The 72,089-nt window shown below is 38.7% G+C and overlaps 2 protein-coding genes across 2 annotated transcripts; one reads left to right on the top strand and one right to left on the bottom strand.

Annotated features, from left to right (window-relative positions):
- Nucleotides 1-31,161: 31,161 nt before the first annotated feature.
- Nucleotides 31,162-54,834, bottom strand: LOC139741347 (transmembrane 9 superfamily member 1-like). The gene is made up of 14 exons (XM_071651928.1): nucleotides 54,742-54,834; nucleotides 51,491-51,580; nucleotides 49,254-49,335; nucleotides 48,371-48,475; nucleotides 47,481-47,599; nucleotides 44,840-45,016; nucleotides 44,250-44,321; nucleotides 42,004-42,151; nucleotides 39,350-39,475; nucleotides 37,911-38,003; nucleotides 35,939-36,049; nucleotides 33,690-33,852; nucleotides 32,880-33,071; nucleotides 31,162-31,563 (listed from the first exon to the last, which is right to left on the bottom strand). Exons 1-14 carry the CDS (start codon nucleotides 54,832-54,834, stop codon nucleotides 31,362-31,364), a joined length of 1,773 nt encoding a protein of 590 aa, XP_071508029.1. The 3' UTR covers nucleotides 31,162-31,361.
- Nucleotides 54,835-55,437: 603 nt separating this feature from the next.
- Nucleotides 55,438-60,658, top strand: LOC139741346 (uncharacterized; the record flags this gene model as incomplete). Its single annotated transcript, XM_071651927.1, has 2 exons — nucleotides 55,438-55,748; nucleotides 60,367-60,658. Coding segments are annotated over exons 1-2 (373 nt in total), but the record flags the coding sequence as incomplete, so codon positions are not given.
- Nucleotides 60,659-72,089: the final 11,431 nt, after the last annotated feature.

Here is a 72,089-nt window from a genome sequence, read left to right as displayed (position 1 = left end):
GGGTGCCTTTCAGAATGACCCCATGTGGTTGGTCGACGTCACTGCACCTTGCTCCATTTCTTTTTCATTTTTGTTTTTCATTCTTCCCCTTTGGTTGAGTAGGTTACAGCTATAAGAAACTATTCGGACCATCCACGATTTGACCCAGCCTCCCGCTCGCACTTGCCCCCTCTTGATCCCGACGCTCTTCGCAGAAGTACCGGCGTGAAAGGCGATAGAATCCGGTGGAATCTTATTCCCCCAATCTTTATTTTGCCTCCAGATCAAATTTGGGGTCCTACGATCGCGAAGGATATAAGGATAGAGAGGAAAAAAAAAAACTCAAGTGGTAGCAAGCTCTGTGAGTTTAAGCTCAAGTTCAACCGCGGTATCATTCGGACAGAGACAAAATAGACGGGTGCTTGAACAGACAGATAGAGGTGAATTCCTTACAACATAATAGAAGGTAATATAGAACTTTCAGACAAGATTGATTCCAATCTGGATGTTCAAGGTTATATTGATCAATAATCTGAATATTCTCTATGCTCCTCATGCTTTTATATATTAAATTTTGCCCTGGAAATCATTACAAGTTTAAACTTCAACACGCATCATCTCCTTGCAATTTTACATTATATCTCTGCATTAATCAAGTTGTAACATTTAATTTTCTCTCCTTTTCACTGTATATATAAGTATGCTGCGGACTGAAGATGATTAAAAGCTTTCCCCCTGCAAAGGATACTCAAAGAAAGCATACGATTAGACAAAGAAAAGGAAATGACCAAACAAGTGTTTTAAAGTGTCTTAAAGATCATGAAAACAGATGACGAACAATTTCAAACCTAAATTACTTCCCAAACATACAATTTTGTCTCATAATAATAGTATGAGCAAAACTTGGAAAGTTGCTTAGCAGCGTCTCTTGGATGTGAAAGTGCATAACACTTTTTTTCCCAGATTTCCATTTCTTGCCATGAACGCCCACGCGTTTCCATGGCAACCATGATGAACGATACCTCATCTGGCAACAGGCCCTTACTCGGGGAGCTTTCGTGTATCAATTTGCGACGTCACGATAGCTAACTCCAAGCTCCCCTGGACGGCGAATCCGAGCCCGTTTATCAAAACGTTCATCCCCTGGTTTTGTTCTGCCAAAATCTTTTCTTTCGTGTTCTTTTTTTCAAGAAGATAATAAAACAAAAGGAGGAGATGAAGAAAGATGGGAGACCTCGCCGAGGGAATATTGAATGAAGTCTGTATCTTATTATTCTCTTACACGAGTCTTTCACACCTCGAACACAAACGTATTTGCTTTTAGTCCCCCCACGCGAATTGTCCTCTCTCACTCGAACGCCAACGGCTTTCCATCCCGGGCCGCAACCAGCAATGATCGACCAAATTTGAGCAGCGCGCATCAAATTACGCGCCTAATTTGCTCAAAAATTGTGCGTTTATACGAACCATATTTTCTTTCTTCCCTCGTCTGATCTTTTGTTTTCATCTCGCTCTACACTCATGTCGTGACATTGCCGCAATGTAACTACCAGCAACGGCGGTGAGGCAATATCTCAATCGTTGGTATATGGAAGTTGATTTGCTTTAGCCATCGTCATCTTGTTTTGAAGTTGGCCCACTTCAAGCTTGGAACAGAAAACAGATACAACTCAACACATTTTCTATACTCATTGTTTCTAGGACACAGAAAGCAGAGGAAAATATATAAATGTATATAAAGAGAGAGGGGGAAGATATGGAGAGAGAGAGAGAGAGAGAGAGAGAGAGAGAGAGAGAGAGAGATGGAGGGAGAGAGAAGAGATTATTCCTGTATATGTCAATCAGTTGTCGATTAAATTCAATTTTGAAAATACAACGCAACGCATTTTCGTTCTGACCTGTGCGGATTCTCGTCTAGGGAACTTTCATCGCGGGTTTAAGTGTTTGCAAATGTCACAGACAATTGGACTCTTGCAATAAAAAAAACACACTTAAAAACCCACAAAACAAATATAAAAACAAATTGCCTTATTCTCCACCAGTCACTCCTGCTCGTGAATGAAACGTTGTTGCAAATAGAGTAGCAACAAGCATGAAAACAATGATTTCATTACGTGGTATATATCTCTGTATATAGAGTTATGCATCTGCTTTATTCTAGTGGCTTATAAGGTGGGTATCTAAATATTGCTTAATAAAGTGTTTGTTTTTTTAGGGGGGAGAAGAGGTAGGGCCTACTTGTTCTTATGAAGGTATTGCTGAGAGTATTTGTTTTGTGGGACCCAGCTTTTATCGGGACCACTTTGTTTTACTTTGCTTTTGGATATCTCGGCCATTTCAAAATTTTTCAATTTTCATTTCAGATTTTTAAATGAAAAACCTTTAATTCTTCCTATAATTGTATTCTCTTTGATTTTTTATGGAAATGATTTCTAAAAAAGCACACAAAAAGTTCAAACCTGAATCTCCATCTCGACCAACACCATACCATCCCTTTAACCAAAGCAGTAGGTATACATGCGTGGTGTATGTCTAATCATTTCGTCGAAAAGCTGCTTTACACCCTGCACATTAATTATAACCCGAGAACATTTGAGATGGACATTCTCATACATTCTCATGTTATGACTGTACAAAAACAAGCAGTGCGGTTTTCGTGCAAGGTGGAAAATCGTCCCTAACTTTAAGATGTCCGGCTTTGCATTATTGCTCCACCAAAAACTGTTCAAAACTTGACGATTTGACGGGCATGTTTATGAATTGTTCTCTTCCATTCTTTATCTCGATTTCATGCTACAACTCTGCATCTAGCTGCTGGTTTTACGATTGAGAGAGAACAGAATTTGATATTGTTGCAAAAGGTCTTCTTTTGGGAATTCACAATAGTCTTTGATTCAGATATCTTCATACCACATGGGACAATATATTCGCCCTCATGCGTGAATGTGGTGTCTCCATTGAGGTAACAAAGCGCGCTATTTGCCCATGCGGGTTATAGCTGGCGTTCGCCGAAGTATTCTGTGATCTGCGGACGTAACAATCGCACCGTGGGTCCTGTCGAAATTCGGTTTATCCATTAATCGTATAGTAATCGGCCTGAAGGATCGATCGATAGGCCATTGTGATTGCATACTTGAGCAATCGATAACTGTCTGTTTTGGTGGGAATGAACATTGTTTGCGAAAGTCAGGGGAAAAAAGTATAAAGAAGAGCGAGAAGAGCGAAGAAAACCAAAGGAAGAGTAAAGAAATACAAGGGGACAGAAACGACTGTGCAGTTGCATGTGTCAGGGAGAGACCACTAAAGGAAAGAGGAAAAGTAACGAAAAAGTAAAAGGAATAAACTTAAGAAGTATGATAGAACTGGAGTAAGAGAAAAAACAAAAACAGGAAGAAGTAGGAGAGGGCCCGGCCTGAAATAAGTAGCAAAAGAGTAACAGCAGTAGAATAGTTGTATAATATTGACAGTAGTGGCTGCAGGAAAAGCAGTAGGCTCTAGTTGTAACATTAGTAGCAGGTGTAAGTTAAAGAATCAGTATTTTATCACAGTTGAAGATGTTGGGGTTTAAGTAACAGTAGTATATAGTGGTAGTAGTAGTAGTAGTAGTAGTAGTAGTAGTAGTAGTAGTAGTAGTAGTAGTAGTAGTAGTAGTACATGTAGTAGAAGTGGTAGTAGTAGTAGTATAGCAGAAGTAAAAGTAGCCATATTGATAGTACTAGCAGCAGCAGTAGTTGGTGTAGCGGTAGTGGTGGTGGTAAGAGTAACGCAATACAACTGTACTTGATAACAGTACGGGAAGGAGCAGAAAATATAGTTGGCGATTCTATCACTGTTTTTTCTTTTGCGAGCAGTATTACAATCACTATCACCTTAGCTATTGCTATTACATTTACTACTAACTGTCCTCATCAATCTTACCTTTACTTTAACTATTACATTTGCTATTTCTAATACTATTACCACTTCAATTATCATTACTATTACCATTGATATTGCTGTTACGATATCAGAAAAATAGCAGTAGTTAAGTTGGTTCAGTCACAGTTTCAGCTATCTTCCTGGACTCTTTTTGATGTAGGGGCCTAGCCGGACTGAATAATGGTGCAGAGGCCTGGGGTGATTTAACAAACATAATAATGAGGAGAACAGGGAACAAAAATATGGGAAAGAGGGACGAGATAAAAGATGGAGAGGAAAAGAGAAGAAATAGGAGGGTACAAGGAAAGGAGGGGCAGACGAAGAAGATTAAAAGGATAAGGATAATGGTGATGGTGAGGGTGATGGTGATGGTGGTGGTGGTGATGGTGATGATGGTGATGATGATGGTGATGATGATGGTGATGATGATGGTGATGGTGATGATGATGATGGTGATGATGGTGATGGTGGTGGTGGTGATGATGGTGATGATGGCAATGATGGTGATGATGGGGATGATGATGACGATGGTGACGATGGTGACGATGATGATGGGGATGATGGTGATGATAGTGATGATGGTGATGATGGTGATGATAGTGATGATGGTGATGATGATGATAATTATGATGACGATGATGATGACGGATGATGATGATGATGGTGGTGGTGGTGATGATGATGAAGATGATGATGAAAAAGCAAGAAGAATACTTGAAATGACGATAAGGGGAATGGAAGGACTATTATAGGTGGAGGAGGAGAAGGAGGAGGAGAAGGAGTAGGAAGAAAAGGAGAAGGAGGAAGAGAAAGAGGAGGAAGAGGAGGAGGAGGAGGAAAAGGAGGAGGAGAAGGAGGAGGAGGAGGAGGAGGAGGAGGAAGGGAGGGGAGGAGGAGGAGGAGGAGGAGGAAGGGAGGGGAGGAGGAGGAGGAGGAGGCGGGAGAGAAGAAGGGGAATAGCGACTTTGGTATCAGCGTGTTACATATCAAGCCATTGACTAAAGGTGAGAAACAAACACTTTTCCGAGATAGCCTCAGGCTTTTCTTTTTTGGGATTCCCTCGAGCAAAAACATATCAGTATTAGAAAACAAGCTCACAGGCTACAATAACGCTGTCGATATATAGCAGCCGATCATTAATGTTTTCGCACTCTGCTATAAAAACCTCACAGTCATGCCTTGCGCACAGTCTTTATAAGCCAGGCGAGTGCATGATTACGTATGAGAATGACAATGAGCTAACGATATAATAGCAAGCAGGCAGTGATCACGACCATAGCATGGCCAATGTGCACGATCACTTGTTATGATAACATTCCTATCAAAAATCGATAGTGCAATCGATCGGAAATTGTTTACTCCTTCAATGTTTGCAATGCGCGCTTACGAGAAATCGAGTGAGTCAGAGCGTGCGTGTGCGTTCACTCGTGCTCGACTCCAAATGGAAATGCTCAATTCCCTCTACTCAAGGTCAACCACGTACCACGAGCTGGATATTATACAAATACATAGATATAAATACAATATATAATATGATATAACATAATGATAGGCATACAAGCGTATTGATGTACTTTCACATATTATTCCTTTTGTTTTCTTCTGACAATCGCTTATACAATTGTACATCACAATGATACACCCAGTATCATACAGCTAAAACCAAACTGTTTGTCACTATAGACTTATTGTAGGAAGTTACGTTTCTGACATACATGAACACAACAATGATATGGAATACTTATTCTTTCTGCTATCGCTTACTAGTATGACATTAGTACAAATAATTACTGAAATTACAACAAAGCTTTACAACACCAAACCATAGAAGTTTACATCCATGTACTTGATGGGTCACATCGCGAGTGAATTTGAGGCGAGGTCTAGTTTATCTGCCAACTCTATGGCCAACATGGCCAACTCAAGTATTACACAGCACTCATTGTCCACGTTATCAATTTCCGTGACGTCATATATCACCCATGTCTTCGAATGAAATACAAACAAACAAATAAACAATTGTTACATTGTTGGGTGTCAATCGTACTGTCGAAAAAGTTTACAGGTTTTTGGGTTGTTGTTTTTTTATTGTAACTGATTGACAAATTTCCCTACATCGACGCAAATAAGCACTGCATTAATCAGTGTTTGGTAGTAGCCACGATAAAAGAATAACGGGCATACATACTCGGGCAGGATTCGAACCTACGACCTCCTGATCACCGGACAGGCGTCTTATCCACTAGACCACCGAGTTTTCGCCCGACAACCAGCGTTGGTTCTAATCTTTATGTTTATCTTGGCTATACTAAATACTGAATGATTTGGTGCTTATTTACGTCGATGTAGGGCAATACAAACAACTCGACGTAAGAATTTCATTAATTTGATTTTTTTCCATTGGTTCAACAATTTTGTATTGATGATTTTATTTTTTTTTTTTGGGGGGGGGAAGGTGGGTTGATAAAACTCTCAAAACGTATCCCTTTTCTCTTTTCTCTGACGAATACCTTTCATCGTATTTTTAGGGCTCTCTGAAACCTTTAGAAGACAACGTTGAATTTAACAGTGCTCCATTTTTAGCTCCATTTTTCTTCTTTTTTTTTTTGGTCCTGAGTTGGTCTCTCATTATCTATGCACAGCAGACGTGAAATCAACACAAAACTTAACAGAATTGTGCTGTGGTCAGCACTAGGCCTATCCCAATCAACATATATACTTAATCAGCAAGTGCAAACTACCATCACATCAATTTGTAGACATACATTACTTCTCAGAACTAACTCTCTTGTTTAGATATTAAGGGCAATAATCTTTCTCGTCTATCAATCAATTCGAAATGTAAAAGATTTTGCAGGTAAAGACGTACACGTAGGCCTATCATACACAACTGATACATGTACCTTATGAACCTATACAGGTAAGCACTATTTGTGCCATTTCTACACGTTTCTTTCTATAACACTACAATGCGTTGATATCATTTTTGATATCATTGATCACTATGGTACTTGACATGTATAATGTACACAGAGTGAAAATGAATCGGCTCAACTTTTAGCGTGTTTTAAGGAATTTATCCCGTCTTTTAAATGCTGGTCTTATCATGCTGCATAAACAACGGTACTAGTCCGCCATTTTGTAGAAACCGATCGATATTCGATGCAGCCTTTTCGATATGTCTTTCACCCGTACGACACTCAAAATGTTAGGAGAAAACCATCACAGCATTACACGAAAATACCAAACTTCAAACTAAAAGACTTATGCTTTCATTATGCATAATCATAAAGCAAAAAATAATTCTTCAAGAGAAGGAAGGCGTTGTAGAATTCCCCACAGCTTACAGGCTGTTTACGCTGTCTGGTTCCCTAGAGAAAAGAGGGGGAGAGATTCAAACGAACATTGGCAAGAACGAACACTCTCTGCTACCGATCTTTATTTCAAACAACACAGCAAAAATACACACAACAAACACAACAAAAATGAAAGAAAAGTGTAACACAAAGCACTGCATTTTATTTCATCATGCGCTTGTCCGTAGAGTCCGATGATTTCTTTCGGTGGCCTCTTTTTGCAGATGGAGGGAAAATATACAACAAACCAAACACAAAGTCCATGAGAACGCTGTACACTGCATGCCTTTCACGTATTACTACCTTTCGTTGATTGTCTACACTGTAAGCGCGCTCTCGGAGAAACGGTGATTACCTCGAACGCAAACGATAAAAATTATACGGAAAAATGTGTCTATTCACTCCCTTCGATCGTCAGCACATGCTTGGTCAAACTGTTGATCGTATTCTATAAACCTAAGATACACAATTTTCAGACGGCTTTCTGCAGGAATGTCTTGGTTATCTTGAGAAGAACCTGCTCATCACTTCTCTCGAGTCGTCCATCTTGGTTGCCAAACTAATCGAAGAAAATCGATGGCGCATGCGCACGGGAGCGCAATTCTCATCATGTGGATGTTGACAAGAATATCGTCTGATCCGATGAAAGCAGCCGAAGCTTGCATTATTGAAAGAGAAAAGAAAAGAAAATCAAACCAAGTTGGAAGTAAAGAAATGTACATTTTCATAATTTTAGATGACAATTCGTATAATAAATGTATGATGCTCATTGGAATGAAATAAATTACATTCAATCAGTCCAAGTCAATTCAATGCAATTTAAGTCAAAATATAAGCATTTTATTCTTTCAATGTTACAATCATTTTGGGAGGGAAAAGACAGCAAGCATTTGTTTGTATTCACCTGTACCTTCACTCCTGTTCAGGGCCTACAATGCAAACTGAAATCAAATCACGTTGAATAATAATAATAACAATAATAATGATAATAATAACAATGATAATAATAATAATAATAATAATAATAATAATGATAATAATAATGATAATAATAATGATAATAATAATAATAATAATAATAATAATAATAATAATAATGATAGTAACAATAATAATAATGATATATATATATATATATATATATATATATATATATATATATATATGTGTGTGTGTGTGTGTGTGTGTGTGTGTGTGTGTTAGCAATAATCCTTTCTCTTTCAGCATTCCTCTGTCGTCTCTTGGTCGATTTACATGAACGATGGAAAAAATAGAATTGTGACATACTATAAAGCAAAGTTAACATTTTACACATTTACACATAATTGAGCGTGCCTCCCTACATTACTTCGTGGATATCTCTAGATCAACCTGTATGTATGCAATCCATACGTCTTTAATATTTTGATGTTAAACAGTGTGAAGATGGTGTTGAAATAACCATCAAAAGTGAGTTTAAGATATGCAGCTATAGTTGTTGCTTCGATACTGGCCTGGACTATGAATCATTCTTCTTTCTTTTCAGGCGAATACCAAGGATTCATCTGCAAGTTTTATGTTCATCTTGAAACGGTGTATCCGCTAAATTGCTAAAAAAAATATGATGAACAGAAATATTTTCATTGAAAAGGATAAACAGTTCACATTTAATACGATTGTTTGCCATCGATAACATGTTTTGCCTTGTTTGTGAAGTGCTGAAAACGGAGATTCAACGAAGTCGGCACAAGATGGCGCTCTATCTGCTTATGGAACAGTGCGCAAGCTGCTTGCCATGCTTGCCGAAAGACAACTTCCATCAACAAAAATTTACTTACAGTGTGCTGGTAGTACTTGTGGCTAATCATGGAAAACAACAACAACAACAACAACCAAAATTAATCAATAAATGATTACACACACAAATAGGAAAAAAGGTAACTCAGAAATGTTTGAATATCAAGTTTTACTCAGATGCTAGAAATAAGAAAACTGACGATTAGGAAGACGGTAGTTGCGGAAAGGAGGGGGTTGATAACAAAACCGTCCGTCAAACATTCAGCAATTCAAAGCCAACGTGTGTGTTAACTTGACATCAAAATAAAATTCATATCATGCTGGTGTTCTATATCGTGGTACAATGGTAAGAATTGATTGATCTTAACGAGGTTAGGGCATCTAAGAGGGCAACCGTAGCCCTATCAAACAAATAATTAAACAAACAAACAAACATACAAAGCAGAACAAGACAATGATGATGATAATGATGATGATGATGATAATATAATAATAACAATGATGATGATAATACTACTACTACTACTAATAATAATAATAATAACAATAATAATAATAATAATAATAATAATAACAATAATAACAATAATAACAATAATATCAATATAGCAATAATAATATTGCAACTGATTGACAACTTGCCCTACATCGACGTAAATAAGCACTGAATTGATCAGTGTTTAGTAGTAGCCATGATAAAAAATCATGGGCGTACATACTCGAGCAGGATTCGAACCTACGACCTCCTGATCACCGGTGATCAGGAGGTCGTAGGTTCGAATCCTGCTCGAGTATGTACGCCCATGATTTTTTATCATGGCTACTACTAAACACTGATCAATTCAGTGCTTATTTACGTCGATGTAGGGCAAGTCGTCAATCAGTTGCAATGAAAACATCTCGACGGAAGAATTTCATGAATTTGAATAATAATAATATTATTTTTATCATTATCATTATCATTATCATTACTACGTGACTACTACTACTACTACTACTACTACTACTACTACTACTACTACTACTACTACTACTACTACTTCAACTACTACTATGATTCTGATTATCATTATTGTTATGATAAGTGTCCTAGCATTGCCAAGACAACTGTACTTAAGCACAATAGATTCGGGGAAGAATTATATGGCTTAGGAGTTCAACACTGTTACCTCGTCCAAGGATATAAGCGTAAAGATAGGATTGGAGCCAGAGACCTCCGACCTGCTTGAAAGTTCCGAGCCTAGATATGTGAGTTTAATCATTACATCTGTATTTCCATTAGTTTTCTCGAGTAATTGATGCTGTCGTTACGCACGATCAGCGTTCGCAGCTCAGTCTCAATGTAATGCAGAAAAACAGCAAACAATTAATCATTCTTGGTTACGTGGTTTACTCTAACCTCCCCCATTCTCCCCCCCCCTCTCTCTCTCCCTCCCTCCCTTTCTCTCCTTCATGTAGGCCTATTGCTTATTCTGCAAATGCAGCGTAAAGTCACTAAGCATAATGGAAAAAAATGATTCTGTAATGATTCTGTAACTTAAAGGCATAATTTACCATTTGCAGATGTAACAAAAACCTAGCATTAGTAGTTCTAAATTGTGAGTTAGGGATAGAAACAACCACTGGAAAAAAAATTTGCACCGGTAAAATCGATGTTACGTATTGCTAATTATACAAAATGTGAACAATAGTTATAATAAAAACGTTTCCAGACTAAACCGTCTACAGTTACGGTTTATTGAGACAAATACAGATATCTCTTCATATTTTAGGTATTATTGCGAAAATTTTACATGGTAGGATGTTTTGTGGTACAACAGACCGACACATATGCATTAAATGTCATATCTTTAAAAAAAAAATAAATCACTGTTCCCAAAGGTAAACAGGGACTTTAAGATCAATTTCATGAAATTTGGGAGACACATTTTAAGCATGCCTGTGTTTACATATGTGTGCGTGTGAGTGTGCTAGTGCAATGAATAGGTTGAAAAATTGTCATTCCACCAAGAAGACGGAAATTGTTAGTAGCTCATCGCATTCAACAATATATCCCGTGTCATTCACGCACCTTGCGATCCCAAACAAGTGTCTCGTATCCAAAAGAACAGGAATGGAACAATGGGGAACACGAAAATTACCCTGTCATTAACTGACATCCAATTTCGAATTGGGGCGTATTTTGTGCGAACCTGTTTTGTTTGGATTTCAAACACCCTTTTTGGACAATTTTCAACACCTTTTCTCCATCGCGTGTCACCTTCCTTGCGGCTAACAGTCTCACAATAGAATCCTTTTCACTGGAGGAATTCCATTTATCCTTGTAAGTATAGCATCATCTTCTTCCTTTGAAAAACTTTCTCATTCATACAAGATAGATTGTGTCTTTGGAATCCTTCGCAAACATCGTCGAAAAAGGTACATATCTAAGACTGTTCGGTTTTCCTACAAGTCACCGACCTTTCTTTCTTTATTTGTGCCACAAGTATTCTGGTCACTTATTTTGCCGCATTTATCCACTCTTGTCTGGTTTTCTCGTATTTCTTTTTCTTTCTTCTACATTTCTTCTTCTTCCTCTCCTTCGTCTTTTCCATTAATTTTTCATCCGTCCTTCGATGTTGATAATTATCATCATACCTGCAATTACTGTCATTTTTATATACCAAAGAAAGAACGACAGAAAAAAAAAGGAAACTGAAAAATCGCAAGGAATGTAATCCTTAACCTTTATGTAAGCATCTGAAGGTTGATAATTCTACATGCTTAGTCTGTACAGTATTTCGTTCTTAGGGCTTATACATTGTTGTTGTTGTTGTTGTTGTTGTTCAGTTCAAATTCAGTTCAAATTTATTTCATATTTCCATTTTCTCAATGATGAGATCACAAAATGATTGACAATAAAACAAGAATACAAAAATCTATACAATCATGTCTTTTGATTGAAGAAGAAGAAAAGAAAAAAAAACATTCTTGACACAAATGTACATGGTCATATCATAATTATGAAGATGTCACAAATAAGTATCAGAAATATGATGGGGCCTACATAAAAGCTTTAACGCTTGTAAAACTGTAGGTAGTTGTTGTTGTTGTTGTTGTTGTTGTTGTTGTTGTTGTTGTTGTTGTTGTTGTTGTTGTTGTTGTTGTTGTAATGACACTGGAATGATACATACATTCTGCACTAAATGCACAAATAGGCCTGCAATGTACCTTAAAGGATCTTAACAACTTCCATGTATAAAACCAGATTCGTCACAAAACTCAGACAGAATTGTCTAGTTTACAAATTTAGCAGAAGGAATCGTCAAATTCATTCCTCGAAGAAAGCAATCTTTAATACTTCTGTGCAACTGAACTCACCGCATGCATGCACCGTCACAATTCTGACGTACGGTTCTCGCCTAGTTGTCATAAACTAAATTGTGCATGCGATAACCGTTTGGTGCAAAGTATACTGGTTAAGAAATATTTTGACATTTTCGTTCAGCGGTGCACTGAATGACGACAGCTCGATCAGATAGATATGCCGGCACATGTGCCAACTTGCTCTTGACTTAGACCCTACGTCCCTTTAGTCTTTGTTGGGGGTAGGGACCTGGGATTCGGCAAGAGTTGGCGAAACCCCCTTTTTCCCCGGTCTATTGATCATGCGCTGGTTCACCCCTCCCGCGATAATCCCTAAATTTCATTTCTTCCATCATCATTGCGGGTTAAAAAAAAAAGTTGAGGTATTGTGCCGAGTAGCACCCCACGGAGATTGAGACTGTGAAATTAAGCACGCCTTCTATACCTTTCAAAGAAAAAGAAAGAAAGAGAGGAAGAGAGAGAGAGAGAGAAAGAGAGAGAGAGAGAAGAGGAAGAGAGGGAGAAAAAGACGAAGGGGCGGAGGAGATGTCATGACATTATACCAAGACGAGACATAATGCACAGTGAAGGTGATTGGAGTATAGGTTGTAGGAATACCTGTGAAAATAAATTATAAACACTTTAGAAATAATATGTTCGAAATCTATGACAGTATACTGTATCACCCTCTCTATCTCTTCTTCTATTTCTCGTTCTCTTTCCTACACTCATTCACTCTTTCCTCCTCCTCTTTGTAATCTACCTATCCTTTATCTATCTTATCAGCTAGTCTATAACTATTTATTTATCTATCTATCTATCTATCTGTAACTCTAGGCCCTATCTACCTATCATCTGCATGCATGTCTTCTATCTCTTATATCTATCTAATCATTTATTTATCTATATCGTATCTATGTATGTGGTATATCTCTCTATCTGCTAATCTCTATCTATCTATCTTTCTGTCGATCTATCTATCTATCTATCTATCTATCTATCTATCTATCTATCTATCTATCTATCTATCTATCTATTCATATATTCATCACTCTCTCTTATCCATCTACCTATCATTTTCTCTGTACATTCGTCTAACACACCACATCACAAATGAAAGGCAAATATTTATTCATACATCCCTGCAGTTAACATTCCAACCAGAAGTTTATGGAGCGTAAACAGTCGCACAATAATTGAAAGTTCAAACCCCAGGCAACATCATTCAAAATACACAAATGACCTTGATACCTTTTTAGCACAGGGGGTTGGGGGTAGGAAGTGAATTGAGTCTATCGCCACGTCCCGTTTGATTTTGTTATTGGAAAGCAGATGGATTAGGTCAACTGAATTTTGAACAAAATTCTTCTCCCATTTCTAAGATAACAGAGCTCTAATTTTCCATTGCGACAATGTTTCATACTATGGACTCGCTGTAGCAGGATCCAGAATGTACATCATACAGATATATAGCCAACTGTGACTCAAAAGGGTTCCACTTACGTGAATTTCGATTTACACGATATAATCAAAACAATCATATTTATGTAAATCCGGGTAAGAATTCTCTCCGACTTAGCTATATTTTCGACTTATGTGAGGTCTGCTTAGACAAGGATGACTGTATTTTCTTTAGGTTTAAAGTACAACTCCACTCCACTCCATATTCAGCGTGATTTTGATAAGTAAAGTGAAATCAGACGATCAGAATGAACGAAATTTCATCAAATTAGATATGAAATAAAAGTGATCATGGAATTTCAGAATTTTACATGTTTTTCACCAACAAGTGATTTTGGTCGCATCCACCTAATATGCTAAGCTGATGATGTAATTGACCCAAAACTCTCCCACTGTTTTTTTTTTCCACAATGCTTTCATAAACACAATAACATATCTTGTTCTATTATCTAACAACTGCAGCGCCATTGTGTCTTTAAAAGATCATCGCTGCCGGATCACTATACAACCAAGTATACCGGTATTTACTTTTTTTTGACTTGATTTCATGGCACACCCATCATGCCCATGGCACTTGTCAACCTTTGATAAAGTCTCTATACCATTTTGCTCTGCTCGTTTAAAATTATTATTTTCGCTGGTTATCGATGACGAATTCAGAATGTGTGGACTTGCAGCTGCAAAATGAAACTATTGAGCTACTACAGCAGTTAGCTCTCGCTATCATAATAACTCCTTGGACAAACCGACGCGTGGTTCACTGTGGTACAGTGGATTAGATTAGACTTTGGGATCTCGGACATGGAACTCCGAGTTCGAATCCTGACCGGGGCATACATTGATTGCTCTTGGTGACAGGGCAGTTTTGTATGCTGCACCAAAACTATGGAATAATCTCCCTTTGTTTGTGAGACAAGCAGTTACAATTACTGAGTTTAAGGTCAGGTTAAAAAGTCATCTCATGAAGTAATGTATTTTATGTTTGAATTTTTTGTATGCATGCCATTTTGTAATGCGCAGTAGAGTATATTATTATAGTAGCTGCGCAATATAGATGTCCTTTATCATTATTATCATTATCATTATTATTATTATTATTATTATTATTATTATTATTACTACTACTACTATTACTATTATTATTATTATTATTATTATTATTATTATTATTATGTGCTAGTCATCCAACACATCCGTTGCATTTATTGGGTTATAGTGTTTTGTTTGTTTGTTTGTTTGCCATGTTTGTATGTAGCTTTAACTCTGCGATGTTATTAATTTTGAAGAGATGTGAAATAAATTTGAATTGAATTGAATTGAATTGAATTAAGTTGAATTGAACTGACTTGAATTGAATTATTGTACAAGGTGTTTTGAAACCCACAATGTTCCTCTTGATCCACGTACATGAATTGGTGCTTGACGCTGCTGGGGGTATTGATCTCGGCGTACAGAGCCCTCGGGGAGAGGAGGGGTTACCGTGAGGGCGCTTCCTCTGGTAAATAAGGCCATTGTCATCATATTCTACGGCGCTTTTGACAATCACCCTGTGTGTCTGTGCTGTGCCATTGAAAATATACCACTGACGTCAGATAGTAAAATGTGTCTGAATGTTTGAATGATTTAGACGTGTGTGGGAGGCACGGGGGAAGGGTAGGGTCTTCAGGAAATGGCGCCACTGTAGCATGTAATGACGTCATGACGATGTATGGGGCAAAACGCACCATTGCATTCAAGTTACAGTTGTCACAATTGTCATGACCACTGTCTGATTAAAAGCTGATCTCCTCTATCCTACCAATGACAGGATGGCAAAGCAAGCATCAAAAATTCGAAACAGAAAAGAGACAATTAAAACCTTTGGCACTCCAGGGCACCGTTTCATGAAAGTTGTCAGCCCTGACAAGTTGTCAGTCTCTGACAATTACCATAGTAACAGTCAGTGACCAGTGCTTCTCAGGAACTCAATATCAAGGATTTTGCTGAAATTGTCAGAGTCTGACAACTTGTAAGGACTTACAACTTTCGTGAGACGGTGCCCTGAATCAACAAGAAGCTTGCGATACTCTTGATGTGTGATGTGTTATTTTGTAAGAATTTAGACAACGATTATAACCTTCTCGAAGAGACGTCATCTATATGTACTGACTGCATGGTCGCCGACGATCTTTCGAATCACAAATACAACAAAGCAATCATCGCTGCCTTCACGTAAGTTTTTTTTTTTCCAAGGGCAGCGTGTCATGACAATTACCATAGTAACCATGGTAACAGCCAATCAAAACCAAGGATTTAACTAAAGGATTTTTTTCCATCGATTTGATTTATAAAGCACGTTACAAGTATGTGCACCTTTAATTTCAAAAGTCGGAGCTCAATAACAACCAAACGAACAGACTTGCGTTCATCGCCGCACAAAATAACCTCAAAGTTTAGTGTCAACGCAGTTATCATTGAGTAGGCAGCATGAAAAAAAGACAATGGACGAGGCTGATAACAGTCATAGGAAATAACGAATGCAACAAAGAATTTCACTCCTCTTGGAGGAGTCTGTGCCTTCAAATGTTCTACAACATAATATGACTTTATACAAATGCTGTGGATCATCATCATCATCATCACCATCATCATCATCATCATCTCATTTGCGAAATATATTTATGCAACTTTGTCTGAGAATATTCCCATTTTGTTGCTTTATCACCATTTTCATTTTACAATCTGAATCCATTTACTAAAAATAGGCATATTGACTAGAATATGTCTATCGCGCCCTAGCTCCACTGTTGCAGCCGAATGTTTCACCTGACGATTTCATCCTATATACAGGTTTTTTTTTTTGAGAATCAGTCAAAAAAAAACAAACTGTGCTTAACAGGTATTGATAGATATAGAGCACAGCATGATTATAATAATATCGTTATGCTGAATGCAGAAAATATATGATCATTATTTTCAAAGGGCCCAGACGTTGAGCATTAAGTTATCATCTGTCCAAAGAGTTTTTGACAAGCCCTGGAACGGCGCGAAGCGGGGGAGAAAAGCTGTCACGTAGCTACGGGGCGACGCCGCGGCGGTCTGCCTACATCGGTCGTTATACGGGCGATGCGATGGTTGAAAGGTATAATTTTAACATTCAGCAGTAACAAAATGACGTCGAGAAAAATCATGCGTTTGTAGGAGGGGAAAGGGCGAAATAGACAGAGAAAAGGAGAGAAAGATAGAGGAAGAAAGAATAAGAAAGGGAGAGAATGAAAGAAGCCTTTATGGAGGAGAATTGGGTTGTTTACCACAGGTAGAAACCACGTGGGGTAAGACTGCGTGAGCCGCCCTACAAGTGGAAATTGAACAATATGATTAATTATCTGGTTTATTTCTTGCGAGTCGCCCCGATACACGCGACTTCTCCCCGGCCGTGGCCGACTCGTCCCCTTTGTGAAATTCGTGTGGGGCTGATGCGATGACTGCAGATATTGGCATTGACATTGAGCGAGGTTTCTATGGATTAAAGAGGCGAACGGGCGTGAGAATGTAGTCATTCCATTTTTTCCCTTCTTTTTCTGATTGCTTTCTTTTCGATTTAGGTCGATGGAAATGAAAAAAAAAAATACAGCTGAAAATAAAGAAGAAAATGGGCAAAAACAGGTATTTACAGGCAGGGACTACAGGGAGAAGTTTCTGATGTATAGCGGTTGACGTTTGGCTGAGAATATATATATACATATATATATATATATATTGATAATGATAATGTCTTCTTTATCCAGTGTTGCCACTTCAGTGTTGACACTGCTCTACCAGAAGGCACTGCCGTTATCATTACCATAGCGTTGTCGGTACCTGTTGACACAAGAAATGATGGGTCGAGACTCTAGAGGGACATTGTGGGTAATTGAATTTGGTCTAAGGACGTACAGGCACTTGACGGGATTCGAACCCGGGACCTTCCGATTGAAAGTCAAGCGTCTCATTCACTCTGTCACGGTGCGTAGTTCAGAGCCAAAATGGTGCAGCTAAAATGATATATCTAAACAACGTGAATACAAGAATACAATGTAGTTCTGATGATTTTGGATTATGTGTACACCTCATGACTAGGGTTTACTCATTGCACGATCATTAACAGTATTTCGAAGGATGACATGCGGATACCGCTCAACATTCTCATGTGCAATCTACAGCACTCCGTGTTCAAGTTAACATTGATAAACTATCAAATAAAAGCAACCAAAATAGATAGTAGACGTCTCATTGAAATTGGACGAAGAATAATCGTAATCATGGGAGGATGTATATTACATGATACAAAATGCTAGGAAGATCCTCAAGACATATGGCACCGTGCCCTCCCCCTCCTTAAACAAAGAAAAACGTTATACTTACGTGTGTTTTTAAGAAGTATAACAAAAATCGCACCCTTAAAATGTTTGATCGAAACGGACCCACATTCGTGGAGTGCTGTTAGAATTCATTATCAGTTCAATTCAAATCATCTAGTTATTATCTCGTTCAGGCAAGGACAGGGCCAGTGGTCATTTTGCGGTATTTATATGCCTATATACGTTGATGTCTGGTCAGATGGAATTCTTACAAACAGCCATCCGGCTTGGACTGCTGACAGTTACTTCTAGGATCTCGTTTCATTCGCCGAACGTTAAAGGGGCTTAAGGAAAACACAACAGAAACTTCAAAGGAGAATGAAATGAAGAAAGATTCGAAATATTTAAAGTTAATGGATATTAAAGAAAGCAGGCAGGAAAACGTGAAAGCAATGAACTGTCTTTTCCCAACCTTCATCCCCCAAAAAAAGGGGGGGGGGGGGGGAGAGGGAAAATGATATGAAAAGGAGTGCGGCATGTTACCAAAGAAAATGCAGTGCCATGCGATTGTTAGAAAAACATATGAAACACTTAAAACGGAGGTAGAAAGAGAATAACACCGCAAAGGAATGGCAGAAATAATGTAAAGAGTCGAGAAATTCTGAAGAGAGGATAAAGTAAAGTTAAAATCATAAAGCAGAAGTCCAAGTTCAAGTTCAGAGTTAAATAATGTCGAATTTGCTTCGTTAGATATCGAATCTATGACTGGTATAAGAAAAGACCACTTTTGCGGAACGCCCGCTATATTGTATTGCTGTCGTCACCGCATTCTCACCTTAGGCGCGAGAATGCGGTGCACTTTTGTCGCGAAATCCTCCTCAAAATCAGTTTTGCCATGATTTTAAACTCACACAAGGCACCGCGGCTAATGCGCCAAATCCCAGATCACAGGGAGAGAGCGTGGAGAATGATGGGGGACAAAGAGAAATTGAACGAGAGCAAACAATTTATCGTCGTCACGAGATGCCCACGAGACATGGTGTGCTTCGAAGTCTTGTGTTTGGGTTGCTTGATTCGGCGGGTGACATTTTCTTGGGGCTCGATTTATCGTTTGGTCCAAACCGCTCAAGGCCAGTCAATGTGGTTTACCTTCCTCGCTTTGCCTTGACCCTCGATTTCTGTCGCGTGCGAGTTTAGAGCGAAGACCTGGGACTTATAAATGATGCAAAAGTTGTGATGATCGCAGTTACTATGGACGACAATGACTTTCAATTGCTCAAATGTGATTGGTTGTTTGTTGGTTGCTGCCTTAGTAACAGCAGTAATCGCAAGTTTTATGATACTTTGGGCCTTGTCTAGGCTGTGGTTCGTAGGTTCAGCCGCCAATTTCTTTTCGTTGCTTCTGTGTAATCATGCCTAATTTCCAGGATAAATCATAAAGGCTACGGGAGGAAGGCATGGTAATTTATTATGTCGAATCCCAGCTCAAACAATGGTTTTGTGTAAAAGCTTGCAGATGAGAGAGAAAAAAAACCCCCAAACAAACAACAAAGTCAGTGTGTCTTAGTATTTCTTTACTTCTTTGATTAATAATAGCAGCAAATACGAATTAATACAGTAATTTCTTGTAAAGTGTAAAAAAACCCTCTTGAAGAAAAAGAGATCCTGTTTGTCCATGGGCATATTCAAACATTTTCTGACAACAACAGCAGCAGCAGCAACAACAACAACAACAGCAGCAGCAGCAACAACAACAACAACAACAACAACAACAACAACAACAACAACAACAACAACAACAACAGCAACGACATCAACATCATCATCAACAACAAAAGGCTACATCTGGGACACATACTATGCTGTTGGGCACCGTTTCATGGAAGTTGTCAGCACTGACAAGTCATTAGTCTCTCACAATTACCATAACAATAGGTGACCAGAGCATCTCAGCCAATCAAAACCAGGGATTTTACTGAAATTGTCAGAGACTGACAACTTGGCAGGGCTGACAACTTTAACGAAACGGTGCCCTGATGTCACACTTCACCGGATTGCATCTGACTGTCAAACCCTCTGATGATGGACAAACTAGCAGGGGAAATAAACAGAGAAGAAATTAAGTGTTATAGATTATACGGAATGCATGTATTTTTCCTCCCTTTCAAAGTGAGGATGTCTTCATAGGCTTTAGAACTTTTGAACTCTAACTTTCTAAGAAGGGTGACAAGCGACACAACTATATACCATCATAAATTTGATACCAGGTTACTGTGTAGGACAATATCGTATCCAAGAGTCTTCACGTTGGCATCGAGGATATTATATGTTTCTTTCGTTGTAACTATCTAATTTATATGTTACTATAGTACAGTATACTCTCTCCCGTTGTCTGATCACATGGAAGAGAGTGAGCTAGATTCGAGGAAAGTGTTTCTGATGTAACTACATGTACGAATGAAATTATCGTGACAATTTTCGTCATTCGTCATTTTCATTTGTAAAAGTATTCTTTAATCACAACTTCATATTGACACTACCATTTTTTTAATTTACGATTTTAATTTTTAGATGATCGTCAGTTTAAAGAAGCGGTAACCACTGGATATACATGTATCTCGAAACGTGGTTCGGTTTGTCTTGTCAAGCAGTCACATAAATTATGTCAACTTCCTTAGTTCCTCGAGAGCGATAATTAACATATGTTGTGAGGGAGCAAAATAATGGTGCGCTTGGATGTGCTCTTGTGCATTTGTGTATTCAAATTTGTATATCTTTGTTGCTTCAAGTGTTGTAAAACAAAGTCTAAAACATACACGACTGTTCCCCTCATGATATGTACGCGTATATTTCATCGTTTTGTCCAGGGGCGTGGCTTAATCAATGTTAATCGGTGAGAGATGCCTGCTGCTGCAGCTGCCGCTGCTTGTTACTTGAACGTGATTTCAAGTTAAGAAAAGTCTAAATGGACCACACGGATATATTTTGAGTGATAGATAAACGACTTCACATATTTGTTCCTAGTTTTCTTCTCGTTGTGTAATGGCCGCTTTTTACCCGTTTCCTATCAGACAAGTGAATAAAATTTTATGATACTCTGAAATTTATGATAATATGTCTTGACATGGACTTATAAGGTCTGTAAGTAGCCTGCCATATTCATATACGTATAGGAAATAATTATACAAACTTTAGTACGTCGAATTCAGCACACGCAGAAGAGAGGATCGTTGTATAGCTAACTCTGGTGGTAACATTCATGGCATTGGTCTCTGTACAAACACCAACGCTTTTTCAAAGTTTAAACCTCAAGGACAAAAAGTCACTAAAGAAGACAAAATAATATTCATACATTTAGGACCTAACTCTGCGGAGGTGACAGTAAATTTGTACAGAAAAGTGCAAAGGATACATTGTGATACTCATGAGACTATGCACACGAATACCTCCCACCAGAATATTAGGAGGCAAGAGTGCTTAAAACTCGATCCCTGAAAAGGAGAAAAAAGAATATCAATGAATACTGTTTACATTTCATCCATTCGTCGTCTCTTGTCGAATTAATTCGCTCTCGGAGGTAAAAACGTGATAGCGTGAAAGAAAATAAACTACAATGCACTTCGGAACTTCTTCTGAATATCACAGCCACATGGCGCAAGTTGTGGCCATTTTGTTTGCGCATTGATTCGTCCCTTTTGAGACATTCGTGCTGCACTTATATGGTTCACGTTCAGGCCACCCACAAAAATAACCCAAGCGTGCACACACACACACACACACACACACACACACACACACACACACACACACACACACACACACACACACACACACACACACACACACACATACACACACACACACACACACACACACATACACACAGACCAAATTATATACATAACATACATGAAGAGTTGAATGCTAAAACAAGTTAACGTCCTCATAAAATACGGAAAAATAAAACATTTTCGATGATAATGCACCTTGTTAAATAACAAGAAATATTTTTGAAGATATCAAAATTATCACATATTATAATTTCTTTGTTTATTCGGCAGCTTGAATCTCAAAATATATCAGATTGCCAAAATGGATATATCTATTTTTCCATTTAGATTCTTCATATAAATGAATAAATAAATAAACAAATGAATAAATAAATGAATAAATAAATACATATGTGTGTGTATGTATGTATATATATATATATATATATATATATATATATATATATATATATAAATAGTTTAAATGATGCAAAACAGATACTTATATAAACACACGTTGCACTGCAGCACATTCTGTCCGAGCGAAACCAGTGAAATCTCGAAGAGCTTCGGAATTAATAACGTATAATAATGAGTATGAACATGTGGCAGGGTCGTCTGAAAGATGAGTGATGATGCTAAAAATCAATTACATGTAATTCTCAGATTGATATTCAAAGAAGACTAATGGGTTCGCATTTGGTAGTTTGGTTATTGTAACAGCCCGCACAGTCCGGAGGTCCGCACGATCAAAATCGTGAATCGAATCTTGTTTCGATCCTCATCCCAATCACGTTTGCATTCAATCTTGAAGGGCGCCCCCTACAGCTTACCCAAATATCGCGCAATGTATTGACAGTCGATCATTTTTGCAAGGCCAATCTGCACCAACGATATGCTACCTTTTTTTTGCAACCAAATCTGCACGCTTTTCAAAATTTAATGTCGAAAGCCGTTGCAATATTTTGATTCCTTTCATCCCTCCCTCCCAATTACAAAGGCCATTCATACACATAAACAGATAAATTGCAATAGGCCTACGGTTGTATACAAAAACAATATTATGAATCCTGTATTTCCAAATGTTGTATAACATGTTTTCATAGACACTGGCCCGAATTCACGAAGGTGGTACAAATGAAACCATGGTTTGAACCATGGACAAAAACCATGGAACGCCAAGTGTCGCACAGAATATTTCATTACGAAATCAGTCATTTCGTCGATGAAATGATTATTTTGTAACGAAATGACAACATTTTGTAACTTAATGAACATTTCGTCCACGAAATGATAATTTCGTTAACGAAACGGTCATTTTGTCGACGAAATGATCAATTTCGTAACGAAATATTCCGTGCGACACTTGGCACTCCATGGTTTTTGTCCATGGTTTAAACCATGGTTTCATTTGTACCACCTTCATGAATTCGGGTCATGTCTCCAATGAAATGCATTTTTCATCCGAAGTTCTGTGAGCTTTGACCTTCGACCTTCGACCTTGAATGATCTTGCCACGGATCTACGCAGCAAATCTAGACTTAAGGTAGTGTACCTGGGTCGGGTATCAAGAAAATCCACTGAATTCTTTTCTTGCTAATTTATTAAAGTAGAATTCCAGACCAGTTGAAAATTAGTCTGAAAAGAAAGAGTTAAATACAGGTATTCTAAGCATGTCAATGAAAATTTGACATAAACCAGATGAAAATTAAGGAAGTTATAAAATTAAAAAGTTTTGCTTATTTTCATGAAACAGATCTTGAACAGTCAATCATGAATATGAAAATAGTGAATTGGTGAGGAGGTCATACCCTCACAACTTGCCATATAGTTTGTACATAAAATTTTGAAATTTCAATTTTTTTTTCCATTCAAATGCAATTATGCACCAGTCTTAAATCCTGATACAGATGACTTATATATTATTTTGAAGTTATTCAACCTGGAATAACATTATGGTTTACAATATTATGGCAGAAAAATGAAATTTTATTTCTTTTTTTGTACCGTAGGTCAATAGAAAATTGTGAAGTGATGACATCATCAGCTCACTTGTTTGCATATTCATATCAACTGTTCAAAAACTTTTTTTTTTCAAAACTCAGCAAATCTTTGAAATTTCATAACTTTCCCAATTTTAATCCAATTTCGACCAGATTGTCACTGTTGTGCTTATCTTATTTCACTTCATCTTCTAACTTTGCATTCCCCTTTAATTGTAATAAGATAAGGGGTGGGCAGACAACCTGAAAACATATCTCTGCCACCTTTTAGGGTGGAGGCAAACAAAACAAAACAAAACAAAACAACAAAACCTCACACGAGTGAAAAAAAAAATCTCTAGAAACATTTCTGTGCTCAAACGCACCTAAATTTGAGACATGAAAACAACCATCACCTGAACACTTTGATTTACGCACTATGATAAATACATTGTATGAACATCCAAAATGACAAAGAGAAGGAATAGAGAACAGAGTACAATTTGGCGTAATTCAATTCCGAGATTTATTTTTCAGAATTGCAGTAATGAAGAAAGGAAATGTACAATATTGTTGTATATGACAATGAATCGACTCGGTTCGTATTCGTCAGTCATCGGAAGTTGAGCATGCTTTGTGAAACACCTCGTGCAAGCAATACATTCTTATTGGACTCGATGGGGCTCCAACTGCTGTACCTGGTATCAAACTTCCGCTTGATGTCTACAGTGAACAACGACAACATCTGTGTAAGTGAATGGTCACTGTCTCATAGTATATTTACATCTCTCAATTCAATACAGAGTGTTACAAATGTACATGTTCATTATCTACATATCAGAACCTTATTCAGTCAAGAGATACGTGATGATGATGTTATATATTAGAAATATAATGGCACAAAACTAAAATAAACAGAGACAACAAAATCACGCCAACGACCGAGACCCAATCCTTATAAGGAACACACCCAGACAAGACATAATAACAATAATTATAATAATGATTATGACAATATTAATAATAATAATAATAATAATAATAATAATAATAATAATAATAATAATAATAATAATAATAATAATAATAATAATAATAATTCTTAAAACAAAAAAGAGAACATACATGCAGCTCATAGATGATTTTTTTTAAAGCTTTGACAATTTCTGTAATTGTTAATTTTATATGGACACACAAATCTTATTGCAAACAAAGAAAGTGTTACAAAATACAGCACTGAAACATACTACATTGTACAGGTATCACCTAATGGTTAGATTTTTCCTTCATGACAACTGTGCCTCCTATCAACCCACTACCGCCTAACAATAAATAAATATCTACTCAATTAGCAGACAATCTGGCTCTCAACTTTGGTTGACCTTGTATGCACTGTACGCAATTAATTAAATTTTGTCAGCAATTATGATTGTAAGGATGATACCAGATTCTAAGGAGTGTCTTTTCACTATGCTATCGTGTGCTACTGGTATATTTCAACCTATCAGGAAACCTGTTGTGAAAGCCACACCTGTGGGCACAGTACACTCATAATTTAATTAATTGGTCAGCATTTCAGTCGGGCTGCTAGTTTTTGACACACATACACACAAATGCACATACAACATCCAAGCACATCAGTGTTCAGCTTCCCAGCGGGGTCCCTTTTCATACACAATGCATACATGCCAGCCATAAAATTCAGGAAATAGGAATATAGCAACTGGGAGAAAATAATGCAAAAATAGGAATGTTCACCCATCTTCCATACATCACTACATAGGCCCTACATATTACTGAAGCAGGTGTTGACTACAATATATGAACACATAGCTGAATGAAGCTGCTTCTTCCCAAAGAAATGTGAATGTTCCCACGATTACGGGAACAGTTGGCAGGCATGCACAACATCATACAGGATAACGTTCTGTCCTCAAGGACACAAGAGTGCGGGAGCAGGAATAGAACCTGCAACCTTCTCGTTGCAAATCCCACTTCCCTGTACCACTACACCACACTGCCACGTTGAGGGGAGTAGGTGGCGTCAGCAGCGCTGCCAAACTTTACGACAACCTGCCACCACCAACTTCGACAGCGTGCAACGAGCAAGCTCCTCGCAATGATTTGAAAACTTCTCTCCAGCGCTCTTGTTGCCCTCTCCTAGCAATGCCCGCCTTCCATTTCCACATGGCGACCACGCATCATTTGCTGTATTTCAGGTTTCTAGCTGCATCACATTTCCTTGCTCCCAATAAGCAAAAAGCAACCTTTTAAAAAAAATATTTGGGAACACTGTTTACCACACCACATTCCTCAAATCTTTGAATGCGAGGACCTCTGCTTTTGAAGAAAAAGATTACATTAAAAGCAAGCTCTCATACAACTCTTCCCGGCACTTTCCAGCAGTATTCATTATTTGATAGGTATCAATGAAGAACAATTGTAAAGAAACAGCTTTGGTTCCAAGGAGGCACCAACCCTGTGTGCATTCGCATGCTTGCATTGGATGAAATGTGGCACTATCGCACTTCAGAATCAGGCACTTGCTAAATCTCACTCAACTCTGCATCACAGCCCAACTTATCGGTAGTGAGTGTCGATTTTAGAATATCGAGGAACGATCATTTATCTCCATTATTTACACATTTTCATCTCCAGGTATGAAACAAAATGCATTCTTTATCCTTTCATGCAGGGCATTTTTTTGTTTTTTTGTTGAATGGACGACATTATGGGTTTATACAGACGCAAAAGGTTGAAAATCACCTAAAATACTGGCGGTACAGGTACATGTACTACATTTCGCCTGTTGCGCTCACTGGTATTTGTAACAATGCATAGCTCCAGTCTGGGCCATCATTCGGCCATATAATCTTGCTTACAAAGAAAAACCGGGAAATTAACATGAGCAATGTTGTATGTTATTGTGAGCTATTGCATGTTATGTGTGTGTTGTGTGTGTGAATCAGTGCCATGCAACAAAAACATGCAAATTTGTTACAATTCATGCAATTACTTCAATGAAAGAAAGTGAAACAAAAATTACTAAACAAAAAAATCAGCAACCCATCCATAGCAAAACAATGCATTAATCTTTTATTGTTAATGAACAAATGAACAGCTAGTCCTGTGCTCAGTACTGAATCTACTTCAATACTGAAAAGTTTTAGGTTCGACTGCTTCACTGCCATACCCCACAGGAAAGTACATGAAGAGAGGACATGCAGTCTATAAAGGAAATACATGGAGAGAGGAAAAACTGTGGAAAGAACACTTGCCTCTTAAGTAAAGCCTGTTTGATTCAGAACCTGAACAGCCTGTATATGTAAAGTCACTTGTTTGTTTTTTCATCTGCATGGCTAGCACACAGGCAAGTCTACCCCTGACGATGGTGCTACATGTATTGTGCGGATGTTACATGTACACTTGTACATCCTTATAGTCCCACTTCAGTGTATGGCTGCATTTGGTCCTCTGCCGCATAACCCATTGGTTATGTGAGCTTCATACGCCATGTATTTTGATGCCTGGCACCAACAGCACCGCACAGCCAATATATGGTTGCTGTAAACGCCATATATTTAGCGAGTCTAATCTTTCACGAATTGAGACTTCCCCACAATTTCATGAGTAGTTTAATTTGCAATCGCTGACTTCAGTAATGAAGGGAAACATGTACCCTTGCACGTTGCATTCATGTCAAGGTCAGAGTTAATAATTTCGCATGTTATTAAATTTGCCCTTAGCACCCAGCCTGCAAAATTCGCCAAATAGTCGTGAAATATTCATCGCATACAGTAAATCGCAGTCTGCCGCACAAGAGGAGTTGTGGATGTAGTGCCTCTTCAGACAAACAGAAATACAGACAAACCTTCCAAGACCTACAGCCTTCTGCATTTCCACCTTTCTCACTTTGAATGATGTTTGCCATCACCATTTTGGACACATCTGACTTTTCACACCAAGGAGGCTATTAAGGAGGTATCATGAATCCTGACCCTGATGGTTAAAGTCCAATACAGCAGCTGGATGAAGTGCAATAGGTGGGACTAAGCATGCAAGCTCTAGTCAAGAGCACATGTTGAGAGGTAATCAGTATGTTCTGTCACCCCACGTAGCATGAATTGGAACTGAATGCGGCACCAGTATGATATTCAGCACATCCCTAGGAGTACGTACAAAAAGCAAGAGAAAACACAGAGATGCCAAGTTCAAAAAACTTTTATGAGTGAGATTTTTATGACTCGGCGTCTCGGCGCTCGCGCGCATGCGCACGCGAACGAGGAGGGTGTCCCCCTCCCATGGTAGGGAGCTTTTTTTAATTATTAGCTCTAAATGATGTGATCTGGTGCATACTTAAGTGACTATTTTTTACTAATTTTGAAAGGCAAAAGGGAAATATACCTTCAATTGCAACTATCACTTTAATCCTTTGAGCTATGCTCCTTATTTTTGGCCCAAATTGCAGACTTCACCAGATGCGTGAGAAAAATGGGTGCCATGCGTGAGATCGTGAGACAGACCCTAAATGCTTGAGTCTCACGCAGAATGCATGAGACTTGGTAGCTCTGAAAACACGTCCACAAACTGTTTCAGGAAGGGACAGCTTCAAACACACACGCAACCTTACAAGAACTACAGCACGCTGAGTAATTATTTCATTTGATGAATATTTCCCATTGGTCAAAACCACAACACAGGTTTCGTCTATTTCTTGCAATAAATGATCTTCAGACAAGCTTTGGTCTACAGAGAAAACAAAAAGATGAAACATAATATGCTTTATAGCATTATGTTGAGTCTGCAGTGATCACAGTGCATTCTCAAGTGAACAACAAGGAGTTTTTGTCTTGCTTACACTCAGCATTCAATTTAAATATAGCAAATCCATTTAAATGTGCAAATCCACATCTTTGTTTGACAAAGCTTTTACTTACAGGCGTACATCATCTTCAACAAAATACACAAAAACAAAAAATAAGTGTGCTTAAGCTAAACAAATTGGAGTTTCTTCAGCCAAGGTGTTTAAAAAAACAAAAAACAAAAAACAAAACAAAATGTTCAGAGGACAAAAAAAAACAACAAATCATTGTCACAAGGACTGACAAATCATGTCAGTTTCACCAAGAAACCAGGGTACCCAAGAGAAGGGGATTATCCATCTAAAGTACCGGAACGGCACTATGATCTCTGTGCATAATTATTATCTCTTCCTCACTCAAGCATCATTTCACTTGAAGAGACAGCCAGATGACATGCAAATAGCCTAAGATCAGGAAATGGGTCCACATCAGATTAAACAAAACAAAAAATTCATCTCTTTTAGACCCTCTTGTCAGTCAATATCAGCAAACTCTCACAACTTCTGGATTATGAAAGGTTAGGATTAAAAAAAACAAAAACAAAACAGAAATACTGCAAAATTAATAAAACAAAACACCAGATATCAGTCTACAATATAAAATCACAAAAATCTGACAGGCATGCTAGCCAAGCATGGAAGGAGTACACACTTGGAAGCGTAAATCGTGCCCTAGTATCCAACTTTACAGCCTGACATATGGGGGCAAACTGCATTGACTTCTGCTCAAAAGCAACAAAAGAAGAAACAGAGAATCCAATGGAACCTACACCACCATAGATGAGTTTTCGCAGATTTTACAATTTACTTAGTGTCTGTCTGGCGAAAGAAGGATCTCCATATACACCCACTGTTGTTCCCTTAGTGCAATTCAGTCTGAAACGTGGCTGGCCACTGCACTCCCTTCAAATGTAGATGAGAAAAATTCTCCCTCCAACAACACATCTCGCTAGCGTGATATTGCAATTTGTGACAACCAAACACAATACAGTGCACTCCCATCGCAACAAAAATGGTTGTAAGGAAATTTTGTTACAATGATGTAAAAATATCAGGTCCTAAAAACAGTTTCTATGATATCACTATACTTTATTCATTCAACTATCACAGAATTTCAATATAACAAAAGAAAATTACTTGTATAATGATAGTCTCCTATAGAACCTTCAAGTGAAAACTGAAACGAGACGCACTCACACTAAAGATGACTTTAAAAAGTACATTTCTAATGTTAACAATAAGTGCTTGAACTATGCTATATAAATCTGATAGCAGTTTTGAATGTAAGGAGGATGTCTCAGGCAGGAACACAGCAAAAGTCCATGCGTGCACTGAACTGCATAATTACTGAATTCCTGATTATGAAAAATACCATTCCTTTATTGCATCCCTTGAAAATTAACCTGGGCTGGGAAGCAAGCATCATGTAAAATGCAAGAAATTTTTCAACAACTTTTCATAGTGTAACAATAAAATGCCATGGACAGTTTAAGACAAAACAAAACAATACAATACAAAAAAAAAATGTCTTTAAGTATCAAGTGCTCTGTAAAAGTGATTCTGCCCAGATTTCCATTTCTCTCAGCAAAATATGGCAAAAAACAAAACAAAAATGAGTCTTCCATATTTCATTCAGGACATTAGTGGAAAAGTGGAATTCATGATTCAAGCTTCATTAATTGCCTGCATACATTACATTTGGACACACTTGTATCATTCCCTTTATACAAAAAGTTAACAATCTGGTTTCTTCCCCCCCCCCCACCCCCCCACCCCCCCACCCCCCGCCCCTTTTGCCAGACATAAAGTGTCCTGAAAATGCATGGTCAGTCCATTGGATGCTGGTCTTTTAAACTGAGTCACTACCAACAAACTCAACTGTAACAAAAATGCCTCCTCTTGCTGTCAAATCTCCTTCTACCACACTATGATCAACTTCCTCGGGAAAAATTCTACTAATAAGAACATGATCTGCTGAGAAGACATTTTTCTCATTTATTCTGTGTAATGCTGTATGTATTACCAAAGAAAGATGTCCAAACACAAAGCCTAGCACATGAACTTCATGCATGACTATTGCCGTATGTGAACTTCATCCTGCACAAATACATATGCCACTGCCAAAGGTCCTCGATTGATCTTGAGAGACCAAAGAATAGCAAGGTTTAGGATAGTAAGTGAATCACGTAGCACACGCTACTCTTTGCACTACATCAGCAGTCATGCCTTGTGCTAGACCGTACAAAACTAATGAAGTAGACAGCCACAAGCGATACAAAAATAAGCTGTGAGCAGCAGAGGCTGCAATATCAAAACATGCTCTGAGGTGGGATCAACACGCCCCTCATCAACCAGCCTAAACCTCCTGCACAAAAGATATTCTGCTCTTGTACAGAATTGGGATGACACAAAAACAATTTCTTGATAGTATCTACAGGACAGCACTTTGCTCTGGAGCATATCGAGATATAGAATAACTTACAGTACAAAAACAATAGGAGGGGAAGATGGTTAGAGATGAAGGGGGTGGGAAGTCTGTTGCTAGGCAACCCCTCCCTTCCTGATGCCCTCCACAACCTCCCAGCTCCCATCGCTCAGTCCATCTTGAGATTGACGTAGATGTAGCGGATGAATCGCAGCGAGGCGAAGAAGGAGACCGTGCCAAGCATGAGGAAGAAGACATAGCAGAAGAGCAGGGTGTAGCCGAAGAACTCGATGGTCTGGAGACCGCCTGACATGCTGGACCGCTTGTTGTAGTAGAAGATGGCATACAGGAACACAAACACGCCCGTCGATCTGCAAGACATAAGTTACAGAGAACTTGCACAAACGAGATATACATTTAAAGTCTGCTTGGCGCATGTTCATGAACAGTCTTTGACTTGCTTCATTGATTGTCATTCATCAAAATTATGCATCTTTGCATGAATGAGCACAGGCAACTCCTGTTACAGCAAAGTCCTCAGGACCAGCAGTTTTCTCCTGTCATATTGAAATGTCATTACAGCCGAACAGTAAAGTATACTTAGGTATAAAGGAGATAATTTGGGGACCAGAATTTCTATTTCGTTGCATTGAGGACTTCATTTCAACTGTGTTCATTATAACAAGAGTGCAATGTACTGAAATTGTTTGACAGGTCATCATTCGAGAACGACAGCACATTGAGATCCATACTCAAGCATACAAATGGCTTTGGATGGGAATGATATATTGTTGTATATATCTTTTGTTGGCAGCAGCTCTAGATGTTGAAGAGAATCAGTCAGTGTACAAACTTCAACACCAAGGCAGCCTACCACACACCCCCAGGGTGGCCTTGGCAAAGGGACGGACATTAACCCTATTCCAACTGGGGGGGGTCAAATTGACCCCCCTCGACATTTCGCGCCACGATTTCGCAACGCGCTAAATATTTTGCCGCATCATTTCATGAGTTTTTTCATTGAAATCTCCCGCATATTTTGAGACCAAATTTGCGACGTCTGGGTACACCGTTCTGAAGTTACGTAATGTTTTGCATGTGCATGTCAACCCAAAAACAGCTCAATTTCATGATATCGTGTGCAAATCCAATGCAAATTGTGTTTTTTTGGTTAAATTGATATAAAATAGATTATTTCAACTTTTAACCATTGAAATAAATCAATTCTAATGTAGATAAGCTTGAAAAAGTGCCTGCAACAAATTTTGGCACAAAAACAATACAAAACAAAAGGTCGAAAAAACAATAAGATACATAAGAAATAAAACACAAAAGAAATTGATTTTGATTGTGCTATTTTTTTACAAGAAATTTGTTTGATGTGTCTTGAGGAACTCTGACACAAGAATTTAGCAATCCTTCAGTCTTTTTAATGGAGTTTTAGGTGAAAATATGATTGCATGCATAAATTTGCATAATTAATTTACTAAAAATAGAAAACCAATATTTTTCTATTGTATGACCATGTAATCTTGTAGTTGACATCTGGCTCTATCTTCAGGCAAAATTTTGCGGCGATCACATGAACGGTGGCCGAGATCTGAAGGGGGGGGTCAAATTGATCCCCCCTCAGTAAAAACTTGGTCTCAAATAGCCCAGTTAGAATTGGGTTAAAGGGGGAACTCACCCTGCGCTGAAAATGGAGCGCCACCACCAGCGGTAGTCCTCGTTGGAGAGCTGGAAGTAGGTGAGGGCCACGGAGATGCACGCCGTGACGCTGAGGAGGATGGCGTACACCACGAAGAGGATGCCGTAGAGGGTGTACTGCTCGCGCCCCCACAGGGTGGCAAAGATGTAGTACAGCTCCACTGAAATTGCACTGCATGGAGAGTAAGAATTTTGAGCGGCATTGAATGCCAGCACGTATAACTTGTACAATGGTGGCCAATAACTAGATAATTTCTAAGGGTAAAGGGCACATTCTGTCAGCCACATCCTCGCAATAATATTCTAGTCCTGTAAAATTTTTTGCCGCTTGACTGGTTAAGATGAAGTTTGCATTTCTTAATTCTGTGGAGTCAAAATATAAAATAGTATTACATATAACAAGCTACAAATTCATCAACTTTTATCTTTGTGCTATTTTCATGTCACACAAAGATCTCAACTTTTACAGTATATTTCACTTTTTTTTTTTGGTGGATATGTGCATGCATACATGTGATGTCAAAAGTCAATACATCAAAATTTTCTGGAATAGACACAAAGTTTGCACAAGTGCATGCCTCTTTTGTTGTGACTTTCACCAACATGTTCATTACATTTATAACTTCTATCCTAAAATACTTGATCTTAGGGGTAACATTCCCCCTAAGGCTTTGGTATTCCAATAGGAAACTTATATTCATAAAATCCCGGGTAACATGATTTTCATTACAGCATAGCTTAAATTGGAACTGCCTCTGCAAGAACGGCACGCATAAAGTTTGCCCCTCACCTGAATGGGAGAAATCCGCCAACGACACAGTGCACGACCCACGACCGGTACCAGGGCACCGAGGGGATCTCCCTTGCTATGTTTTTCGTCCTGCACGGCGCGTCGAATCCGTCAGCCATATTCTTGCCCATGATGCCCCCTATAACCGTCAGTGGAAACCCGACTGCGGAGTGGAGCGAGCATAACAGACACATGACATTCGTGACAGTGATGATGACAATCCAAAATGACAGCGAAACCAGGAGTGTCGATACTTACGACTGTAAAAATGGAAAATTTGTGCATGATTACTCTGTCAAGCCAGGCAAATATGTGACCGTGCACCACAAAACCAACAAATAGTTGCACCCCCTGATTTTACGAGGGGACTCAAAAAAGGTGAAATGTGTCAACCAAATCAATCTTGAGTTTTTCATCTTTCCTGAAAGAACTAATCTTGTTCTACATTCTTCTTAAGTTTGGGATCACAAAATGAATGGGAAAGTGTGTTTTCAGCAGTTTTTCTACAACTTTTTTTTTGTAGAGTATGTTATCAGGTGTGTCTTAGATGTCCCTTTTAATTTCTTGAAAATCCTTTCCACACTCTTCACTATCAACTCTAATATCTTTTGAAACGATAATGCTACTGCTTTGAAAGTTGGCATTAATCATGGACAGAATGTGTTAATAGAGCATGCTCAATTTCAGCCTAATCTGATAATCCCTTCATTGTTGTTACTACCCTGGCTTACATCCTGTTTTTTGTCCCATTGCACAGCTATATTGTAGCACTGCTTGGTGAAGATTAAAGGGCTTGACTAGACCCACTGTACTTCAGAGCCTCTTTTCTCGGTTCACACTTTTCAGAGTGTGTGCTTTCTTTCTAATACTTAGATAGGTTAGGAGAGTCCATTTGAATTGAGTTACACATTATTTTAAAGCTTAGAGTCTGTTCTTTCAGAATATGCCCTTAATTGAAAATCCATGTCTGGCGACTTTTTGTTGGTTTTGTGATGCATGGTCACATTTGTATAAGCTCACTTGGTCCTAAGTTTGTGGACATGAGTATATCTCCAATAAAAATTCTTTGGTTGTCTTATCCCAACTACTTCAGTAGAGTGTAAAAATGTCATTTTATTGCATGGCAAGTACCATCCTTTGTTTGATATGACAAAAAGTAATAATTATGTAAAGAAAAAACAAAAAGTAAACACTGCAGTTAAAAAAAAAATAAACATATTTACACAGGTAAAGAGATCCACACATTGCAATTTTGTTCCTCTGAATACACTTTTACACTTATTTCCCATGCAAAAATTGTCCAGTGCATGCATCTAACAGAGAGAGCAAATGAAAGTCCAATATGGCAGTCTCCCTTAGAGGCCAGTGAAGTATTTCAATTGAAGAAACCAGGAAGTTACCCATATGACAGAATTCTATGTGTCCTTCAACAACTTTACTTCTGTGTGGCTCTTTTATTTTTCTTTTTCTTTTTTTAAACCAGTGGAATTTACAAAACAAATCCTCATGTCAAACTCTCAAAGGCCAATTTTTTTCTGCAAAAATTTTCCAAACACATCATTTTCTCAAATTCACAGTAAAACACTTTAGCTATGCATCTTCATTTAATCAACTATTAAAATAAAGATCATTCAAAGTTAGAAGAATGCTTGCCAAAGGTCTGAGCTAATGCATGCAAACAGCAGAGATAAATAAATGGAAATTGACGACTGAAATCTCAGCACTGAAATATATCTAGTTCCAGAAAAGGGAAGTTGGTAATGTATTCAAGAGTAATGCACAATCTTGTCCAACCTTGTCCAACCTTGTCCTACCTAGTAAAAAAAAAAAAAACTACAAAAAGTCTCTGAAAAGATTGAACATGCTCAATTCTCTCATGACTTCCTAGACACCTCACTAGTGTCCAGGAGACGTCACAGGAATGTCTCAGTTTAATACCAGTAGAGACTGGAGTTGCCACTACAAAAAGATCACCACTTAGTCTGCAGGCCAATGAGATACCTACTTTACTTATTATTCAAATGTATTGACATTTTTCATCTGTGTTCCTCCTACCAACGTATTTCATCCACCTATAAACAGTCACCTTACTTGAATACTTAGAACTCAGTTTCATGAATTACTTTTCACTCATGTTGGACGAGCATCTGGCTAGCCAAGTCATTGGGAACAACCTTTATCATATAAGACATGCAAAAAAAAAAAACGTTGAGTAAGTTAGTAAACTGATTAATTGGATGTTGACTTACTGCAGAGCCATATCATGAGAAGGAGGAGAACGGTGGTGAATGGGAGGGCCATGGTAGAGTCCCAGTGCCAAGCGACTGTGTTTACAATACTCCAGATGATGAAGGACGGAACTAGGGATGAGCAGAGAGTGGAGGACCAGTATGTGAGAGTGTATCTTTGAATTATTTGAACCGATATCAAGCCGCATCTTGCCCCATTGATGACACATTCGTCGTGAAAACTTAATGTCATCTCTACGCTGATCAGCAGCAATGTCACCAGCGACAGCACTACCATCAACATCATCGCTGCCAACATCGCCATCAACATTGTCACCTTTAACATCATCGCCATCAACATCATCACCATCAACATCGACATCATTGCCATCAACATTATCACCATTAAAATCAACATCATTGACATCATCGCCATCAGCATCACCACAATTAACATCATCACCATTAAATCAATGCCATCAACATTAATGCTATTAATATTAAACATCAACATCACTATACTCACCATCAACATCGACACCATCAACATCTTCAACATTAACATCATTGCCATCAACATCACCATTAAGATCATCATCTTCATCAACATCACCACCATTTACATCATCATCACCATTAAATCATTGCCATTAACATTATAGCTATCAACATCAACATCAACATCACTATCTTCACAATTAACATCATCACCACCCACATCTTCACCATTAACATCATTGCTATCAACATCATTGCCATCAACATCACCATTAAGATCATCATCTTTATCAACATCACCACCATTAACATCATCATCACCATTAAATCATTGCCATTAACATCACTGCTATCAACATCAACATCAGCATCACTACCATCACCATCAACATCATCATCACCATCAACATCACCAACATCACCATGAACATCACCACCATCATCATCATCAACACTATCCACTTCATCACCATTAATACCATTGCAATCATCATCACCAGTAACATCACCATCAACATCAACACCATCGACCTCATCAAGAAATCATTATCCCAAGGGTCGAATGGCTTCATCATCACTGCCACAAACACGACCACTGTCAACATCACAATTAATACCACTGTCATTTGTCTTGCAGTCATCACTACATTGGCAATGCAAGGCAGATCTTACCAGTGCTGCTCTCACTGTTATAGTATTGGTTGAGATAAGGATTCAGCTTTTATACTGTTTGCAGGATACTTAGAAACCCTTATATGAAATGTTAAAAGCCATACTATTTGAATAGAAATTCAAAGTTTATATGAGGAAAATCAGTTTTGAAATGGCTCAGATATCCAAAAACAAAGCAAAACAGCGCAATTTTAGTAAAAGTTGGGTCCCACCTTTTATTTAGGATAAATTTGTTTGGATATGTCAGCCATTTCAAAACCAATTTTTATAAAATAAACTCTGAATTTCTCTTAAAAATGATACACTATTTCATATTTCATAAGAGATTTCTCACTATCTCACACAAAAAGTTGGACACCCGAAGTCCCATCTCGACCAAAACTACATGTATACCATCCCTTTAATTGTTGTCACCCCCACTGCCCAAATATTAAGAAAATCAATCATACTACAAAACACTATGGCCCGAATTCACAAAGGTGGTACAAATGAAACCATGGTTTAAACCATGGACAAAAACCATGGAGCGCCAAGTGACACACGGAATATTTCGTTACGAAATCAGTCTTTTCGTCGATGAAATGATTATTTTGTAACGAAATGACATTTTGTAACTAAATGAACATTTCGTCCACGAAATGATAATTTTGTTAACGAAACGGTCATTTTGTCGACGAAATGACCAATTTCGTAACGAAATATTCCGTGCGACACTTGGCGCTCCATGGTTTTTGTCCATGGTTTAAACCATGGTTTCGTTTGTACCACCTTCATGAATTCGGGCTATTGAATTTTGAAGGAATGGATCACATTTGGTACTCACCTGAAAACATACTAGATGTGAGAACGAGATTCCAGACCCAGTTCTCCCCTCCAATCTGTTTGTAGAAATTACTGGAGACATACCCTGATACACCTGTGAAGCAAATTTATGATTGGGGTCAAGAATTCATCAAATTTAAATCTAATCAATGTTGATTTGACATTTATTTAAATCATGTCAAACTAGAAATGTCGCTACAGCGACTGGTTATACCCCCGCCAAACAACATTTCATAAGCTTTGGTCAAAACAACATTTCATAAGCTTTGGTCAAAAAACTGAGGAAGTAGTTAAATCCGCAAGATCTTTCCTTGATCTTCTGCCATTAATATGCCATTACCATGGCAACGTACTTTCGGGTACTGTCGAAAAATGCGTCTTGCACATCTACAACCAAAGGCACACATCTGTACCAAGTTTCATGGAAATTGGGCAAAAACTGAGGAAGTAGTTTGCAACACAAAATTTTCCATCATTTTGGCTCATAATATGTGAGCTGTTACCATGGCAACATACTTTTTGTCACTGTCAAGAAATGTGTCATGCTGACCTATATCCTAAGACAAACATTCAATATGAATTCCATGAGAATTGGAAGAACACTGATGAAGCAGTTTTGCCATGAAGCATTTTGCCCTATATTTTACCAATAACATGCCGTTACCATGGCAATGCACTTTTTGCCACTGCGGAAATATGTGTCTTGCACATTAACATATTCAGATGAACATCTGTACCTAATTTCATAAAAATTGATCAAAAACTGTGGGAGGAGTTCGCGACGCAAGATTTGTACCCATTTTTGCCCATAATATGCCGTTACCATGGCAACGTACTTTTGGGTACTGTCAAAAAATACGTCTTGCACATCTACAACCCAAGGCACACATCTGTGCCAAGTTTTATGGGAATCGGTTGAAAACTGAGGAAGTAGTTCGCGACGCAAGATTTGCAACGGACCGACCGCCCGACCGACCGCCAGACCGCCCGACCGCCCGACCGCCCGACCGACCGTCCGCTGATTCCTATATACCCCCTTCAAACTTCGTTTGGCGGGGGTATAATAACGTGACTATAAAATCAAAGCAGAAAATATTGTGACAGCCAAAAGATTCCATTTCTTCAGAAATAATTTCATCGGTGCTTTCCTCTTAATTTCAGCATATCAGGAACATTTGAAGACTATAAAGCTCCAACTTGTTAAGAACCAGTTTTAATTCTCCTTTCAACTATCCAACCTGCACATCACTGTTCTCTAAATCTGAAGAAAGTCAACCCTGATGTAGAAATCATTCGTCTTAGGCACAAAATTAAGACACTGAGTCATCTCGTGCACATTTCTTTAATGTTCCGAACACACTTTATCGCAAATTCAGCACCAAGCATACACGGCAGGCCTACTAATTGAGAGATGTTTTAGGAATAAAAGATCTGCATTACCTGACGTCAGGGCATAGAGTAGAATGAACGCTGTGTTCATTGATCCATGCCGATGAACGTTGAACATCCCGCACAGTGCCATAAGAATAATAGCTGTTGCCAGCGTCAAGAACTGCATTCCCACACCTATCGTATCGGAAAGATATGAGGGATAAGAGAAAATAACGTTGCAGCAGGTCAAAGAAACTGATAAAAGCAACAATTCCTCTTTCAGGTCCTCTCTTATGGAATGTCTCTAAACAAAATATATTATACAAAATAACCCACCAGTTTTTCATTGGTTTAGAAAGAAATCAAAGCATCATCTCTTAGGATGATAACCTTGTGCCGTATACTGTATACACCGAATATTTCACAAGGATTTTATTTTCGCGAATTTCGCGAGTCAGCTGCCAGTCGCGTAATCAAAAACACGCGAAAATATTGACTCTGATCCAGATATGAATGTGACGTACGCGTGTACATTTCTCTGTTCAGTACAGGACTCCGCAATCGCAAATTTAACCACTCGCGAAATCGTTGGGAAGTCTTGATTCGCAAAAATTTAGACTCGGTATGAAAATACATGACATATACAGTACATGCTCTTAGTTTCAGAATACTTGCCTACCTTCTTGCATGTTCTGTCTTACAATGTTCATTGTCTTTTGTAATGTTTTTTCCTCACTTTCCATGTGATCCCTTCAAATCCTTTTGTTTGGAATCAACCTTTAGAAGGCTTTTAGATCTTTGTGATTCCACCACTCTCAGACATGCTTTTAGAAGGTACATGTTTACTGATTTTTACTTTATCAACTTGTTGGTCAGAGCTGTTCTGTACTTGTATATTGTAAAACATGATATATTCGCAGCATGAATTTTTCGCAAATTGGAGCCGACGGCCTTTTTTGCGGCATGAAATTTTCACGAACTGCCACTGGCATTCAATGCATATAGTGTAGACAAGAACTTTCACGTGCATTTTAATTTCGCGAATCTTGGCACTCGCAAAATTCGCGAAATTAAAATGCACGCGAACATTCCTCGTTTTACAGTATCTCTTTTCTATGAGACTGTAAAACTTCATGAAATGAAACGAAATGAAATAAGATTTCACTTGAACCAAGATTTCATTTGAATTTTCCTTTCCCTTTTCTGGCTCCAAACAGTTCTTTACATGGACATCAAAAGAGTGAAAGATATTTGACTTGTATGAAAACTGTACAAAATATGAACAAGAGACCCGCGGGTCTAGAGCTCACCTGAGTATCGCAAGTTCACCATTCACGCAGTCACTAATCTAAATTATTCACAGTTCTACCAAAATTTGACCAGGCATTCTCAAGTAGTAGATAAAATGTACAATAAGGGCCCAAATTGTTTAAGATTCCTTAATTTGGGGGGGGGGGGGTGATTGGGGCCCCCTGGGGCCCTCTGGGAGGGGCCCATTTGATAAATTGAGATCCTAACCCCCTAGGGATACTACCTGTCAAGTTTGATGAAAATCCATCATGAGGTTTTCAGGAAGAAGATTAAAATGTACAATTCAGGCCCCCATTTGGACCTTCCCACCCCTCCCCCCTGCCCCCAAGAGGGGCATCCCTGGATCTGCTATGAACAAACTTGAAACTACAGTCATTAATGTACTCACTCATAGTATTATCATAGCCCTATCACTTCTGATTCTAGAGAAGTTTTTAAAGATTCCTTCATTTTGGGAGGTTTGGGCCCCTTGGGGCCCTCCAGGTAGGATACGGTGCCCATTTGAACAGATTGAGATCCTATGCCCCTAGGGATACTACCTGCCAAGTCTGGTGAAAATCGGTCATTGGTTTCTCAAGAAGAAGATGAAAATGTACAATTTAGGCCCCATTAGGACCCGTCCCCACCCCCCTCCCCTGGGTCCCAAGGGGGGCACTCCTGATTCCGCCAAGAACAAACTTGAAACTACAGTTATCAATGTACTAAGTCATAGCATTAACTTAGCTCTATCACTTCTGGTTCTAGAGGAGAAGATTTTTTAAAGATTCCTTAATCTTGGGGGATTTGGGGCCCCCCTGGGGGCCCCCTGGGTGGGTCATGATGCCCATTTTAACAAATTGAGATCCTAACCCTCTAGGGATGCTACCTGCCAAGTTTGGTGAAAATGAGTTATGGGGTTCTCAAGAAGAAGATGAAAATGCACAATTTAGGCCCCATTAGGACCCCACCCCATCCCCTCCCCTGGGTCCCAAGGGGGGGTACCCCTGATTCTGCCATGAACAAACTTGAAACTAAAGTTATCAATGTACTAACTCATATTATTAACTTAGCTCTATCACTGCTGGTTCTAGAGAAGAAGATTAAGATTCCTTAATTTTTTTTGGGGGGCCCCCTGGGTGGGGCATGGTGCCCATTTTAACAAATTGAGTTCCTAACCCCCTAGGGATGCTACCTGCCAAGTTTGGTGAAAATCGGTCTTGGGGTTTTCAAGAAGAAGATGAAAATGTAAAAAGTTTACACACGACGGACAACAGACGACGGACGACGGACGCCAGACGCCGGATGAAGGACGATCGCAATAGCTCACTTGAGCCTTTGGCTCAGGTGAGCTAATAACATAAATGCTACACACAAGTGTGCGTCATCAAACAGTAGAAAAGGGTGGTTTTAATCATATGCATGTACACACTGACCTAGTATTGCACACAGTAAGCTCTTGTGCGGCGGAAATCTGAAGACGTCAGTGTGAACGATCTTCCATCCGTTCTCTTCCTGGTCCAACTCGTCCGCCTCGTCATCGTCCAGGTTGTAGCGGGCGAAGTCGTTCTTCAGAACGCGCATCTGTGCGGGAGTGGGATGAGTCACTTTTGGAGTTAGCTTTTGTCAAGTGTGGATCTAGAGTGATTATTATCCCTCCCCAAATGTTTAGCTTAAAATTTGCTTTCTGACTATCTAATACTGTATACGACATACTGGATAATTTTGCAAGATTTAATTTTTGCAAATTTCGCATGCATGCAGAATGTTTATTTTGTGTGTGCTTTTTTCTTTTTCACTTTGTTATTTGTATATCTATAAATTCCACTTATCACACTTTGTAATATTCACATCTATATGTATTTATATTTCATGTGGAAGGAAAAATGTACTTGCAAGTTCTGTTGGAGATGGAAAAATAAATGAAATGAAATGAAAAAAATGAAATGCTGTTTCTGTTAATCACTGTACATTACGATCGCAAATATAACTACTCATGAAATCATGGGGAAGTCCCGATTCGTGGAAATTTAGACCTGCTAAATATATGGCGTATACAGTACGTGATCCAGTGATTGGTTTTGGGCCCATTCTTAAGTTTGATATGAAAAAAATTCTTGTCATCCTAAATGGTCCCTTTTTTCTTCCGTAGCTCCACCAACACACGTCCGAACTCAACCACGGACAAGGTACACAGAATGTTACGCAATGAATACTCGTAAGCAGCAACCACGGGATGGACTGCTCTAAGTCCCCTCCTAAGGACTGGACAACCAAGATACAGTGCACTGCCTAGGGGCACAACTGCTGCAGTGAGGGGACATGAACCAGAGACCTCCTGAGTGAAAGTCCGCGGTCAAATCCACAACAGCTCTCAAAATCGTGATGTGGTCAAATTTTGAGCATTTCGAATGCAAACTAATCTTGATCTTTTTGGTTTCATTTCAAGAATCATTTAGATAATCAATCATTTAGATAATCATTTCATTTACTTCCACCGTCATTATTGGATTACACAGTTTGCATTAAAAAAACAACAACAATCAAACAAGTACATGGTATCAAATATGATAGTGGCTGAATCACAAAATGGGTGGTTTGTTCTTTTTCTTTCAGATCTCATCGAAAGACAGTGTAGTTTTAGATGTTTGTGCTACTACACAAGAGTTCGGGAAGGGGGCTAAGGAAGAATTGGGTACTGTAAGAGTGGAAATTTTCATGGTGCTGAAATTTTCGCGCATTTCATGCAACCAGAAACTAGCGCGAAAATAAAAGCATGCAAATATTTCAGCTTGCCATGATGTTCCAATAGTTGATGTCTTGATTCTGCAGAACTAAGAACCATGAAACTCTTCTTACCTGACCAAGTTTCAAAACTTAGTCTCACAAAAATATCCACTTTTACAGTATCCCTCTAAAAGAGAAAATCCTTGACGGAGATTAAAGGTCCAGTTTACCTTTGGGAGCAGTCATTTGAAAAATGTTCAAGATATCGCCTTTCATGCATATGTGTAGGTCTGTTGTACCGCAAAGCACCCTCCGATATAAAAGTTTTGCAACAAAGCCTAAGATATAAGGAGATATCAGTATTTTTCTCAATAAACCGTAACGGTATACGGTTTAGCCTGGAAACATTTTTATTATAACTATTGTTCACATTTTGTATATTCAGCAATATTTAGCATCGATTTTACTGATTCAAATTTTCACAGTGGTTGTTTCTATCCCTAACTCACATTTTAGAACTATCTTTAAGCACTAATGCTGGGTTTTTGTTTCACCTGCAAATGGTAAATTATGCCTTTAATCAGACTTTAAATCTTGTACTATTGGGACATCACACACTGTCATTCAATTCCAACTACAGAGGGCGTTACATGAAACTTACCTGGTACCTAAACTTTTCAAAAATAACTTTTGATGGATTGCACCCTTTTTGCCACAAAGTTTATCGTGAGTGTATCGCTATCTCTCTACAATCACTGATGCCACACATGCTGATAAATTTCACCTCTAACATGTCCAACAAGGGAAGGAAAACTTTTTCACTCTTTTTTTTTAACTGCTTCACTCGTGTATGTAACTACCACGTACTTCTATGACACTGTGTAGGCGAAAAATGAGAGAGCCTAAGAAGGTCTAAGCATTGTTGCCTAGTGGATAGAGTCATTCCAACACTCACCAAGATTATGACGACAAATCCAAGCAGGAGAAACACAAGCACCATGGAGTTGATGATGGAAAGCCAGTGGACCTACAGAGGATGTTATGGAAACAAAATATTCATGTGATATACAGTGTATAGATACATGGTATTAAATATCAAGTATAGGGAAAACATAATGGATGATATATATTTCTGTTGCATAAATGCATATACATATAAATACTGTCCCTTCTTCTGTTTTATTTCAGACTCAAAGAAGTTCCGGAACCCCAAAATGATGATTTAGGTTGAGAGTTCTCTGATGATAAAATGGTCCGGAGACAGGTAAAGTATGGCAAAGACGGGATATCAGGCAAGAAGGTGTGGTGGTTACTTTTTCCACTCAATAACCTTCAGACCTCAAGCCACAACTGTCTGATTCACAGATAACGGGGCTCAAAGATTCTGAGCAACAAGAAATACATGTATGAAAGCAGCAAACAAACTGTTGAGTATACATTTCGTTAACCAACTATTTATTTATGTCTGTTATAGAGAGAATCTGCAGCTTTGTACACAGTGTTGGCTCTCAATAGAGAAAGGGATAGACGATGAAAATTACAGACCTCCAGTGTTCTCGGGAAAAAGTTGGCGTTCTTCACGAGCCGGCGCCCCCTCTCGCTGTACTTCATCGTAGTCTCGTGCCACGTGACGCTGTAGGTGAACTGGACCTGGAGAGGGGGCGTGACGTCGTCCAGGCTGACCGGCTGCTTGTCTCGCGTCGTCACATTCACAAAAATGATCTGGAGAGGGAAAAAGACGAAGAAAGAAAATAGTTGGGTCATTTAATACAAAGCTGGGACTAGATGGTGGTGCATACAATGGCACGAGGAGAATAAGATGAGGAACTAGGAGGAGGGAAAAAAGGAGAAGAAGGAGGAAGAGATTAAAAAGGGAGAAAAGAAGAGGGAGAACAAGACAAAGAAGAGGAGGAATAAGTCAACAAAGAAAAAAAGAAGACAGAAGAGTAAAAACAGACAAAGAAGAAGAAAAGTGAGAAGACACAGGAGAAGATGAACAAGAAGAAAAAGAATAGACAGTGGAGACAAAGAAGAAAGATAAAGAATAAGAAGATGACAAAAATTATGACACAGAAAAAAAGGAAATAAAAAAGGAAGAGAGAAAGAAGCTAAAAAGAAGAATAAACGAAGATGGAGAAGACAGAAAAAATGAAAAACAAAGAAAAAGAAGACAAGAGAGAAGAGAGAATAAAAAAAAGGAAATTATGGAGGAGAGAAGAAAGGATAAAGGAGACAAAAGAAGAGAAGATAAAAAAGATAAGACTAGAGAAGCACTCCGAGAGCGCAGACCTTCGCCAAGCAGTTTCTTTCCACTAATGATCTTGCTCTTCCATATTCACCCACTGAAAAATCGCCCGATTTCCCAATATAGAAGCCTTTCTTACGTCATAAACCCTCAGATGCGCAGCGCGCCTCTCCCCAGCAGAAACTAGAGCATGCACTTTAGTGCGCGCATAAAAACCCCAAATACGCGCAGCCTGAACTCCCAAGTTCATTGACCCTACCTGCCAAAATATCAAAAATCCTTCATAAATTCCCCGAGATATTCTCGGATCACTACCAAAAGTTAATCATTTGTTACTTGTGTCATTCTCAACCTTTCCTGCAAGTTTCATCTCAATCCGTTAACTACTTTTTGATTTATTTTGCACAAGGACAAACGAACGAACGAACTAACTAACTAACAAACAAACCAACGGTTATGGAAACATAACCTCCCCCCTTGGCGGAGGTAATAAACAAGATCAGACAAAAAGAAGACCAACTACCAGACAAGAAGATGACAAAGGAAAAAGAGCAGATTAGAATTTTAAAAAAAGATGACAGAGAAAGACAAGAGGAGAAGAGAAAAAAAGAAAAAAAAAAAAGATGAAGAAGAAGACGAAGATGACGTCAGATATAACCTCATTAGGGCTATCAGTGCTCTCCCTGATGGCCAATTCTACCTGTACTGCAGGTACTTGTTTCTATTTCTTGGTGATGGGGACCTTGTGGGTAAAAAAATAATGATTTAAAAATTAAAAAAAAAACTTTTTCTGGGGGGGTGGTGGGCTAAAATTCTAAGGTGTCCCTACGTGTCCACACTGATCGTAGTATGCAAACTACGAAGCATGGCTGGCTAGCAAACAATCCTTGTATGACAATGTCAGAGGCGGCAGTCTTGCTTTGCCAGACGTTCTAGAGCTTCCTCCATATCCACCACTTTACATTGGCTCCAGGTGAGTGTTTCCATAAGGGTTGGTGAATCACGATAATCAGAGAAAGGCCACATGTAACATTTACGTCAAGCAAATCCCTTCAATCTTACTGCCACTGGAAGGAACATTCAGTGTTTAGAGGAAATAAAAAAACAACACTCAAGTCTTTCATATTCATTACTTTGAAAGGCCCATGGCACGCTATTTCGATGTCTTCGTGGGACTTTCAGAAAAGAGTTTGTGTGTGGTGATGCCTTGCACGATGTGGCGACTGCCTTGACAGAAACTTTCTCTCTCTTCTTCCCCCTTCTTATCTTGTTTGACATGCTGTTTTGATGTCATTGTCCAACTTTCAGAAAAGGGTTGGTACATGTGTCTTGCAAGCAATGGCAACTACCTTTGAAAGAAACCTCCCACTCGCCTTTCCTTTCCCCTTATTTCGTCTTATGTGTATTGTAAATTGGGCATTCACATATTTTGATTGTGATTGTCATTACATGAAGGCAGTGGCACGGCTCAGCTGGTAGCACATTCGCCTTGCAACAACCCGCTCAGCAGGTGTGGTGGTCAAGCAAGAGGCCCTGGCTGAGCAATGTGGTGTGTTATCAAGTCATCCCCTCTTGTGAGGGGAAAAAATTGCCCCCCACCCCCACCCCAAATTTGCTCTCAGCCAATCAGATGCAAGGATTTCAGTAGCTTATAACAACTATCAAACTTGTTATTGATAACAAGTTTTATCAAATGGGGCCCAGGTATAGGTCAAGAGTGGATTTAGTTTTGGCACCCATTTCTTCTTCTTCTCACTTCTCTCTTGTCCATTCACCTGAACTGGTACGGGAGAAAGTTAGCCTTTTCATTCATTTCACAGCACCTTGCTAAGGCATAAAAAAAAACATTGCAATTACCAGTTTTCGGGTAAGCAATTTCCATTTCATTACAGACAGTTCTAATGAACATAAGTCGGGGCAAGGGAGAGATGAGACTGTTACCTGATCTCCATTGTACTCTATGTGGAAGTGGTGGTGCACCCACAGGTAGATTTTATGAGTGTGTGGTATGAAACCACTCTCCTGGAAGTGGCCAACAAATCCTCTGAGTGGTATTTGATCTGCAGGCAGAAGAGGCATGAATGAAAGGGGGAAAAAGAGGAACATTTAAAATACTGTAAAGCACAGAGATACCGATTCTTATAAAGCAGATGCACTTACCACTAAACTACACAATTTGAATCAGCATCTGTGGTCAGTAGAAGAAGCCACTGTAAAACGTTACCACCTTGTGCAGCTAAACCCATGTGGACTGAAATAATGACATCTCTGCATTAAGATACATGTGTATCTTAGTAATCAATGTGAAATGACTTTGGTTGAGCGTTTAGCCCTACTGGCACCTTCGGCCTAAATAACTGACTGTGTAACTAGACTAAAGCAGTTTAATGAAGAGGATCAAATCAATAGTGGGTCCACTGCAGTGATAGGGGGTATCAGTGGGTCTGTTTGCATGAGATAATTTCTCTACTGACCTACACATTGGTATACAGGGAGAGTATTAGAAAGCATGCCTTGGGTGCCATTAAGCTTTTGCATTGATCCTGTGGAAATAGAGAAAATACTCGCAAAGCTGCATGTAAACTGGATGCTCTTTCTATTGCTTCTCCCTTAGCCATTAAGACGACATATGCTGTTGTTTTTCTTTTCTTTTCATGACCTACATTTTAAGAACTTACATTTCGTGAACACATGAAAACAGTAAGAGCTCTCAGACACTTGCAGTACATATGATTTCCCTCTGTGATTACAAAATAGTTTTTTTTTCGTTTTTTTTCTCTGAAATACACAAATAATGGGATCAAAGGCAACCCCCGTCCTCATTAACTCACCAACAACAAACTCAAAGTAGTAGAGATCTTCGATGGCTTCACGTAGTTGCGTGAGATCGGCCTCGGACAGCTTCATGACGCACAGCTCGCTGTTGACGGCATTCTCTGCAAAACAAGCGACAGCAATTCGACCACGTTTGGAGAGTTGTCCGATCAAAGATTACTGGCATGTTTCTCAGCTCAAAAGTCTAGGGCTTCGTGTTTCAGTACACAGAATAGAATACCAAGATCGGGCATTCCCAATACCTTATACTAGCAGACAGGGTAAATTCGTAATTTTCATGGCCAATTTCTTTACCCCTCTGCAGTTTTATAGCAGTCACTATATTCTCCCCTCCCCCTTTCCCTCAGGCAAACATTCTTTCTGGCTTTGGACTTCTAGTCACTTCACCACTATTCTGATTTTATTTCAAATCTGAGCACATGAGACAAATTTTCATCACACAAAACTTTAAAAAAAATGAATAAAGAGGAAATAAAGTACAAAATAAACAAATGTCTAAAAAGCTTCATATTAAACACAGAAAGGACTACATGAATAATTATAAATAATATTAAGGACTCATCAGTCCTACAACGTACTGCACGTTAAGCTGCACCAGTATTCACAACCTTCACTACAATATGAGTTGAATATTATGAAAGTTTTAAATAAAGAGAAAATAGCACAAGGAAGGAAGTAGCACCTCATGTAACTGATGATGGCATTTCATAATAAAGACAATGTTGATAATAACAACACCAAGATGTACATTCACAATAAATCACATACTAATGTTTCTAGGTACTGTGGAGCATTATGTTTCCAAGCAGATCCACTACTGTATTTAAACCTTCTGTTAGAATTGTCAACCACAACCATAAAAAGCATCATTGCACACACCTTTGAATTTGATTTTGTAAGTAGACACCGCCATCCGGTCTCCATCCAGAATTTCACCCAGTGTCAGGCTCTTTGTCTCTACCTGGAGCAGAAACGAATCAAATACAGCATTACACAACACCCAAAAAGAACGTAGCCATCTGATTGGTTGATTGCAATCATGTGACATGCAATTCATAGTTCAATTGCACGCTGTCGCTGTCAGCAGTGCAATTTTGTTTGAGAAAAAAATGGATATCGCATAGCTGACATTGACAATTTCCATTGACTCCTATGTTACACTCACGATTGACTAAAGTTTTTGTTCCATTTCACGGCTCTGATGTCGCAATAAATAAACTTTTGCTGCGCGCACTCAACAGTTATAAGTGCACTGACAAGTGGCATTTTGTCACTCATTTCACTGTAAACAACTTCAACTGATTGGTTTTGCATACGTACATACAGTTACAGCTCGTTATTCCGAAGGTTCGTTATTCCGAAGGCTCTTCAGTCCGAAGATTCGCTATTCCGAAGGTTTGTTATTTCGAATTTCATTTTCGGATTAACAAATCTTCGGAATAACGAACCTTCGGAATAACGCCACAAATGTTCAGATTAACGAACCCTTTTTCATTTTCGGATTAAAGAACCTCTAGGTATAGGGAATTTGTGTGATTCGGATTAACGAACCTTCGGAATAACAAAACTTCGGAACAGCGAACCTTCGGAATAACGAACAGCACCCCGTACGTACGACTAGAGAAGCTGTGACTGAAGCTGTGTTGTATAAAACAAATAGTGTATGGTCTTTACTTGTGCAATGGCACAAAAATTTGCACTCTGTGAAAAAGATGAAGCACACCATTTAACGTGGCTTCACCTCGTTGAAGAGAGTACAAAACATGTTCCTCTATCTTTTACCTCGTGTGAAATTTTTACCATTGCACTTGTGACCATTCACTATTTGTCTGAAATTAAACAGCAACATACAAAATGCATGCACGAGAGAAACTTACATGTACACCACCATCTTAAAGGGGAAAAAATGGGAAGAGAAATATCAAGGTAGAGAGACACAGAAAGAGAATGAGAGACAAGCAGGGATGGGAGGGAGGGGGTTCTTGGAAAATGTGTAGATGATTTCAGGCTCTGGACAATGTGCAAGATCACGAGGGACAAAGCCTGGTACATAGCAAAGGCAGATTACAATGTACATAACAGATGAAGAAGGAGGAAGAGGAGGACCATGTTACACTTAAATCGTAATAGAACGAAGAGGGCAGTAACAAAAAGATAGATGAGAAATGCAGAAGAGAAATTATGCATTGTGATGATGGTGAAGAGGATGGTGATGATGATGACGATGATGGTGATGATGAGGATGGTGATGATAATGATGATGGAGATGATGATGATGGTGATGATGATGGTGATGATGGTGATGATGATGATGGTGGTGATTACAGTGATGAAAATGATGATCTTTCACATCTGTACACTCTTTCATGAAAGTTGTCAGCCCCGACAAGTTATCAGTCTTTGACAATTACCACAGTAATAGTCAGTAATGACAATTACCATATTAAAGGACAAGTTCACCTTCATAAACATAAAGATTGAGAGAATGCAACAATATTAGTAGAACACATCAGTGCAAGTTTGAGGAAAATTGGACAATCGATGCAAAAGTTATGAATTTTTAACATTTTTGTGTTGGAACCGCTGGATGAGGAGACTACTACAGCTTGTGAGTCATATGCGTACAACAGTATAAAGAAAATGTAAAGAAAATTCAACATATTTTCACTTTTTTCGCATAATAAAAGAGCACTTGACTTGCCTCTTTCTAAAGGCAGGGGGAATAATATTACCCATAACATTTGTCGGTAACAAGTCGGACGAATGTGTACTTTTTTCAAAAGATGAAATTTTGTGAAATTCTCTTTATATTTTCCTTATATTGTTGTACGCATGTGACATCTAAGTTATTCACACACTGCAGTAGTCTTCTCATCCAGCGGTTACTGCACATAAACTTCAAAAATGCATAACTTTTGAACGGATTGTCCGATTTTCCTCAAACTTTCAATGATGTGTTCTACTAATATTGCTACATTCTCTCAATCCTTATGTTTATGAAGGTGAACTTGTCCTTTGACAGTCAGTGACCAGAGTTTCTCAGCCAATCAAAACCAAGAATTTTACTGAAATTGTAAGGGCTAATAACTTTAATGGAACGGTGCCCTGATGCTTACCTTTTCCGGTCGGCATACCGGCAGCTGATAGTAGTGATACGTTTCGTGGGGGTTGAAGTAAGGCCCAACCTTATTGACATAGAGTGGAACCTGTACAGACAGACAGGCAGAGATGGACAAGAAAAAAGGAAGTAGAACATTATGACATCTGCTCTGTGACATACAAAGCTCTGGTGAAAAGTTATTCTGCATTCAAATGTTGACTAAACTCCAGTCACTCACTGTACAGTGTATATCTATGATAATATCAATGCTGGCTTAAGGACAACTGACACTTGCCCGACTTTGCGACATTTTTCCCATAATGCATGACAAATATCAGTAATATTATTAAACAGTAATGAAAGAATCATAATCACAGAGTAGAACTTCAAAAGCCACTTCTTTTTCTCAGATTCATCCCTTCTCCACTATTTTGAAATGTCAAATGACATGACACCTTCACACTTGCGCTGTGCACTATTTATCATCTTTTGATATATTATTCCAATTTTGTCATGGATAACTCTGGCTTGTATAATACAATACAAGTTATACATAATAAAGAGGGCACTAGATATTTCCACAGATACAGACCCTGAGGGTGATACAGTATTTTCTGTCATTATTATCATTATCATTACTATTCATTCAGTATTTCAGACATGTGCACAAACACAAAACAAATTTGATTCAGCATGACAAAGAAAAAATTATAACACAGTTGCAAAGCAGAAATGGAAAAACAGGCCTACCACCTAGCCATCTACACGTTGTATATAACGACATGAAAACGGGGCTGTCAAAGGCAAGAAAAGGTACACATGTAGGCCTAAATGTATACCACAACCCGGAGCTGTATGATTTGGTTCAAATTTATGTGATTTATGTGATCTGGAGGGTCCAGATACCAAAGACCAAACTACTGTAAAAGTGGAAATTTTCGCGGTGTTAAAATTTCCGCGCAATTTTGCGCAACCAGAAACTAGCGCGAAAATAAAAGAATGCGAATATTTTTGCTTGCCATATGTTCTCGTGCATGATGTCTTGATTCCGCGGAATTAACAACATGCGAAACTCTTCTTACCCGGCCAAGTGCAAAAAATTAGTCACGCAAAAATATCCACTTTTACAGTACTCATTAGTGCCGAGTTCTGACTTAAGGTGCTCTGCCCTTTCTTTGAATGAACCGAGTATGGTAAGTTTTACCCATTACTACAATATTGATACCAAGGTAAAACCTACTTCATTTGCTTAACAAAGTTACATGTAGACTCTTCAAGGGTAGTGCCAAGAATACGATAGAATGTTATGATACAGACTGCTTGGGACTCTTTTCCTGGTAACACACATTATGCTCTTGATTCACATAATTTTGATTTTAGAGGATTAGAACACAAGAGGGCCTAACCACATTAGATCTAACGTTAGTGAGTAGAATCTAGTGTGACAATCTAAAATTAAATTTCATGTAATGTCTAGGGTCTAGTTCTAGATACCCCTAGATCTGATCTTTTCTGACAAAGGAAATGAATTTTAGAATATTTAACACAGTCACAGCAGGAATCCTTACCATGCCAGGTCTCTTTTGATATCAAGATTTTGTGTAAAGATACAAATATGGAATGAGATGGTGGTTGCCTAGCAACAGAACAAAATCTTAATGTTTTGTTAAGAAAGTCATACTTTTTAAAAAACAGCACGACACGGTTGAAATTAGAATTATGAAGGCCATCATCCGAGTTATTTCATAATTTTGGTATCAAAAGAAAGCTCTTCAGTTGCTCTTCAAATAAAACAATTTAGAAAAAAAATACCCTTCTACTTTTGAAGATATGGTTAGATATTCCTAGGGGTGCCGCAAACTGGACTCGTTCACCACAGGAAAATGCCTGAGTCACCTCCAAAAATCCTTCTAAAATCCAAAATTTTGCCGTTAAAAACGCGGAATCGCCGCAACTTTTCCAAAGCGCGCGTGATGTAAAGAATCGGGGTCGCCGAAAAAGCGCTAAAAATTGAAAAATTACGCCGTTCTGTTGCGAGATGTTTCGTTTATCACAAGTTCAGTGTGATGGTATCCTCAAAAACACAAAGAAAAACAAAATCTCCGTACATGCCGATGCAGTGAATAAATGTACAGGGGCTGAATGCAAGTGCAGAGTCCCCAAATTCGGACACGAACGGGCGCCGCAACATCCCCGATGCAACCTTGCGCCAACAAGGTATGGCGCGCGCGGATTTTTCAGCGGCCTTGTATGCGTACTGACATTGCGCACATGTCCGAATTTTGGAGACGCTGTCCAAATTTTGGGAAATTGACATGGTCATAATATTTGGGGATTTTGTGAAATTTTATGATCTGTTTAACAAAATCAATATTGGGAAAAATTAGGTTGATATATTTAACATACATTGTTATGGATATAATTTTGTGGAGTATTATTTGAGTTGAACAAATATTGCAAAAAAGCTTAGGCCCTAAGTGTCCGAAAATTGGAGGTTTTACTCTATTGTCTCTAGCTAGGCATCTCATACCAAGTGCGAAATAACGCTTGCTTATTTTAGTGCGTAAACCTTTGTTACAAGCGCGCATAGATTTCTACTCTTGTTACATTAAGTGTGCGATAAGATGTTTATGTGACCACTGCACTGTGACTGTTACATGAGGCAGTGTTCAGTAGTTGGGTCTAACGGTTAGAAAATCCACACACACTAAACAGTTCACAGTTCTTGACCAATGAAATAGCGCAATGCCAATGGCCAATGCATGCAATGACAATGTCCAATTAAATACGGCAATGTGACTCAGCTCACTGTGAGATTGCAGGATTCTGATCTTGCTACCCATATTCTAATAAATAGGGTCTAACCTTAACCTAGAATCTATAGGTATAGATCTGACTAGAGTTCATACAGACAGACGCCATCTTAGCGATAGCGTAGTGTTCCGTTTCATTCTGCAGACAGTTTCTCCACCCACTTGATTGTCATGACGTGATACTTTTGACGTGGTCCCTTTGACCAATGCAGCAGTTTCTATGTGTAGAGAACAGGGTTACCGCGGGCACCCGCATCCGCACCGGTCAGCGCACAGCTAGCTAACGTCAGAGCCAGCGCCAGCAGCGGGGATCGATCAGGGGGCCCGTTCCTTCTCTAACTATCCCGAGTTTCTACAACTATCTATATCGTATATCTTATCTTAATATTGAATAATTGTACGAGAAAATACCATTGCCCAAATAAACAGTGGGCACGCTCACTGTCTATCATACCTCGTCTCCATCTTTGAAGTGATTTCCCCCACAAGAAACGAGTTGAAATAGTGAGACTGCGGCGATAATTCTAGCCAACACGACAGTCGCCATCTTTAGTTTATAGTAACCTCGTTCGCAAACGTTAAAAAGATTATTGACGACATCTCTTTATATTCGACGTTTTTTTCAGATTTTACATGCATATATCATCACCAATAATCGTCGATGATATTTTCCTTGAAAAAAAAAACTAGGTGTAAAATGGACACACAGGAAATAAAGCTTAAGATAATCCCTTTTCGCTTTTCCAATCTATAAGTACTAACGCAAAGCTATATACACGAGAGGAACAGAGAGGAGGAGCAGCGAAAAGTACCTTCCCAAGCACTGCATCAACAATCTCCGCGCTGCTGGCTCTGCAGCTGAGCTTCGTGTGTGTGAGGGATGAATTGTGCGAACCCGTGTAGTATAAATATCATAACATATCTCCCACATATTGCTCCTGATGCTGCCTGACTCTTTCTTGATCTAACATCACGATAGTCACATGTAAATGAGATTTCATGTATCGAAGGGTCATCTACCTGAAATAACTCGCCCAGTTACCATCTATTACGCAAACAAGGAAATGTTACGGGAAGAACTATATTCACTCGCGCATTTGCATTCACTGAACTATGCGTTAATCCATAATCCCCGCGACCTTTAGCTAAGCTGATCGCCGAACAAAGCCCGAGATTCACTCGTCGAGCGACAGAAATAGAAGCGGCAAATTCGCCGTTTGCGTCATTTTGACACAAACAGCGGTCGACTTGCAGCGAACTCCAACTTTCATCGACCATTCGAGCTCTTTCGGAGTTACACATCGGAAGATTTTCAAGTGCAAACTTGGTGTAGATTTTGCATGTTTCCGATAATCTTGCCGGACAGCTAAGCCTAATGCAATGGATCTGCAGCAAACTGTGCAAGATCTCGCGGAAGCATGGGTGGCCGCGAATACAGATACGAGTTTCAGCCGTACGCAGGTAAATAAAAACATGACGTATTTGCAAAACAAAATCATCTAACGTTGCGGGATTTTTAAGAGATGTGATGATCTCATCTACACAAAGAATCATTATCTTACGGAAATATATCGAAAAATCCCTCTTTTGTATCGTGAATAGTGTCTTGCAGGGAATGTATTTCCTCGATTCAGTTCTGGAGCTGTACCTCCCTATCGTATCACTGGCTGCTCATTCCGCCGGAACTCCCGGTGGTGTGGTGCGCAGTCACGGTGGATGCTTATTCGCCTGCTTCAGCCTACGCCACTCGTAGGGCAGCTTGTTGTGGCAGTGCAAGTGTGCCCTGTGCAGTGACGAGGATCAATGCAAAATCATGCTTCAGAGTGTACACTATTTAAAATTGCCTTCTCACACCTCTTGGTAGAATACCAAAGGGTTTAGAATACATATGTTATAGTGTTCATAATGTTTAAATGCTCTTATTGTGCAGAAATTAGTCTGATTACCAATGTGTAGCACAAGTCAATTAAACTTTACTCCAGCTTGTGTAAAACCTAGGGTCTATAGAGGGTTCTGTAGGTACGGTAAATGATGTCTAGTAGTTAACACAGTTAGAATCTATGCTGGCTCTTGTTCTGTAGATGGATTTTTAAATACTGATGTGTGGTTTATTTAATTTTTTGAAGGTTCAAAAGATATCGCATTCTAGTCCCCTCTAGACTAGAACCTAGTAGTTGTATACTCACAGACAGTCACACTTGGCTTATTATTATTTTTTTTTAATTCCTTGTAATTTTGTTGTGTTTTTTTTTTCAATCAACAGATTTTCCTGTGACTTTAAAGCACGATAATAGGGTCCTGTATATCATATTCCGTTTGCTGAATGCCGAAATAAATCTGAACTATGAATCGAACATTTGCTACAATTCACATAGAAGTGGGTTATATTATTACTGGTATTATTTGTTTTGTCAGTACCGGTACACATTTATTATCATATTTTTATATGCATGAGGCTGAATGATACTGTGGAAATAAACAATAAGTGAAGGCCTTTTATACACACTTTGCATACAACTTGTCTGTACAACATTGAGCAAATACATTTTGTATCAGACTTTGCAAACCCCAGTACATTGCCTCAAACTACATAACATGCAGGCCTTTTAGCTATGTAATTGAGATGGTACCAACAAAACCAACCTATTCTGCTCTATTAAAAAACAACAACAAATCTTACTCTTAGGCTTACAAGTGTATGTGTATTTAAAACAAAGCATGATCATTGTTAAAATTTTTATTGTACTTGTTATTTAAACAAATGCATTTTGATAATTTGTTGGGTGGTATAATCAGTCAGTTGCTCATTCCTAATATTGTATCTGTTTTCTTTCTTGATTGCATTCTTGCACTAGCAGTGTAAGAACAAACAAACATTTAAATACTTTCTTTTATTGTTCACAATTTGTTTGTGATACCTCGCAACCTCACTTGTGGCAAAGATGGAAGTTGGTTTTTCTGCCAAAAGGTTCAAGAGTTTTGAAGCATTAGACTTTAGCCATAATGCATACTTTATTGTTATGATTTTACCTTAGATACAAGACGTATGTCTGTATGAATGGAAATTGCAAAATTCTGCAAATTCTTTGAGGATGTTATATTCTCTTTGCTAATTTTGGCATTTCATCTTTTTATGAGGCTATTCCATTATGTTAGCAAAGAAAAGTCAATAAATTCCATGAACAGGGCAGCCTTTTCTAGACTACAGGTACAACGTAGCAGAGTTGCAGTTAGTTTGTACTCTTAAAAGAAACCCAATAGTCAATATTAGCAGGGTTAGACCTAATAATGTCAACCCCCCCCCCCCTCTAAAAAAAAGCAAAAAAAAGCAAAAAAAAAAAAAAACAGCAAGGGGCTAAAAGAATATGAATCCCAACTAATGTACTTTTATAAACTTATTTCTTAAAAAAGAGAGAGAATAGCAAATTTTGTCATTTCAACACACATTTGGCATCTGAGGAATGAGTTTTTTTCTTTTTGTTTTTGTTTACGTAAGTTTCCTTTCATTTTCAATTCTTCTTGTGCTTTGTATGGAAGGAAATTTCTTGCAGTACGCATACCAGTTGTTTAATTATTCACCATACAGTATACAATAACTGCAATCACCCATCAGCTGATGAAGCACGTCATGCTTTGATTTTTTAAGGTAATATGACTTGCGCAATTGACAAGTTGTGAGATTCCACTATTAAAACTTAACACCATTTATGAATTACTAATGGACAGATCAACAAAAATCAAGAGCGCCAGTGTCAAACGTTTTATTTATAATCACAAATTGCACATTTCTAAGTTATGGAAGATACAGTGTACAACCTCTGGACAGAAATTGTCTCATTTTGTAAAGTTACAATGTACATTATGTACATTGTAAAGTTGCCTGCTGACAATACAGTCATGAAAAGAATTAAACATCTACTCTTTCATGTCTGTGTCAGATCAAACAGAACAAGTAAATTAGTTTTGATCATTTTGATACCCGCTAATTAAATTTATTGTTGCGCTGCATGTACAAGCAAAGTATCGAGATTAAGAAAACAAAATATTGATTTGCGTGTCTGTCATGGAGTCTTTAAACTGAGATAATTTCTACCTTGCTCACAGTTGGATGTGAATTATACAGAGTAAACGTACAGACAATGTCAATGTCAAAGTGTACCAGTAGGTGTATACATATAAATTGTCAGTGCTCTTACACTAGATAACCATTATGAGGTACACAATGTACACAATTATATAATACAAATGTACATTGTGCAAACAATTAATGAGCACATTAATTAATATGTAATTTGTTCATGGAAATCCCAACTTGACTAGGACACCAGAATGAAACTCTAAGAGAAAACATGGCACAAAGTTGTACTTGAAGTGCTATTTGATTTTACCGTATCCTTTCACTTTATCAGTCTTTCTTTGAAATATCAAGTTCCAAATGTCGTTTTAACCCTTAACACAAAAAGCCATTACACAACCTGTAGTAGAGTACACATGTATGTACACGATGTAAGAGTGCACATTTGAAGATTCAAGGAAATATGACTAGTAAATTGTAAAGCTCTCAGTTCCAGGGTTTTTATCCACTCATGTACTTTGAGGTTCTCTGAAAAGCAGTACATCAAGAGCAAAAGCAGAACATGGAAGGCATGTTGAGATCAAAGCTCCCCTTCTAAATCCTGCACATTTTAAACATTTTTTTTTCTTTTTAAAGGAGTGTACATGTAGACATTGTAGAGTTTTAATTTTTCTGAGAACATCAAACTATGAGCTCTGCTGTATCATTTGTACTATTTACATTGTACACCCTCACACCATTTGTAGTATTGAAAATGCTTGCTTCATGAATTAGAAAAGCACTCGTAGAGCACAGACCTCTGCAAAGCAACTAATTTACACCTAGTACACGCGTGCTGAAAATCGCCCAATTTCCCAATAAACGAGGCCTTTTGTTTAAATGTCATCGACTTCAGCTACGCGCCGCCTCGACCGAGCAGAATACGCGCTTTAGAGCGCATACATACCTCAATTACGTGCAGCTTGAACTCCCAAGTTCATTGACCCTATCTGCAAAAAATATTTAAAAATTCATCCAAAATCCATAAGATTTCCTGGATCACTACCAAAACTGAATCATCTCTTCCTTCTGTCATCAACTTTTCCTGCAAGTTTCATCCAAATCTGTTCACAACATCTTTGAGTTATTTTGCAAACAGACAAACCAACACCGATGATCACTTAACCTCCTCCTTCCTTGGTGGAGGTAACAAGCTTCTGTATGCGTTTACTTCTAGTTTGGTTGTACTGTAATGGTATCCTGTACAAGTCAGTGCATACAGTAGTAGTTGGATATTTCACAGGCCTGCCCAAGAGGTGCTAATCTGGAGTAAGAGATTCATTGGACATATTGTACCAGTATTCAAAGTCTTACATGTCGTTATAAACATATAGTGCAGGCTAAAAGTTTTCATGATGACAGCACCCAACAGCTGTACACCTGTTTGTGTTATGGTGTACACATTGTACAGCTGTAGCTCTCCTGGTTACCACGGTGATGTGTGACTTCGCTTGTGAATCACTCAGCACAGTGTGGTACGATGTACTCACACTTGCATTGGTTCGAAGGAAATATTTTTGTTTTTGTTTTTGAGATTTCGACAACGGAGGTACAAAATGTATTTTGACAAGGACCTCATTGAGGATCTATGAATATCATCCAAGACTTTGGAAATAAACAATTTAACTTTTTAAAGGCAAATTTGAACTTCTTACATGTTGTACACTTATAGATGTATGTCTGTGCGTGTGTTTGCAATAAAGTTCTCAATCCTGCCTCATGGTATGTGTTACACACCTTAATTGCACAATCATTATCAGAAGTATAGCATTCTCACAAATGAATTCCTACGTGTACTAGCATTTTTCACAAATAAGTTTCAACTTATGTATTTTTATAAATTTGTTTCAGATTCATAGCTTTCATTTCATCCTACACATTCTGAAATTATTTTCATTTCTTTTCGTAATGTTCCCCTTTACCACAAACTCATCCTTCCATATTTTTTTTCTCCCCTCCCCCCAGCATCTCCAGGTTTACGGGAGTACCGCACCAGAGGAAGCTGAGGAAGGGACTGAACCGTCGACGTCCAGTGAGGGCGACTTCAACGCCGCCGTGGCGACGCCGTCCTCGCCTCCTCACGGGCCGTCGAGCGGAGACAACAACCTAGCGTCGTCGCACAGCCGGAAGCGAAAGCAGTCTAGCCCGCAGCAGAGACGGGAAGGGGCAGAGTCCGTCTCACCACCACCGCTGTCAGCCGCAGCCTCCGGGAAGGGGGATCCCCCACCCATGAAGCGGCTCGCCATGAAAGACACAGGTGAAAGAATGCATCTTGACAAACCAATTCACTGAGTAACACTGCCTACGAGTACTTTCCTGTCTCTCTCTATTGTTCCTAGCCCCCCCCCCCCTTTACTCCACCCCACCCCAAAAAAAGTCTGTCTTCTCGTTTCCATCTTTTGATTCAAGCACAGTTATATTAAAAAATACCCTTGATTGCAAACTACAGTGTACTATTTTTTATAATGAATCATATTTTTCATGACAACTGTACAAATTACAACATTTACAGTTGACTTGGTCCTTGGTATCTTATTGCTATGGTGCCCTCCATGGCAGTGGAAGTTGTAGTCGCTGGGAAGTGGCAAGTATTGTGAAGTGCTTCTAACCAGGGAGGTGCTAATAGCACCTCCCTGTTCTAACAAAGGAATGGGGGTCATTGAGCATTTTCCACCTAGAAGATAGAAAATACCCTTCCATGTTCAAGTTGACTGTCATACATAGAAGTTTTGCTGACACATACCTGAAATAACTGGTTTTTTGAGAATCAGTATATGTAATGCAAAAACGGTTCATTTTTTTTTTTTCATGGACACAAATGAAATATTTTGATTTTTGCAATTCGCATCATGATGTGAAAATTGGTCCAGCTACACTGTACATTCTTGTGTATCTTGTGAGTGTGTTGTGTGTGTAACTCGTTGTGATTTACCCAGAGTGACATATGTGCGAACAGCAGGCTGAAGACGAATTGTATCAAATCCCATAATGCAACTCGCTAGCACTCCGGTGTCCAGGGGCATGCTCCGGTCATCGTTTAGGCAAGGGCAGTATAGAGATTCAAAGCATTTAATTTGCAGCTGAGTGATTTGAATTTGCCATGCGCGAACGGGAGCGAATAGAGTAGATCTCGTTTTTGCATTGGTACAGCAGAAAAACCGATCTAACTCCTAAGTGTGAATGGGCCTTGAGAGAGATCAAACAGACAGAGTAATATCTGAAGTTTCATTTCGAGCGGATATAAATTGAGGAAGTGGCAGAATGGAAGTTTCTTGTCATTTCATGAAATAGCGAAGTCTGTTTTAACCACTTTAAATGCAAATTAGATTAGAAGTGACACTGTCATCATCTCACAACTAATCTCGTTGATCATTAAAGAGATGAAAATGTTTGTGGAAGTCATGTTTATGACCCGGAATCTAGCAACCTACAAGCCTTTCAGGACTCTCAAAGTCTACATTTGCTAAGTTTATGAAAATCACAAGTTCTTAGTATGATGTGAGAAATTATTCTGTGTTTACTCCATTTCAAAAAGGAAAGTTTTGCATGTTTTATTGACTGTAAGAAACAAAAGTAACAACCGTAATTTTTTTGTGAACAGTCAAAACTTTCTTACTGTACATGAAGATGGATTTGTAACCAATAGCTTGTCAATCAAAAGGGAAAGTCTGAAGAACAGCACCCTTGCGAGATGAAGCCTTTATTACTATTTAATTTGCATGTACTATACACTTGTACAGGTATAATTGTTGGGGAAGTCACTATTTTGCTGTTTGTACTTTCAAAACAAGTGAAACTTTGAAATTCAGTACCACTTTTCTTTAAAGTACATTGTATAATACAGTAAGTTTGCATAAATTCAAAATATAGTATTTTTACCATTCTGTTCATATGATGCCTTTTTTTTGTGTGTGTATTTCACTCTGATGATCATAATACTAATTGGCAAGTGCTATGTACAAAATTGTAGATAGTGGGGTTCATGGGATTTCCATTTGATGCATGTAGCGCAAGTCTTTTCAAGGTTTCACTCCAGACTAATTCATCTGACCATGATGATGAGGATGATAAGTGCCAATTAAAAGATCAGGGAGTGAACAGTTTCTGGCTTCTTTCTTTAATTGTTTTTTTTTTTTTTTTGAAGCCATATCTCTGCACAGCAAAGAACTAAAAATGAATAAACAACGACATCATAATTAACAAAATGCGTGTAATTGCCAAAAGAGGGAAAAAATATTGTCAAAACATGCAGTGTGGTTCACAGACAGTGTTTGAAGAAAATTGATAATACATTGTAGTATTATAAAGCAGAAACAAATGAAGTGCTGTGGGTTGAACACTTGTGAAAATGTGTGGATTAACAGATGAAAATATTTGAACAAAAACAACTGACAGAATATCTCCATACGTAATCCTAGCACTGTCATTTTATCATAATTGGACAGTTTTGACACTGAGTGATAATTAAAAAGTGATTAGGAAGTATTGAGGGGTCGTTTAGAAATCGAGGAATAGTGTGAGGTACTAGTAATTTGAAAAAAAAAAAGATTTCCGTGACACCTTTTTGCCATATAAAGCAGCCAAAGAGGTCTGTAATGTGGTTCCATGACATTTGCTCCTGTGGCAATTGCTCCTGTGAAATATCTACACGCGATTAAAGCTAAGCATAAAGTCTACTCACAAACATAACCCCAACCCTAATCCTAATCCTCACATCAAGGTAAATCTATACCCCTGTCACAACCCTAAACCCTAACCCTAATCCATTATGAACCACTTGGAATCTTTATAATGGACATGGTTCTTTGGTTCCATGACATTTGCTTCTCTTATAATTGCTCCAATGAAATATCTGAATGCTAAGCCAAACATAAATTCTACCCACAAACATACAGTAACCTTAACTGTGATCCTAATCCTCACCTCAAACTGAACCTCCTGTAAAACCCTATCACAACCCTAACACTGTCCCTAAAGTCCTTGGTGAAAATAAGACCGTAGCAATTGTTGCAGGAACAAATGTTGTGTCATCCTGTATTGCAATGCAATATCAAAAGGCAACAGTGATTGTGCAAAACTGAGGAGCTCAATTCTCTCAAGCAGATAAGCCATAGAACTTGCTACTTGAAAGTTCTGTTTCACACCGTGCTCAAACTGACATTGTTAAATAGAGTAAAATCTGGGGGGTGTTTCATCAACGTTTGTCAGCGCTGACAATTTCAGCAAAATCCTTGGTTTTGATTGGCTGAGATGCTCTGGTCACTGACTGTTACTATGGTGATTCAAGTTGTCAGCGCTGACAAACGTTGATGAAACACCCCCCTGATCAAAAGGAAGTTAAATCATTGTTTTATCAAAATGAAACCAAAATGAGTAAAAAACAAAGCAGTTCAAAAGTTTTCCCATGTTTTCCCAATACAGTGATATTAGTGGCAGTCACATATATTGGCAGTGGTGATTATAACTACCGTAAAGTTCCGTGTATAAGACGCACCTGTGTATAAGACGCACCCCTAATTTCGGACCTAAAATTAAAAAAACAAAACAAAACCACAAAAATGTCCACGCAAATATTGCGTGTGTCATACATATTATTTCAGCTCAAAATTTTCCTAGAATGCAGCTATTTTTCGTTTCCTTTTAAATTTTCTTTTAACGGTATTCATCGGACATCAACAAAATATGGAAGACGCAAAATGCGAGACTTGTCTCGGTACTCACTTGCTACTGTTTCGCCTTTCAATCGTGGTACATGTGTCATGCATATCGTACTATTGAGTGTACAGTACGATCTTTGCTGTCATACATAGCAGAGGGTGTCTCACATATTGACGCATGTCAGACTGGAAGGTTCATTACGAAAAATAAGAAAAACATCAACGAGTGTAGCAGAGGGATCATACGGCAAGACGTACGGTGCGTACGGTAATTACACTCATGCACTGTTACCAGTAACATGTGTGTCTCTTGTACCATGCTTGTATGCACAGTGCTAGCCTTTTGCAAAAGGCAGCTCGCTATAATTTCAGCACACGCACACAGAGAGCAATGGACTTGCACACACAGCGCGCAACGGGCAAGCGCGCTTCGATCCGATCGCTGTGTGCACTCGAGTCCATTGCAAAAGCCTCTCTGCAGCTACTGCCTTTGCCAAAGGCTTGCTAGCTAGCTAGCATAGTGCTACAGTGTGTGTAGCTATGCTATCCTAGCTGGCCTCGCACTCGTGAAATGAAGAGCAAACGAACGACATGGATATGCATGCATGCTTCACACATCGTTCATATTTACGGTGACATAGTGTCGATCCTACATATGTACTCCGTATTTTACAGCTTTTGTCTATGGCCATATTGATACTAGTACATTGATAAGTTTTACGGTATCGGTAATTTAGTAATGATACCTGTACATCGCGTATTCCAGCTACTAGGTTGGCTGTTGGTAGCTTGGTAGACTGACATCGGTAGCATACAGCAGTGCTGTTACAGCTGTTTTCTATGGCCAGATTGATACATCGTTACTGCACAAGGCCTATGTAAGTTTATCTCGTATTTGCAGCTTTTGTGTGTGTCCAGATTGAAAGATCGCTCTCTTATCCGTAAGTCTTAGTGATTGCTTACCTTCCAAACGTCGATGGGCATACATGGCCCCAAGTTGGCCTTATAAAATTGGGTGTACATGACGGATTTTTTTCCGTGATTCGACTGTACCCGTGTATACGACGCACCCCCGATTTTCAACGTTTTCCGACGAAAAAATAGTGCGTCTTATACACGGAACTTTACGGTAATAATGTTAGTATTTCCCATTGAACTGTTGTGTGACTCTGCATCATAAAACCAACCAAAAAGTGGCCAGATATGGATTTTTACAATGTAGTTAAGATTCTGAAAAAGCAGACTCAGCTTTAAAATGATGTATAACTTAATTTGAATGGACTCCCCTATTCCTATCTAAATACTAGAAAGAAAGCACACACTCTGGAAAAGTGTGAGCTGAGAAAAGAGGCTGTGAAGTACAGGGTGTATTCAAGCGCTTAATTATCTTTTATTACCAAGCCATGCTAGCTGTGCGACGAAAGGGACAAAACACAGGATGTAAACCACCGGAACAACAACAATGAAGGTATTATCAGATTAAGCTGAAATTGAGCTTGTTCTTTCAATTCATTCTGTCCATGATTAATGCCAACTTTCAAAGCAGTAGCGTTATCCGTTCAAAAGTTATTAGACTTGAAAGTGAAGAGTGTGTAAAGGATTTCAAGAAATGAAAAGAGCCCTCTATACCTGATCATTCTACTCCCTCCCCCCTCCAAAAAAAAAAAAAAGGGTAGTAGAAAAAGTGGTGAAAACACACTTTCCCATTCATTTTATGATCCCAAACTAAATGATAATGTAGAAGAAGGATAGCTCTTTCAGAAAATATGAAAAACTCAAGATTGACTCGGTTGACCCATTTTACCTTTTTGGAGTCCTCATGTAAAATCAAGGGGTGCAACTTATTGTTGGTTTTGAGAAGCATGGTCTCATACAAACCCTCACTAAATGTCCCTTCTTTGACATGACTTATGAAATCAATGAGAGAAAGATGTACTCTTCTTGTCAAATTATTGTCATGTGGAAAAACAAACATCAACAATGACTTTTAAAGGCTGGTGTAGTTTTGGTTTAGATGAGGGATTCAGATTTTAACTTTTTTTGGGGGGGGGGTGATTAGAAACAAAACCTAGAGCTTATGAAATGTGAAAAAGCATACAATTCTAAGAGGTATTTAAAGTTTATTTGATGAAAATTGGTTTTGAAATGGCTGAGATATCGTAAAACAAAGTGGTCATAAGAAAAGGTCTTTCTCATGTTTTATTAGAACCTCTTTGTTTCTGGATATCTCAGCCATTTCAAAGCTGATTTTCAGAGAATAAGCTTTGAATTCCTTTAAGAGTTGTATGCTCTTTAATATTTCATAAATAGTTTCTCCATTATCTCATTTGCTCCATTGCCTGGAGCAAGTGAAAATCAAATTCAGACCAATGTTTTGGAACAATGAGAAAAAAAAGCTTGCAAGCCCGAACTAGGCAAGTAAAAAGTTTGGAAGCCACTTTTTTCTTGTTTTTTTTTTACTTCCCCCTACAAACACATTAAATCATCCATGAGGCCCAAAGATAATGACTGTTTAAATGCAATACACTATGAATTCATTTCATCAACTTTCCGACACTTGCGTACAGAAGCCCCAATGCAATGCAATGCAATGCCAACACTCAATCGAACCAAGATTGCTACTCCAGTGTGTTTTAAGCATGAGAATCAACGTGTGCTGTTTATTCAAATTATTATCTTATTAAACCCTAGACTTACAAGTGAATTTTTTTTATTATTTTCTTTTTTTTGTTGTTTTGCTTTCTTTTTGGGCAAGTAAAATTCATGTTCAGGCAAGTGTTCTGCAACAATTTAAAAAGCTACCTGCCCAACCTGGCAAGTGATAAAAGAAAGTTATGTAGCACCCTATCATTATTTTTTTTTTTAAATGATAAATGAAATACAGCACTAAACCTCATAAATTTGGTTTTGGGGAACTGCTTAGTTAATAAAATGCATTGTTCGTGTGGGTGGACAGGATTAGACTTCTCACTGCGCGATCAAGATAGTGAACTTCCCTAGTCGTCTGGAGGCAGGCCCTCTCCAAGGCTGTCTGCAGTGCTTCATAGGATCAAACTCGATTCCCTGCACTGCAAATCAATTTGTACATTTGTGAAAACAACAATTGCAAGAAGCAACAGCAGCAGCAGCAGCAGGAACAGATATTACCAAACCTCACGAAAGATGGCAGTTTCTTGTACGATATCGATAAACCATGAGCTCTGTGTCACAGAATTCCCCCAGCGCCCTGATTCAGCCAGCGCACACGCCAAGACGGAAAGAGCAGCGCTGCCCAATCACCTCGTTGGCAGCGTCCGCGGCTGCGATGAGATTTTAGTTCAGAAACGTGTATAACGACGAACGCTTATTATGCCGCTTTCTCGTTTTTTGTTTTGCTTTTTGTTTTTGCCAGAAGCTTCTCCAGGAAGAATTGACTTTAAGCCCAATCACAGCGGGATTAGCGCTGCCGAAGAAGAAGCAGAAAAAAAAAAGCCTGCGCTTCCTTCCTGCTCCTGGGATATTTCTGTTCGCGGGATCACGCAATGGCTGTTACCGACGCTGCTAATTTGTTCATGGGAAAAGGGAGAAGAGAGAAAGTGAAGGTGGGGCGGGGGGGGGGGGGGGTGGGGGGGTGGGGGAGAAAGAAGGGAGGATAGACTGATAGCTATGTGGTTAGGCTAAAGAGCTAATAGATCTCTTAAGCTTGTTTTTTTTTTTTTTTATTTCTTCTTTCCACACACTTCCTGCAGAGGATGGCATTTAATCCAGTTTCTTCTTGGTTCGCATCCGACTCGCATTTTGACACTGCGAGTGCGTCACCGCTGCCGGAGGGGACACGGTGTGAGTCGAGAGAGGGGGGAAAGTACCTGTGTATCTGGTGGATCTTGTCAAAGCACAGGCTGAGAAAAGAGAAGTAATGGGTCACACACAAAAAAACAGAGCAACAAACAACCAGGGGGATTAAGACACTTCACTTGTCATCACATACACATATGTACGATTCCCCCAAGATACATACTTGATGTCTTTTTTTGTGCCTCGGTCTGTGTGACAGAGAGAGAGCTATCTTTTCTTCTTTTTTTTCCCGGTCAGTAACACGTTGGATTTGTGAGGGTGCACAGGAATGCGGGCTTCAAGGTCGCACGAATAAGAACAGGAAACAGTGTTTGTCATCCGAAATGTAGACGATGAACTTGCCATTGGCATATTACATAATACCCTGATTACATTTAGGCATCAAGTTTGTACCTCTTTCACTCTTTCTCTTTCTCTTTGGGAGAATAGTTCTAGGGATGACTTCTTTATAATTACATTGTATAAAAAAATCCCACGGGAGATGTACACCGTGTTTTGACAGGAAATTATGCATCACCATCTTCTGTCTTTCGCCCGAGCATTCCTACAGAATGGAAGAATATTTGCGATGATAGACATGGATTCATTACGGAGGAAGAACCTTGTTGCATTCCCGATAGTATAGTTACAAGCCTGCAGCTTCTACTGGTACTGTAAAACACAATATTTTCGCGGCATGAAATTTTCGCGAATTGGAGCCGATGGTCTTCTTCGCAGCATGAAATTTTCGCGAGTTGCCTCTATTTGAAAACATTCAGTGCGTAATGTGTAGACAAGAACCTTCATGTGCATTTTCATTTCGCGAATCTTGGCTCCCTTGAAATTCGCGAAATTAAAATGCACACGAACATTCCTTGATTTACAGTATATGAATAGATGAGTGATTTTCAAGTATTGGTGAATTGAAGTGTGACATACACAGTGACACAACAATTGCCCTTTGTGACAATTGCTCTGGTTTTATTTTCTCCAGGGACTTTAGGGCTAGGGTTATAGGGTTGTGATCTAGAGTTTTAGGTTCAGTTTGATGAGAGGATTAGAATTAGGGTTATGGTTATGTTTGTGAGTAGAATTTATGTTTGGCTTAGCGTGCAGATATTTTATGGGAGCAATTGTTTGTTTAATATGTTTATTTGTTTCTTTTGGGGGAGGGGTATGCAGAAAAAAAGTACATTGTATTGCCAGATGAGTGTGTAAGAAACATGGAGCTTTAAACTTATTTTCTTGCATAGCATGACCAGCAAGAGCATTAGTGACCTTCTGCACCTTATACTGCATGGTGAGCATGTTGGGGGGGGGGGGGGGGAAGGGAATGAAGGGTTGTATTTACGCCTTCCTCCTGTGCTTTATTAGGCCACATCTTGAATAATTTATTGAAGATCCGTATATCAAACACAAGTCCTTGTTGTTTTGTTTTATCTGCCACTTAGTTTGTATAAAGGGCTGTATAAAGGGTATATATTGCTTAAAATGCCGTAAGGCTGACTCAGACTTACACATCATACAAATTAGTGTCATTTTGAAAAGTAGGAAAATTTACAGAATTACAGAATTTACAGAGCTAGATAGTGTATCATGTGTCTTTTTAGAAAATGTCTGAAAGAAATACTCTTGGAATCTTGCTGTTTTGCTACAGTATGTATATTGTTTCTATCTTTCTCTCTAGGGGGGCAAGGTCTCTCGCATTTCTTTTTCACTTCATCTTCCATAGAATATATGAAATATATTCCCGCTATGTTTGAAGTGATATGATGGAGCAGTATAGCATATAAGCCCATCAAAGACTTTAGCGCGATTATTGTTGTGGAGGGGGAGGGGGTGAAGGGAGAGTGTGTCGCAACATACATCTCAAGTTGAACTGTATCGTCACCATCCTGAATTAGCTCTCCCGACCATTGTTGCCAGGTCTCGCGCGAGCGTTGTCGGGGTCTTTTTGGAGAGGGGCTGGTGGGTCTCCAATCCTCTTATGGAACTCATCGTGTGAATCTCCTTAGCAGTCATCTCGCCAATAATCCGCTCCCAAAACGCAGACCTATTCTCTCTCTCTCCCCCACCCCTCCTCCTCTTCCTCCTCATCCTCCTCCTACCTTTCCTCCTCTCTCTCTTTCTTTCCTGTTTTCCAGGTGAGTGTACATCTTGTACCAGGTGTCTCCTCAACCACTCCCATTCTTTGCATCATTGCCCGTCAAGATATTTTGCTGCTTTTTATTGTTTCAAATATCTTTGTTCGCATGGCAATGAAATATGTATTGTGACTATTAAAGACTGTGGTCATCATCTTTCCCATATATGTGAAACACCTTTCAATACCCACTATCAAAACGCGTTTGGTAAAGGCCTTTTATCATATTTCTCAAGTTGTTGTGTTTATCATCTCTACTATGAGTTGAGAGGACAGCCTTGTCTCTGCACGGATCCATTGCGCAGTTTGACCCGAGGAGCGGCGATGTGTAGTTGGAAGTGGTTGGCGCGGGCAGGTCCGAGCTATAAACATGTTTCAAAACAACTGTACGTTTATCATCTCCACAAAAATGCCATTTTGACTCACACACTTTTGCGTTCACACTTTTTTACACCTTTCAGAAAAGCATCTCTAACCCCATAATCAAAACAGCTTCGCGTTTATCAACTGTCTATATCTCTGTGAAAGTAGTTTGGAAGCCATAATTCTACACCAGGGCCCCATTTCACAAAAAGTTGCTATGATACATATGTAGCAACTCTTGCTGAAAAGGCAGTTGTCATGGCAACCACAAGAATCCAGCCTCCTGACTGGCTGTTGCCATGGGAAATTGCTATTCTAGCAAGAGTTGCTGTCCTAACATCTTCTATGAAACAGGGCCCAGAAGTGACTTGAGAAATGCTCCTAGAGACAGTGGAAGGAAGAGAATGCTCATTTCAAGCTATCCCAAAATGCATTATGAGTGACTTTGTTACTCCCCAATAAATACTTTAACCCAGGGAATCCCGGAATACACATTTCTTCAATTTGATGCTATGTCCACATCATTTTATCATAATATCTGTAATAACTTGTTAGTGTTTTGCAAGGTACTGTAAACATCAATATTTTCATGTGATTAATTTTTTGCACTGAGTAGCTCAAAAATATATTTGCACGTGTTTGAATTCGTGTTGTGCAATTGTCAACCTGCTCAAAATGTGCAGAGAAGATTGTGAAACATATTTTCGCGGGTTTTAGAATTTGGGCCCGCCAAAAGTAGCGTAAAATACATGGAAATTAATGTACCACAAAAATTTCAGCATTTACAGTAGATAGAAAAAAAAAATCTGTCAGATTTGAACCCTCTGTTGTTTATATAATAATTGTCAATATTGAATACGGTACCTTATTTTCCAAAGCATCTTCATTCCTCAGTTTAAGTGTGTCATAAATTTGTAGCACATTTTGGAAGGTGAAAATTTCTGTTTGTTTCTCAAATGGTCATATTTTGTTTAAATTTCCAGTATTTTTTGTTTTCTGATTGAGTGATAATGACCAGCACCGCCTAATCTTTCTCCATTGTAGGATATGCAGTACTCTCCGCTTTTGGGTACCCCTTAATCGGGCAAGAAATGCTCTGCTAGGCACTACCCGATTAAGTGAAGACTATTGTACAATGAAATACCGAGTTGCCAATTTGATGAGGGCAAATACGCAAGGATCTGAGGGGATCATGACACATTGATGAATGACAGATATATCTCATCCCTCTAGCAGTGAATGTTTTAAAAGGGAGCGATACCCAGATACAGTATATTATATGGATGGATTGAGTGCATACAGCCGGAGAACACCACAGTAAAGTTTGAGGAAAATCAGGCAATCCGTTCAAAAGTTATGAATTTTTAAAATTTTGGTGCTGCTAGAGGTAGATGAGAAGACTAGAACAGTTTTTGATGTCACTGCCTGATAACGATGTAAAGAAACTATTAAGAGGATTCAACATATTTTCTTTTCTTTTTTTTTAATCGTAGTGAAAGAGCACTTGACCTCTTTCAGGAAGCAGGGGGCATTATACTCTTAACATACTTGTACTGTACATGTCAGTAACAGTTCGAGGGAATATGTATTTTTCATTAGATAAAAAAAAGAATTTAATTTTGAAGAATTCCCATTTTTGGCAATAGAGTAAGATAACAAATCTTCTTCAAGTTTTAGCTATCCCTGTCTTAGTCCCCTCCCCCTGAAAAGAA

The sequence above is a fragment of the Diadema antillarum genome, unplaced genomic scaffold (assembly GCF_040938485.1).
Source record: "Diadema antillarum isolate AM-2024a unplaced genomic scaffold, OU_Dant_1.0 seq00000923_RagTag, whole genome shotgun sequence".
NCBI lineage: Eukaryota > Metazoa > Echinodermata > Echinoidea > Diadematoida > Diadematidae > Diadema > Diadema antillarum.
This window is presented reverse-complemented; position numbering and strand designations above follow the sequence as displayed.

What these genes read in the sequence shown, in the direction of transcription:
- LOC139741347 (XM_071651928.1), bottom strand. Translation starts at nt 54,834, where the DNA reads ATGGCGACTGTCGTGTTGGCTAGAATTATCGCCGCAGTCTCACTATTT. An exon ending in TTACAAAATCAAATTCAAAG is followed by an intron (nt 48,476 to 49,253) that starts GTGTGTGCAATG and finishes CTTGTTTTGCAG; the next exon opens with AGAATGCCGTCAACAGCGAG. An exon ending in TTTTCCCGAGAACACTGGAG is followed by an intron (nt 44,322 to 44,839) that starts GTCTGTAATTTT and finishes CATCCTCTGTAG; the next exon opens with GTCCACTGGCTTTCCATCAT.